The sequence below is a fragment of the Coturnix japonica genome, chromosome 5 (genome assembly GCF_001577835.2).
Source record: "Coturnix japonica isolate 7356 chromosome 5, Coturnix japonica 2.1, whole genome shotgun sequence".
Lineage (NCBI taxonomy): Eukaryota > Metazoa > Chordata > Aves > Galliformes > Phasianidae > Coturnix > Coturnix japonica.
Window position 1 is genome coordinate 1682583 of NC_029520.1, and position 71885 is coordinate 1754467.

Below are 71885 nucleotides of genomic sequence, written 5' to 3' on the forward strand. Positions count from 1 at the left end.
CATTTGAGTCCTCGTTTTGTTGTTACTTTATATTTTTTTTGAAGCAGTTATCACTTGTCACATTGTTAAATAGGAACACAAAATAGAAAACAAATGCATGATGAAAAGTTGTTTAAAGAATCATTTGTAATTGCAAAAAGATGTGAGAAAGTTACATGCGTAAGTTACCTTCAAAAAATCCTGAGGTCAAATAGCTGTAACGCTGCTTCTTGTGTATCTTTACAATGAGAATTTTAAGCAGATTCCTCCTGCATGGTGGTACATAGGGTTAAAGGTTAACAACTGACCAATTCCTTGGACAAGGTGTTATTCAAAATCAGGTACTTAAGACATTTGCTGGAGGACTTAGCCATTATAGTTGTTTGGAATCAGTGCATTTTCCAGCAGGGAAAGTATTTAGGAGAACAAAAAGAATGTGGAGATGTGGAATTCCAGAAAGCCTGTCAACACATAAACTAAAAACCACCATTAGGTGATGAGTTTTCTTTACGAAAATCTGACAGTATCCAAATAGGTTGTGTGGAAATCATGGTTGCTGGAAGAGATGAGAGCTTTCTCTGCAAATAGTTCAGCTTTGGCTCTATTTGAGCTTTGTTTTCAATGTGTACGTTGGTTCTCTCTTCCCATGTTGCTTTCCTTTGATGTAGTTACGCATCTTGGAATCTGTCAGGTTTTGGGTTGTTTTAGAGCTTGTAAAATAAGTGGTACTTCTACAGTCAGATCTGACTCAAAGGAAAAAAGCTTGTTGGAGGTTTCTGATTTTGCATTATTGGAAGCAGTGTCTCATCCAGCACTGGAAATAATTTGGAAAAATAACAGAAATTCTCAGGATGATATTGTCCTGTTTTGAAGAGGAGCTGATAAATTGGGTAGTCTTTTCTGACCAGTCAGTGAGTTCAGCTGTTGGATCTCCTTTCTGGTCTGAGCTGTGAGTTTTCTCCTTTGTTCTTGTTTGTGCTTCTGGATCTTCTGGGTCTTGAAGTGGTTGGGCATTGCAGACAGCATGGCTAGCTCCTGTGCTGCACAGGAAAACATGAACAGTGATCCTGAGCAGGATTCAGAGATGAAAAGATGGACACTAAAAACAGCTTCAAAGAGGTAATAAAATTCTCAGGACTAAGCCATTGTGTGAGAAAATGAAAAGTAAGTAATAATACCTATTGTTCATATTCAAGTGAGATTCGGATAAGACTTGGTTCAAAAGAATTCTCCAGAGCTTTAATTTGTGGAGTTGGAACTAGATTATTTGCAAGGTCCTTCCAACCAAAGCCATTCTGTGAGTCTGTGAATATCATCCAAGATTTTAGATCATTCCTGGCAAATACATATTAATCTTTCACAAGTACCTATAGGAAGGCTGTACGCTAACCTCAGTAGCATCTGTCTCCTAGCATAAGGCACAAGACTTGGCCTTCTCTTACTCTGTTTAATTTAAATAAGAAGTAATAAGCCCTACATCCACTTGCAGGGATGATTTTAAGCATTTAAAATTGCTTGAACACACAGCTGTGAAGGTAACACATCCAGCCCAAACTTCTGCACAGTGGAGATGAGCAACCTTACACAACATCCAGATCCTTCTGTATTTTCTCCTAAACTCCCACTGGCATTTTAAGTGCTTAGCTACCTTGAAAATTTGCAGAGGAGAACATATCCTCCTGATACTGTGCTTCTGGTCATAGTCATTGACTTCAGAAGACTGGTTGCGTGAGTTCATTGGCTGCATCTTTGGTTCAGGTAGAGCCAAAGGCTGGAATGGCTGGGCTGGGTGCCACCTGCAGCCAGAGCACAGTGTGCACATAGGTGCTGTCTTTGCCCAGAACATGAAAGGAAGGATTTATGCTTGTAATCATCATCAACACTATAACTAAACATTTCCCTGAGGATGCCCTTGTGACAAAGTGGCTGTGGCTGGGTCTTGATTTGGTAGCGTGTTAAGAGCACTTCACCATTTGGGTCTTGCAGGTATTTTGCCTGCCTTCTCTATTGTTCTTCCGCATTATTAAAGGTATTTAAATAAGTTGGCGATTTTTTTCCCCCCTCCTACAGCTCCCCTGCTTCCTGCCAGAGCTGCTAAAATTATGTATTCTTTACTTCTCGCTAAGAAGATTACTGAGCCAGCTGACCCAAACAGCAGCGGCACCAATTAGACATCATTCAAAATTAATAACCACTATGATGATAACAAATAAAAAGATTGATTCTTCTGATGCGAGAATCATTTTAATTAATTTAATCCGTGTTGAAAGATCAGCTGTGCCCAATCCGGCTCACCAGTGGGGCCCATTTGTCCCTGTCTGTCCCCGTCACCTAAAGCCAGTGAATATGATCAGTAGCCAGCACTTAGGGAACAATAAGAAGCAGATTGTACTGTCAGGCTTCATTAAAGATCATCATTAGTATTCCAATTTGGAAACAGTCAATCTATCCCAACCTTTTACCAATTCTTTTCGGCCGCTTTTGTGAAGTTTGGTTCAGCTGCTAAACGTAGAAACACTGCGCAAGGCTCTTTTTAAAGAGCAGGCTGGTTCTGGCTGATGCCTGTCAGGCTGCAGCTTAAGGACAAAGCTCCGGGGAAATGCGCGTTACGCAACTGCACTCTAAATGATATCATGTGCAGCTGCTTATGATTTGAGCATTTATGGGCAATGAAACTTTCTTAAAGTGCAGCTTAACAATGATGAATGGAAATGAAATTGATATGGCACTCGCTTTCATCCCCTGGCTGGGGCTGCGGGTCGTGGGGCTGTGTTTGCAGAGATAGTGCTGGCTGCGCCCAGTGCTCTCCCAAGCGGGCTGCAGAGGGCTTTCTGAGTATGTTGATGAGAGAGGGGGAATGCTGGAGTTGTTTGCAGTTCAATTTATCTTTTCTGCTAAGGTCAGATTGCTTTGTTTGTTTGCTCTTGATTCTGATGGCTGGAAATAGTTATGGACAAACGGATTATAGGATTTCAGGGTATATTTCTGTACAGCCATCCCTTTATCTTGGCCATATCTTCTGGCCGAGCTGGTTATGTATCTTGGATCTTAGTTTTCAAAACAGTTTGTCTGCCAGGCAGTGATCTCATTACTTCAATATTCTTGACATTTATTGTTTACTAATCATCCCAGTTGTCCGTGCATCCTCCTGAAGGCGATGAGAGAGCATGGATGCTTCAGGAATGTTCCTCCTGAAACACCAAAAGAAAATAACAATCTGGTTATTTTGATTAACCCATTACATAAATGCTTTTTAAATCGAGCCTCTGTGTTTTTGGGTTTGTTTTTATTTCTTCTGGCACCTTCCTATGTAAAAACTCACGTTCTTTTCTAGTCTTCAGTACTACTTGACTTTCTGAATGTTACACAGCTCAGGAACATACCTGGGGGCTGTTACTTAGAGCAGCTTGTTCATTGCATCATCACAAAGGTTTTGGCTATTTAATTCCACAAATAAGTCTTCCTAAACACAGTCACAATAAAAACATGTTGAAGATCAGAAGAATATACTTGAGAATCAGCTGATCCTGCTATCGTGCCATCTTTAAAGTTGTCCAGAACCAACTGGATAAGAGTGAAAATGTTTTTTCCTGCTGTGAACTGTATTAAAGTGCAAGAACAGAAAATTCTTTTCCAGATAGCTGCAGCTGAAGAATCATGAAGATTCGTTGTGAACTTGATCACAATTCATTTACAAACTGTTTTGCTTGCTGTCTGTGAAGAAAAGCTAAGAACTGTCACCTGTTTGCTCACAGCATCACCTCCATAAATGCTTCTTACTTGTTTCTTAAAATCTTCCTTTTTGAACTGCATCTTCCCAGTTTCAAGTTTTCTTATCTGGTTTTTTTTGTTTTTTTTTGGTTTTTTTTTTGTGTGTGTGTGTGTTTCGTTTTTTAATATGCATTCACTGCTAACTATACCTGCAGAAGAAGAAGGTAGATGCACCGTGGTATTATCTTTTTATTTTCAAATACATTTAAGTTGTGGATTGGGACTTTATAAGAAAGTGTACCCAGTGGAAAGTTCCTACCAAGGCATCTCATTAGATGCTGTGCCTGGAATCCAGCAGAAGCTGGGCTCTGGTTTTGGTTCCAGGTTCAGGCCTAAGGTTTACGTCATCCATGCATGTAAGAGAGGCTCCTCTGCCCTACCCTAGTGCTATGTATTCCATTTCTGTTTCTTTTTCCTGGTTTGGATAACTACCTGGAAAATACTCCATTTATTTGTATTTGCCATTAAAGATCCATAATGTTGCTTTGGGCTGAGGATGAATCGAGGAGCTTTGTGGTTCTGTGATTTTTTTTGTTGTTAGCCCTTCAGTCTAACTACTCAGTAAGATGAAATTAGAAATACATATAAAGTAAATGCAGAAATATGAATTAAGGTATAATGTAGCTCATGCAAATATTAGCTCATAAAACAATTAAAAATAATGACTGCAAATATCCCTATTCATTTCTAAAATATCTATCTCTCTTATGCGTATGTACAGTCCCAAGGAACATAATACCCTCTAAAAGGTAACCACAGAAGTATCACAAATGGACAAACTCCAGAATTTAGTGAAAACTTCATCCTGAGAACTATTGCAGCACAAACCCTTCTGTGCTGATGTGGCTCCAGAGAGTGCGTGAGCGCTGTGCAGCAGCACAGCATGCTGTGTGCTGTATTGTTGATAACATACCACACATCTCATGGATGCTGAGGCCTCCGAGTGTTTCCCAGCACTGTGGGATGTGCCAGGACCCAGGCCAGAAGCAGAGTTTTCAAGCCCACCGCATTCTTCAGGTTCTGCAGTCCATCAGCGGGGTCTCCCACAGAGCCTGGTTAAAGTCAATATCCTGTGAACAACAGACTTTTGTTAGCAGTAAGTGGTTTACTTTGCTGCAGTGTTCTTAGGAAAAAATGTGCTTAACACTGAATTTTTTTTTTGCACCAAGTGAGGCGATCCTTATTGCCCCAAACTACCCAGTTACTTCAATGACTATTTTGTTAGGATAGTATTAGTCATTTTACACAATGTCTTTACACTCAGGAAAAAAGAGCCTGCCCTTGTCTTTTTCCTTCCATTCATTCTTCCTTCTATTTTTCCCTCCTTTGGCATTATAGATATTTGCTGCAAATGTGGAGGCAGCTGAGGAAGAATCTCCAATTTTAAAGGGTGTAACTACGGGTGGGCTACTGCATTCAATAAGGAGGGAAAAGGTAGAAACCAGAATCTTGCTCTTTCTTGTGCAGATCATCTGCCCGATGGCTTTGGGATCCAAGTTGGAGCTGCACTGCCCCCCGGTGTCCTCCGATGATGAAGGCGTTCTGTGGGAATGAGAAGCATTCACCCAAGAAACGCTATAATAGAAGCAAGTAGTTTTGCTCAAGGTATTCTAGCAGTAAGTATCAAGGGTTCCTGTGCCATATATATAGTGGGCATGGTGGTGATATGATGATGGTTGGTGATCTTGGAGGTCTTTTCCAATCTTAAGCATTCCGTGATTCTAAATATCCAAACCCATTTAGTCTGCTCTCCGTTTCACCCACTCCGCACAGAAAATGCTTAGAGACAAATCTGACTGTTTGGAGTGTGAGCACAGAGTCTCATTTTCCAATTCTGAATTTGCTGCATAAAAAAATTTGTCAGTTTTTCAAGACGCTCTGCTTTCATGGGGCAGTAAATTCAGGCTGCTGTAGTGAAGTCGTGTGTAGACTTCAGGTATCCAGACAACTCTGTACAGTTCAGCAGATTGAGAAAGAGGAGTCAAACAGTTTGTGAAATAGAATGTGAAAATCTATACCCATACGCAGAAAATTGTTGCTTGTTATCTAGTGCCCTCTGCTGCCTTCTACAAATCAGGGGTTCACTGGAGGGTCACACAACCCATTCTCCTTTAAGCAGCTCAAGCTGCGTGTTGAGCAGGGCTCTCCTTCCTCCTCCAATATATTTGGGTAACATCTCCTCCATGTGAGAAGGGTTTCCTAGAAGGCAAGCACAGAGATTTGTATGTAGCAAAGCAGAAGTAAGTAAGTAATGAAAGCAGGAAATAGGAGATCAAACACATAAGTAAGGAGCAAACATAAGTAAGGAGCAAAGGACAGGCTGCTGGGATGAGGGGTGTAGAACTGGGATAAAATAGCCAAGTATTAGTAGCTAAATAGCACTGTACCCAGTTTACTGTAATGGTTACACAAAGTGGCAATTCTCGTTCTGCTGCTTTTCAAAGACAGAGTCTTTTGTGCTTCTGCAATCACAGATTTTACTCTAGGGGGCAAAAGTGAAAATAACATGAATAGAATTCTTTATTGTTATATATCAAAGCGTGGAAGCTGAGGGGCAAAATAAGCCATTAATTTTAAAACTGCTGAGACTCTGTTTTAGTTTTACTAAATTACTATACATCCAGATGAATCTGCTTAGGAATTGCATTCATTGCTGGCTCAGTGTAATTCTGCCCTGGGTCTGGGTCCAGATTTGATCTTCAGCTTCTCTGAGTGTCACGTTGTTCAGTTTGGGGCTTTTAGAGTTCAGAAGGCAGAACTTAGGCACACAAATCATGTGGCCATTAAACAAACTGAGTAGTGTCTAAGTGATTAAGTAATAAAAATATCTGGTAAATTAATAGGAAAACTACATAGCTGCAGTATCCTCTGTGCTCTGAATATTGCCAAACAAAGTATGGGGCTGGACAGCTTGAACAAAGCAGGAAGACTCTTTCCTGCTTGTGTAGCTTGGACAGCAGCTGCTCAGCATCTGCCCTGGCTTCCAGATGTATGACTTGGCTACTAGTTATCCACCACAATACTGCTTTCCAGTACTGGGCAAAGTACTCTCAGACATTCATAGAATTGAAGAATCAGGCTGGCTCAGGTTGGAAGTGACTTTAAATCCCCCCCAGACCCAACCCTTGCTATAGGCTGGTGGCCCCCAGCGCATGAGGCTGTCCAAGACCCCATTCAGCCTGGGGCGAAGAGTAAAGCAAGTAAGGAAGTGTGAATCCAAGAGGAAATGTGTTTGTGGTGCTGCTCTCCTTGTGCCTCACAGAAGACACATGCATGACCCAAAATTCCAACAAAGGATTGTCAGAGTGAATCAGGCCTGTCCAAGTATTCAGTCTGACTTGGACGTGAACAGCTCATCATTCAGTGGTGTAGTGTTCAGCTTTGTTACCATTTTTATATATTGTGAATAGAAAAAGCTTAGTTTTCTATCTCACTCCTTATTCCACCAGCCCACAGACTAAGCAAGAATTCATTCTATTGCTGTAAAAGCAAGAGGAAGGCTCAGATGCTTTCTTCTCCTTAAGTTTCAAACAAAAGGCCAGAAAGTGGAGGAGCAAGGAAATCTATTGATTAACACCACAAGGTGTAAGTTTGACCAAATTGAAGCTGCAAAACTTTGCAAATGTTCAGTTAAAGGTTAAAACAACAGACCCCCTTTTTTTTTCCTCCTTTTTTTAATCTTTTTTTTCTTATAGCTTTGCTTACCAGCTACAATGTCAGAGCGGGAGGGTCAGGAGAGGAGAAAATCCATCAGAAATGTAGCAGCTTTAAAAAAACAACAACAACAACAATGAAAAAGGAAAAAAAAAAACCCCACCAAACGTTTATAATCAGCTTGGGAGCTCAGTGGATTTGTGAAATCGTTTGGGATTAACAGGCTATTGATTGCTAATAAAACAATATTTAGCTTTGTCTGATGAACAGCAATGGAAAAAGGTGTGGGCACCTTGTCAAACAAGAGCCATTGAGGACGGATGATGGGTTAAGTGTGGGGGTCTGAGTGGCAGCGTGGGTGCCCGTTCTTCAAGGAGAACTTGTCAGTTGTTAGTGAGGCTGGTGAAAGGAAGGACGCCAGCGCCTGATGGCTGGGGTAGTATTGATGCAAGTTAGCTGACTAATCAGATTGAAAAAGTCCCATGGTATTTATGTCACTTTAATTTTCATCAAACAATTGGAGACGACAGCACTCTATTAAGGAGAGGTTGATCCAGAACTAAAGCTAAATAAATTAGGGTCTCAGTTTAATCAAATTATCCCTCTACTGGCCTTGGATTAGCCGAGGGAGACAGCGTCAGTCTAGGCACTTCTGATTGGCTGATTTAGTTTTTTTTAAAAGAAGCTGATGCAAAGAATGGGAGATTTAACACACGTAGCTACTACTTATAAAACCCCCAACAAGCACCTTTTTTAAAGAAAGGTGGAAATTAATATTTATCAGAAGAACTTGCTGTTTTACAGGAGGATATTTCCATGTTCTTGTTGGTTTTGTTCAGTGAAACGAGCTGAAAATGAGGCAAAAATCTGTCAAAAGACAAGCTGGAACTTGGGAAAAGATGGCACAAAAATCTAAATAGTAGATTAATGCTGCTTAATATGTTTGATTAATAGCAGATACCTCAGTTTCCTTGCTTCATTTTTATATTTCAGATCTTTTGATTGGCACTTTTACATAATGCTGCTGTTCACTTACCCTATTTGTGCAGGTTTAAGTAATTCTTTTGCCTTTCTTCACAGAAGCCTTTAGGGTTGCTTGACTGTCAGAGAAAATACTTATCCCAAACTTTTTGGTATCTTCTCCCGTAAGGTGCTTTCAAAGTTTCTCAAAGAGAGAAACCTTGAACTCCTCAAATGTTCCCCATCAGTGTATTGTCAAAACACTGTAAAAATCACTGCTGCTTTTCTAGATAGGGAAACACAGGTAAAACAGTTACATTCCCTCTGCAAATAGCTAAATGAATTCAGACCAGTTAGCTATGAAACTGATAACAAATGCAGTGTGATCTATACTCTCTTACATCTTGGTTCAAAAGGCAAAATTGATCTTGCAAGGAAAGTGGTGTCAGTGGATCTAATCCTGCACTTGATTCTACTTTCTGTACCAAGTGTTAGAGGAATGGATGCTGGGGATGGCAGGGCTCCCTGCCTGGTAGTGAAACAAATGTGTTGCATCATCTTACCTAACTGTGCCTTGAGACAGTATTCAAATGCAAGGATAAATGCTGTCAACTTAGTTGCGTAGGGACTGTATGATGGATAGGAAGAGATATCCTGTATTGCCTTTGATTGTCAGACAGAAATGCTGCTTGACTGTAAAAGCAGATAAAATAGGGAAAGAAAGGGGAGCAATTGGTGAAAATGATCTGTGCAACATACTGAGTCCCACATGTGGTAACATAACCTGTCCATAATTCCAGGGTGAGTCTGAAAAGAAAGCTAGCAGCCACCTGCCCAGACGAAAAACTGGTAACATCAGTGTTGTTTGTATCCCACGCTTTCCTTTGGCAGCCCCTTTCCAGCCCCACTCCAGCTGCATATTCAGGCTTGCTTTCTCTGTCAAAGGCAATCCCATCCCCACCCTATCATCAGCACGAGCTCTACATGGAGTCCTCTGGGTGTCTGCCCAAATGGAAAATGCCTCGCAGCCCCGTTATCTTAGTTTAGAATTAAGGGGAATATAGCCATAATTATGAAATTTCTAAAAACTAATTGAGTATGTAAATCCAGATCGTGATCCTGCTTTCAATATTACTGGCTTTCCCTGAGGATAAAGAAGAGGTTTTATTATTATTATTATTATTATTATTATTATTATTATTATTATTATTATTATTATTGATATCACATCTTGTTTCCCACTGTGTGCTAACTGGCACTGGGAGCTATTACTAATAGGTGAATGGTTGGACTGGATGATCTTTTAGGTCTTTTCCAACCTTGGTGATTCTATGATTCTATAACTATCTGTTTTATGCTTCATTTGAATCTTCCTTTACTCTTAACAGTCTAAACTCACCCTTCAGCTCAGAGGTAATAAAGGTGTAAGGAGGTCACTAGCATTAATGATGCTTTACTTGCTCTGCAAACCTTGAGATTTCTGGGCCTTTTTCTGTTGCATTTATTGCTGCTGTTGCACCTGTGCTTGATATTGCTGTGTGATGCTGGGCAGTGACAACGTTGTAAGAACCTCCTTGTTGCTAGACATAAAGTTATGTCAGAAAAGCCAGTGTTTGCTTATAGGTCAAAGACTGCTTGCTATAAGGGTTTGCAACATTAAAAGAGTCCAACAGATTGGGAGGGGAGGACTGAATGTGCTTTTGAATAACGACAAGCATGATGGTGACATGGGTAGAGAGTGAATTTACGTGGCCTACAAGCAATATGATGACACTGTATTTGGTGTATGAACACCCTCGGCCTCCCCAGTGTTCTCTTTCTAGAGCTGAAAAAAACCAAGTTTGAAATGCAGTTTAAAAAAAAAAGAAGAAGAATCGTAAATATTTGAAGTTTCTTCCCCTTGGCCCGGATTATGGAATAGTAATCCATTACATTGTAAATCTTCCTGTACCATGCAAATCCCTTTATAAGGATTAGGAGATGGTAACAAAGATGATCATATTCCAAGAGGTTCTGGTGTAAGGTTGGGTGCTTCAGATGCAGGACTTCATACAGTCTTCATGCAGTGAGTTACAGATATTCTGGATGAACAGGTGCTTTATATTTATTGAGAATCTCACTCCAAGCAATTTAAGTATATATATAAGTAAATAAAGATCCAGTTCCAAGGCTGGGTGGTGCATTCAGCCCATTGCTCTCTGAGGGGGCTCAACAATAGCTGAGGGGTGTGCAATGAAGCAAAGACGATGCAATCAGTGACCCCTCGCCCCTTGGGTGGGGGAGAATTTCAGGGGCACACAAAGCTGCTGCTGTTCCTGCCTTGCTGCTATCAGGACTGCGGTGGTTGTTGGGTCTATTTCTGTGACGAGCTGATTGACTTGGAGAGGAAAAGTGTGTTTTATCACTGTGCATCACTTCAGTTCCTTGCCTAGAATCAGACCCTACGCTGGGAGGAGAGAGCAGCATCTGTGCCTGGATTTTCTCATGTCCCTTCAAACTGCAGCTCCTCAGACACCACAGGTTGATTTGATCTATTTTCTTTTTTTTTTTTTTTTGCATTTCACTTTATTTTTTTGACCTTGGCTGGCAGCCCTGAAAAACTCGATAAGCTTTATTTAAAGACCAGCTCGGAGATGCGGTTCCCATTATTGAAGCTTCCCGTCAAGCAGACGCTGTCTGCACAGCCCTCACTACAGGAGCTCCCCAGCTCAGCCCACAAGATGGCGCCCGGCCTCCCTCTTATCGGCGATCCTGCCGCGCTCTCGCGTTTAAAAAATAACGGCCGGAAGCGCTTCAGATTTCCGCTTCCGGAGGATACCGCCAGGGGGCGCGCTATCCCCACCCGTTTCCTCTCTATGTGTTTCCTCTCTATGACTCTCCGCCGGCCCGGAAGCGGCGCACGTGGGGATGGGCTCGCGGGTGGAGGGGGCAGTGCGGGACGATGAGATGGCGGAGCTGTCTGACAGCGAGGAGGCCTGGGAGGAGGAGGAGGAGCAGGGAGCGAGCGAGGGGCTGCGTGCCCGCTGCCTGTTCTGTGACAGGTGAGTGGCCCTCAGGGTGTTCTGCCTCTGCTGTGTTAAGCCCGTGTGTCAGAACGCAGCACTGTACAATATAACTCCCTGGTAAGTGGCTCTAAAGTGCTCTGTACTTAATAACTCAATGCTTGCAGGTTGTTCTGCAGCCCCGAGGATGTGTTCTGCCACTGTAATGAGGAGCATCAGTTTAATGTTCGTGATGTGGTCAGGAAACACGGTAGGTTCTGATTCTTCTCTTTGATACCTGTGGGTTGGTGTCGGACTCGCTCGAGTCTTTGCTGTTTGCTTTGTCTCCCTAGGCTCTATGTGTTGGGGTAAGAGTGCTACTGTTGAGCTATTCACATGCCTTCACAGGGTTATGTGATGTCTGGGCTTAGCACAGGAGAACCGTCTAATATTGACTTTCTAAGGTTAATTTCTACATAAGACTCTTGTGTATTTAGGCTAAGGAATATAGATGAGGATGCACGTGAAGGCAGGGGATGGTGCTTTGGAAGAGTTAAAGTGCTGAACCTCAAATCCTCATCCTACTGCTGGTAGGATGAGAGTAGAACTAGGCAACAGAGGAAAGGGAAAGAAGATTGGAGAAACGCTGATTTTTAGAGTGTGTATTAAACACGTTAAGTGTTTAGAAATCTGCATGTAAATTTCTAACACCTGGCCTGCTTTCGGTCTAAAACCCAATAGAAGGTATTTTGGGTTAACGTGGTATCCTCTTTGCTCTTGAAGAAAGTACATAATTATACTAACTTGATCTTTTTTTAGTTAGGCTGCAGTTGTAAATCAGTCTAAGTGTGTGTGTGTGTTCTTGATTAGTAGGATCAATTTACCTGTTTGTTTTCTGAAAGCTGGAAATTGTAACAAAGGAGCACTACAGCCTAAAATATCAGCAAGATGACCTGGTAGGAGATAAATATGGCTGTTCTAATGTACAGTGCTTGCTAAGTGAATGAAATACTTGCTAGTGAGGTGAGCATAAGGGAAACTTGATCACAGCCCGAACCTCTGATTAACCGTCTGAGGCAAGTGAAGGGTCGGCTGTGGGAGCAGAGGTGAAGGTAATTCAGTTGTGCTCTGGAAGGGGTGGAGCTTGACTCCACCTCTCCTAGATCTTATTTAAGGGCTGACCACCACTAAGGCAGCATCTCTTTCTGGAGATTGCTCCTGTGTGGAGTTATTGTGGTGAGCCTCAATATTGGTGAGCATCCATCTTGACTGAAGGCCTCAGTGTTGGTAAGTCTTTTCCTTAGATATCCTCTGGCTATCTATTTACAACTATACTTGTATTATTCCAACTATATATAACTATACTTGTATTATTCCAACTATACAGGTTAGTTTGCATGTTTTCCGTTCTTGACTTGTGGTAAAAGTATCTGTACCAAGGATGAGAATTTCATTGTTTGGACCTAAAAAGAGGAGAGTTGTAGATGGCATGTCTAAGAGAGGAAGACTGTACTAGGTACTGATGTACTCCCTAAGGGGAAGCTGGGAAGTTGAACAAGTAATTACTAATTGTACCACTGTAAAACATGTGGATTTTCAGTAACACAAGCTGTCTTCTTTTTTTCTTTCCAGGACTTGATTTTTATGGATATGTTAAACTAATAAACTTTGTTAGGCTGAAGGTAAGTGTGCCATGTAATGTTTCTGTAGCTGATGGCTGGAGAATGGGAAATAAAGACACTGTGCTTTCAATATTCCTTTTAGGAATAATTATTTGGAAGGTAGGATGATATTTCTAGAAATAAGAATTCCACGGCCATTGATTGGTTTATTGAGGTGTGAGCATTTTAACTACAAAGTTGTTTTAATTTTCAATGCATTCATTTAATATAACTTCTGTTGTTTCTGTGAGAGCAATGTTATACTTGCAGAAAGTTCAAGCTACCTTCTGTCATGTTATTTTGTAACTCCTTCTTGGCCTCTGACTTTGAGGTCTGGTTCTAGTACTGAGTTCGCCCCTCAGTGATTGAAGCTTCTTGGTTAGCAAGTGTGATGGTGCAAAAGAGGCTTTTGTGGGAATGTGAGCCAGGCAGAACTCTGCTGCAGTGTTAGGAAATGAATGTCTCAGATTGTAGAGTTAAGCTTTGCAAAAATAACAGAAGCTGTTGGGTACCCGTGGTTTTCAGTTAGGCGTGGCTAGCTTTTGTGTTTATGGTGACCTGAATATAGGTTCTTTGGTTGTTCCGAGGATGCTTATGTTTATAATGAAGAACGTCTTGCACAAATGAGGTTTGTTTGAGTTTTCAAATCTTTACTTAAATCCTTGGGTCGTTATTTAAGGCATAACTGGCTACTCAGAGTTTTCATTTATATGATTTATAACTGATCCAGAATCTGACCTCTCAACCAAAGGAGTGTTAATTGGCTTTAGGCAAATGGGAGAGAACGTAGCATTTCTGAATCTGATCCCTAAAGTGCAGTGCATGTAGAAAGACTTTGCACAGTGAGGATCTTGGCTTTACAGATTAGGGTGGAAGAAAAGACCTTTGCCTTATTTTCTTGAGTGGGCTTGAAGGGTTAGTGTTTTCAAAGGAACTTAGCCTACGTGCTCTTCTCCTTTCCTCTAGAAACCTATGCCAGCGTATTTGAATTCACTCAGCAGCCCGCTGCCTTGGGATGGAGAGGAGTATCTGAAACCGGAGCTAGAAGATGATCTCCTGCTTCAGTTTGGTAAATAATTGTATTTCAGTGTGTGTGTATTGTGTCTTGGGGTAATGTATTGGCAGAATTTGAATCGTTTTAAGTTGACATTGCTGTGCTGAAATTAACTTGAGTATGCTTAAGAAAGTCCATGTAATAGTTTAAGTCAGGGCGTTACATCGCTCTCTGATATTTCTACCATACATCGTCCGTTAGTTTCTGATGTCTTGGATTTCTGTAGCCTTGTTTGTTATCTGCATTCACTTATATTAAACATTCATAGTTGTCGTGTGTAGTAATTATGCAGATCAAAGGGATATTCCACCTACGTTTCAGTGAGGCTTCTCTGAGATTTATAAACCTCCTAAACATAGGCACTTAAAACTAGGTGGTTTGAATAAAAAATCCACAGTAGAAGAAAGGAGTAAGCAATTTCTTGAGTTGAAAATATTTGTCTTCTATGTGGACTGTCTTTGGATGAAGGAAACATAAGGTAACAGTTGTGCTTTGTAGTGTTCTGACAATCTGTTTGCTGAAATCCTTAGGGAAGTCAGTTTGACTTGTGAACTTTTGCAGCCTACGATCCTCCTACTGTCTTATTTGGCACTTGATTGTGCATCTTTCTTTTACCTAAACTACAAGATATTGAAATTCTATTGGAATTTTCCCTCTGTGTACAGTCTGCCTGTTTCTAAACAAGTCCTGCTGCTGGTAGCGCAGATACTGTATCCTCTAGCTTGCCTTTAGTTTACATTTAACTGGATATACTCTGTGCAGTGTGTGCTCTTCATGCAAGTTACAGACTTTGGAGGTGTGTGTGGTTCTTTCAACTGCCTTTGTGATTGCTAAGAATTACTTAGTGAACATCTTCAAATTATATTTTAAGTATCTCTTTGTCCTTGAGGATCAAATAGTTGGCCTGCTATCATTACATTAAATAAAACATATCTGTGTTTATGTATTTGTTTTTGTTAATAAAGTCTTTTACCTGACAAGTTGGCAGTTCCTTCTTACTATATCCAGAAACGTAGTAGCCTTGTTTTCTTACCCATTGACAGCTATTAAAGAAATCTCAGCTCAGGATTTATTTGTTTTGCTAACTTTTGAGTTTACTTTTAGCATCTTTCTTTATTGAGTTTCTGCAGTTAGCTCTCTCAAATTCAGTGATGTTTCAAGTAGCAGTACTGGTAATGTATTAAGTTTATAAGCAGGTTTTTGTTTATTCCCCTCTCCGTTTCAATAGACATAGAAGATCTATGTGAACCCACAGACATTTTGTGTTCTAATGGTTTAAATGATACCACGGTGCTCCTTAAACAATTAAAACATGCGGAACACAGAGCAAGACTTGCAGAAGCAGCCTTGGCTAGAGCACAAGATGATCTTCAGAAGATGAGGTAAGTGCTTGTGCTGAGGCTTTTTTATCCAGTGTGTTTTAGACAAGGTATAACTGTTTCCAAGACCAACAGAAATTGAAAGAAGTGGTAGAATGTTACAATGGAATAGAACTCGTATCTTGAGTTGGGAATGTTGGTTGGTTTAATTTTTCTCTTCTTGATAATTAGTAAAATTCTGAAAACTGCATAAACAAAATATGCTTAGGACAGCTAAATAAACACACAGCATAGAAACACGTTCTTTGCTTCAGGCCAGTCTGTTCTTCACACACTTTTCTGGTAGCCCTTTAAATCTGAATTAAGCATTGAAGATGTATGCAGTGGAGAAGAGCAAGGTGTTACTAATTGGAATGTAAGACTTGAAATGTCTTGAGTGATTTTTGTTCCTGTTCAGGGCTTTTTTTTTTCCCCTGTTTTTTTTAAGTGGAATCCAGTTCCTTCACTAACTGTACATGATGCTTGTAAACCTTGAGGTCTTCAGAATGCAGGTTAATGATGCACATGTGTAAAAACAGGAATTTGTGTTTCTTTTGAGATCACACAAGTTTGAATGCCTTATGGAAATATCATTTCAAGATAACAATTGCTGTGATCAGGCACTGAAAAACTGAATTGACTTAACTTGATTCATACACTTCTTCAAATCCCAACAACTATGACAAAATAGGCAGTTTTGTTCTAAGAAGTTAAGGTTTTCCCTTGCAGTTTCGTTTCAGCCCTCTAAGCTCCGTTCAGCCTTATGTATGTTAGGTTTGTTCATCATATCCATTGGTATAAGTAGTACCCTTTAACTGCTCTTCTTCAGTGCAGGTATTTCCAATTCAGAAGGGATCAGCCAGCAGGAAAAATAGCCAGATGTAGATGTGATGAAGCAGCCTGCTTTGAAATTATAGACAGATTAACCAGCTGCATTGTAGTAGCCTCTGTGCTGTAATTTGTAGTGATATTGGTTTCTACTATTATTTACGACACTGTACAGCTGCTTTCTTTCAAGGAGACAGCACAGCACTTCCCTCAGTGCAATTAAAGTAGCTCAGAAATCAAATGTGAAGTGGAAATTAGTGTAAGGGACCTGAAGCTACAGCAACCTCTTTTTTCTCTTGTCTTTGGTCATTGACATTGGTTTATACAAGTATTTAGAAGAACTTCTTTCTTCAGCTGTTCACAAGTTATTCAGCAATGTATGCTGTATAGTTCTTAAGTGCTGTTTGTTTACTGAGTCCATATCTACCTGACATAGGACCTATGTTGTTGCCCTGTTGATGTTTACCACTGTGGTATTAGCCTTTTGTACTAGACTAGAAAGTGCAGAACAGATAATTCCTACATAAAAATAGAAATGAGATCTGAATTGCGGCTGGCACATAGATAAATACAGCGAATGTTTCAGTGCTGATATTTACTGCTTGAAGTGGGAGAGATGCTGAAGGGTAATGCACCAAGTGGTGGGTCGTCATGCCTTCAGACGCCAGCAGAGGGAGATTGTGCTCGTTTAAAGCCTATGCCAGCCCCATTTTTGTAGAAGCCCCTGGGCAGTCTGGATTCCTTCTCTCTTCAAGCCTCTGCCCCTGCCTCCCCGTCGTGGTCTCATAAGCACGTCTCAAGAGTATATTTCAAATTGATTACAGGCAATTTGCGCAGGATTTTGTGATGAACGCAGATGTCAGGAGCAGCTCATCATCCAACAGCATTGCAGACCTTCATGAGGATGAGGATGGTGTTTACTTCAGCTCCTACGGGCATTATGGGATACATGAAGAGATGCTAAAGGTTAGAAAGCGATCTCAGCTGCATCTTACTAGGACTAAAGAGGAAAGATGGAATGAAGTGGGCTGTGTGCCTGTAAATATACTGCAGAGCAGCTGCATTTTTAACCCTTTCTATGCAAAATATTTTTTTCCCTTGGAGATTGGTTGAGTTGCTATTTTAAGTTTTATTCCCTTTCTGTAAATTCACTTTACCGTGCAGGAAGCACTAGGTACATAAAATCATTCACTAAAGACAGATGTTTTGAAATGCTGCAGTTTCCATACCACAACCATACCTTGGCAGAAGCTGCTTTTCACATAGGCTTAAGAGAGAAATGAAATAATGTGATACAGACAATGAACTTTTTTATATATTCCAAATTGGGATTTTTAAGGCAAACTCCAGTATGAAATATTGTAGTTTCCTGTTACATTAAGTAAACTGAAACTGTAGTATTTGTGTACCGCCCACTGCATTGACAATAGAACACTGAACAGCTGGAATCATTATGTGCACCTCCTGTGTTACAAAGGTGGTAGAAAATAGTCTGAATTGTTCAAAGGGAAACCCATAATGACCTTTTGACTGCAAAGAAGAAAACAGTGTTATAATTAGCATGCAAATCAACATCCCTTAATGTTTCCTTTCAGAGAACAAGTCATAGTTATGAGCGTAGTAAGCAGATTTATTGTTTTATGGAAGAAATAAAATTTCCAACCTGTAAGGATGAAATATGAACTTGTAAAGTTACTTGGTCCTTACAGGTGGTATATGTATCCTGTTGTAAATCAGTTAGTGGCCCCACTGTAGAAACACTCATGAGTCTGTATTAAGAACAGTGTGAGTATGAGGTAGATTATGAGGGGGAGGGAGTATTGTGGGAGAACAAAGCACTTCTTCAGAGGTAGAGGAATGTTCTCCAGAATGCATAAGCTAGGGGAAATACATTCAAAATCAAAACAGGAAAGCATTGATTTTATTTATTTGTTTATTTTAACCATGTATAAATGGAGTGTTTTGCTGTGTGCCTGATATTTACTTAGATTTTTATGCATCAACCTTATCTAAAGCAGAGAGTAACTGGCTACATTTAAAGTTTGAGGACATGTGGCTGTCTGCATTTTGTCTGACAGGGTTCTGTCTTGAAACCATCTTTTCTTTATGCCTAGTAGTGACAGCATGAAGTTTCTTTTACCCCACGTTTCAAATAATTCACAGCAGTGAAATGTCCAGTCATTTCCATGTTTCTTTTTTTTTCTTGAGAAGGTCTTGAAATTCCTTAAGATGAATATTCATCTTTTCATTTAAAAACAAAACAACAGCATAAAAACACAAGTGTGACATGGTGACACTGAATGAAAGTAATTCACAAGTAGAGAGATCTGAAAGTGAATGATTGAGGCTTCCTCGAGCAGTAGTGCATATAGAAAAGACAGGAGCTAGCACCATATTGATTAAGCTGGGGCAGTGCTGAGGCTGTGTGAGTGGGCAGGATGTAAAGCTTAAAGCTTTCCAGCTGACTGCGTTATTGATTGATGTTGAGCCTTATTTTGGTTGTTTCAGCAAATGTGGTGATAGAAGTGAACTACTAAAAATAGTTGCTCCTGATGTAGTGTTGTTATTGAGTAATCGAAAATAATTTTAGAAGATTCACTTTTTTCTTCATAGTTGTTGTGTACTTTTAAAGTACAACTTTCTACGCTGTTTGGGCTGTATGTGAGGTGATGCTTTTGAAGCTTTACCTGGATTTTAGAGTTTTCAAGACTGAGAATAGCTTAATTTGTCTAAATAATCATTATGAATGTGCCTTTTGTTCTCACCTTTTTTTTTTTTTTCCTAATAAAACACTTCTTCCTCACTAGAGAAAATTTTTATATATATATATATATATATATATATATAAATATATATATATATATATATCTTTTTCCCCAAATTATTTGCTGTAGTAGAAGAATGTAATCTTGATTATTTTTCTACAGCAGTATTATTTGTAGATCATATTTCCTAGGTAATGGTAACTTTCATAAGTTTTTCTTTTGCATTGCTGTAACATTTGACTTACAACAGCAATTCCAAAGCTGACTCTTAGCTGTAAATTTGTGTACTTGCTGATGCATATTAAATAGATTACTATATCACCATGCTGGCAGATTGAGCTATGCCACTGGCTTTCATATGCTAAGTTACTATAAGTGCTTAGTTAGGTGCCTACTAGGAATTTCAGAGCATCCAAAAATCAAACACAGAAGGTCAGTATGGTGTAAGTTGTCTTATTTTGTGTGTGTGGTTGTGATGTTTTGTTTTTTTCCCCTCCACCTCTAGAGTTTCAACTAACTTGATTTGCTTAGGCGATAAATTTTAGAGGACTGTAGTACAGAATTTCATTGTTGTAGAATCCTTATGAGTGTAGTAGCCACAAAACATCTGTAGATCAGGTTATAAGCCAGTTGCTCAGCATGTTTGAATGGCATCCTCTATACAAATAAGCCAAATAAACATAGTGTTTCTGCTTTAAATCATAGGATAAAGTGCGTACAGAAAGCTATCGTGACTTCATATATCAGAATCCACATATCTTCAAGGACAAGGTAGGTAAAATAGTTAAAAATGTAGTAATTTCTGTGTTTTTTTGTTTCTGTTCCTTGAACTGGTAGAAATGGTACAGACCAGCTACTTTGTGGCTTTGGAAATGGACTATTGCAGTGACAAGATTTGATTTAATAGACTCAGCTTTTATTAGGTGGTAGAATGTTATTCAGCTGCTGGAGGGTGGATGGTGCTGATAACAGAAGTGTTGATTGCTATTGTCATTGTTGTGTGTGCCATGTCAGGATGTTCATTAATTATGTCGGCAGGGTTGAGTTGAGCCTTTCTTGTCTAGTATATTAAGCAGAATCCATCTTAGAGGGGCTCAACCAGAATTTAAGTGGATTTCAATCTATGTCTGATTTCAATAAAGACATCCTAGGAGCGCTGAGTAATTAGAACTGGGGAAGAATTCACACACAGCTGACTTCTTGAATTGTTGTTTAATGTATCCATACTAGGTTATTACTAAGGGAAATCAGCAGCTGGTATTTCACTTGCAACGAGGAAAAAAAGAGGCCTGTCTTTATGATCCTACTGTGGGTTATGACCCCACTGCAGTTGTAACATGTTTGTTTTCTGTATTTTGCTTGGCTGTTTTTGAGTTTGATGTCATTTGAGTTATGTTGCACAGGCTTCTGTTCTGGAGTAGCTTTCATCCACTTACTACATGATGTTTTTCATCTGGCAAGTCTATGTGGACATAATAAATGCTGATGTAGTTGCCACCTAGTATAATGTTATGGAAAAAAATCTGTTGCAGGTTTTTTTTGCTTAAGGAAGTGTTGGCATGCTTTGGTTAATTTATGTGTTGTATGATGCTCTCAAAATCACATTAAAGAGTGAAACTTCCAGCTTGAGAAAATAGGCTGATTTCTCTTAAGTTTGTTTACAATTACTAAAAAGGGAATAAAAGGAATAGTAGGAATAGTCTGATACTGTGTTTCCAAGACTCTTGTGTATCTGTAAAAGTCATATATGGTGTTTCCCTTTAGAAGATACATGGTTATGCTTTTGTTGTTTCTGGAAGGACAGCTGTGAGAGCAGTTTATTAAAAAAGCTTAAACTTTATTACAAACTTTATTACTAATCTGAAGTGTTCCTAAGAGGTGCAATGGTGTGAATTGGATGAAAGCAGAGAGTCACATATGTCATCAGTGCTGCATGGAGGAGAAAAAATGAGGTTTTTAAACATCCCTTTTACTAAGAATTCATAGGTGGAATTAATTTATATGACTAAATCAGCTAAAACCCTGTTTTTCCGAATTTGAAGTACTTTCTTAGATTTATTTTTAAAACACTTTTGATTCAGCTGCAGGGAAGAATGTGATGCTGCAGTGTGTTGTGATATATCAACCAACACACCAACAGTCAAATCACCAGTCCAGCTGTTCCAGATCCCTGGTGAGAGGCCATATGTGATCACTGCAAGAATGTGTTGGCTGCAGACCCGTGTCCTTAGGCTAATTGGTGATCATTCTGCTTGACTTTCCCTTCCTCAGATATGTTCCAGCTTGTACATATTCGCTCCCTTGCCTTTTTCTCCATCCCCATCCCCTGCCTAAGTCTAGATGAGTTCCATCTGGGTTTTTAAGTGACCAGGGCAGCTGTCCAAATGTTGTCCATTTTGATTTCTTTTTCCCCATTTGCAGTGATTGCTCTTTTTCATGCAACTGCGTGTCAAGAGCGTTCTTTTGCAGAGGTTTATTTTTGGCTCTGACTTCCAGCTATCATGGCTCAGCAGTTCTGTTAACTAGCGTGGTCAAGTACTAGAACAGATAATTCTGGGGGCATGAGATTTCAACAGCTGCAGGAACATTCTATTCACTTTCTACTCCTGTCTCCAGAAGATTTCAGCCCAGGCACTTCTGTAGCCTTTGCTACACATAGACCATTTCACAACAGTGGAATGTGTGCTGAGGAGAGCTAGTGAAATAAGTTGGTACTCCTTTCTAATGGATGATCTTTTTGATTACTGCCTCTAGTAGTTCCAGTAGGTAAGGCATGCCAGCATTATGGATTACAAGGCATTTTCTTTCTTTCTGTGTTCTTTTGAAGCATGTGTACCTCTTAAGTATCATACTGAGTTTTTGTAGGTGAAGGGAAGAATGAGACATAGAAGGCATGGAATTATGATTTCAAGTCAGAAATGTTAACACGTAAGACAGGAACCATTGTGTGAATTTACTTTGGAGAAGAACAACATAGAAGGGCATAGCCAATGAGGAAGATAAAAACTGATAGTTGAGAAAATGCATTCTCAGTGTTGAGAAGTCTGTGGTTAAGAAATAGATCTGAGTTTTCAGCGACTTCAGATGTTCTTTGTTGAGCAATGTAGGAGAATTAATTTGTGTTTTTTACACCTGTTGAAATTACTTAACAGATTTACTTAAAATATAAAGGCTTTTGGCTTTGTGTATGTTTATGTATACAACATCATCTTGTGCTATAGTTGGAATTAAGATACTGGAAATAATTCAAGTTTTTCAGTAGACTTAAGGAGAAACCATAAAGTCTGAATGTGCTAAATTCAGTTGTTAGAATATTCACTAATAGTTTTTCAGGCTCTAATTTTTTTCTTTCCCCTGTTTATGTAACATTTAGTTGTTTCCTAAGTAATTATTTCAATGATTTTTCTTGTGCAAATGATCTCATCAGCACTGGGAGCTAGTCTGCCTTATTACCTGTCTGTAAAAGTCAAAGGATCCTGTAGAAGATCTGAAGTCACAGTTGTGATTTGACTTGGATATCTGAATGTAATAGGAAGATCTGATGCTACCTTTTCTCTTTTTCTTCCATTAGAATGTGTTCTTTCTCTGATGTAGAAGGACATGTAGAAAAATCAGAGAAAAAGAAATAAATGGAAGTAAAAATATGTTGCTTACTCATTCCAGGTTGTTTTGGATGTTGGCTGTGGTACTGGAATACTCTCGATGTTTGCTGCCAAAGCAGGTGCAAAGAAAGTAATTGGAGTAGACCAATCTGAAATCATTTATCAAGCCATGGACATCATTAGGTAGGAAAGCTCTGGGAAACACATATGGTAAATATTGCTGTAAAAAGCTATTAAAATATTTTTCCTAATCTTGTATTTATGACACAGCTGGTTATTATTTCTACAAACTCGTGTTGGTTGCCTATGTTCAGATTGTTCACTGGCACCCCTTGTTAGAACAGAATGGAGAAAAGCAAACAAGAGTTGATTTCTAACCTTCAAGAACCAATCTGTCTTGCTATGTGGGATTATTCCAGCTGAGGTGGCCTTTGCCTTTGCAGAGTTCCTATCAGCTCATTTCTACAGTCTTTACCCTGTAATTTATCATCTACTTTCCTCAGTCGAGGTTCATCTAGAAATCTTATAACTCTGCATTCTGTTCCATCATCTAGGTTGCTTAATTGGTGTCAGATTTACTACTGAATCTTGAGGGACACCTCTGATACCTGGCTGTCACTTAGTTGAGAAACGTAATACAAAGTCTCTTTAGAATCTCATGGTCTGGATGGTTTTCCTCTCATTTAATAGTTTATTTATCCATTCTGTGTTTCACTAATTTACCTTTGTGGGATAATATGGGAGGCTGTGAGTTTGTGTGAAAATAAAACAAAGTTGTCTGAGCACTTAAGGATTTTCATTCACATATCACACTCAGATGCTGTAACCTTTTTCTGTTAAATAAATACCTGCTTAAGAAAAGTGCCATATTAAGTACTAGTTGCAACGTGGAGTGCATAAATTGCATCCAAGTTGGTTTTTTTACTATTTGTAAACTCCTTCTTTATATGATACAATTGCAATTTAAAATGTAATTAAAAAAATACTGAGGATAAATACTGGTTTATTATGTCCTTGTGCAGTGTCATTAACAATGTTATCTTTACATCCTTTTTGCTCTTAGAATACTGATACAAGTCATGGCTCTTTAACATTTTACTTTTCCCTTTGAACTTGTTTGACTCCTGTTTACAAACTAAGTGTGTTATTAGTGATGAACTGCTACTCTTCTAAGGGAAGGCTGTCCCATGTGAAGGATTTAATTGATATTTCCTACAGCCCACGTGTTCAAGCAGTCCTCTGACCCTTTCCCTCCTTTTTTTTTCCTGATCTTTCTCCTATTGTCTTCTAAATGGAATTTTTAATGTGATTACTCATTTGCATTGAGAGTCAGTATGAGAGAGTAAGATGTCAGGCAGTGGGGGGAAGGGGCACAGATGGGAGCTGCAGCAGATAGATAAATTTCTTTGGGGATAGGTACCTAGCAATTTAACTAGCATGCAGTTTTAGCTTCAAAAATACCTTCCTCCTTTTACAGAATGTATGTGTCATTCCTTGTTTGTAATACTGGTTACTCAAGTTTTTAAACATTGCAGATAATTTCAGCAAAAATCCCAATGAGGACAACACCTTCGTTGTGGAGTAACTCTAATCACTCCAGACTTACAAAGGTCAAAGAAAGAACTAAAACAGCTCTAAATAAAAAGGACTATCATTGTAAATTGGCTTCTTCTTTCTTCTCCTGGCCTCTGAAGTCTGTACATTTGCATGCACAAGATGTTGGAGATATGCAGTTCTACTGCCTGCCTCCTTTGCCTGACATTTAATGTGCTGAAATTTTTGGAGACCTATAGAAACGTTCTGTCTGAAACATGACTAATGAGAATAATATTGTCTCCTAGCCCTTTTTTGGGGGAGGAGGGAAGAAATGCCATGTAGAGACATCAGTATATCTCTGTTGACACCATCTAATGGAAATATGAACTAACTGGCTTATTTTATGACTTGCAGATTAAATAAACTTGAAAATACTATTACATTAATCAAAGGAAGAATTGAAGAAGTAGATCTGCCTTTGGAGAAAGTGGATGTAATTATATCTGAATGGATGGTAAGGCGTATGAATGTTCTTTTCAAAGCACTGTTGTTCTTAGGGAAAAAAAATGCATTATTTCATTATGAAAGTCTGAAAAATGATTCTTGAAGGATTGCTTTTTAAACCAACAAGACGTTGTGCTTATAGCAGTGTTTTTCATAACCTGGGAGGTGGAACAACAGTCTGAATTATGTGGTATTCAAATAAAATTCTTCATCTCACTTGTTCATGTTATTTCAGGTCAAGGTTCTGTAAGTACAGTTAAACTGTTTTGGATATAGTTGGTGTTACGTAGTTGAGTCTGCAAATCTACAGAAGTATACTGTGTTCCTGAATAATAATATTACAGCTGCTCTTATGATAGTACTTGGGATGTTTTGCATTAGTTACGTAGCTTAGATTATTTTGATTAACAAAATACCTTTAAGTCCATGAAGACAACTCAAGACTGTCCGGACTGTGCAGGAAAAGTGAATTAAAGGAGCGTAAATGCTGGGAATTCTACAAACAGAGAGAACTTGAAAACAGCATTGCTACTGATTGCAGAGTTTTTAGTGTAAGAATGAAATAACTGATTGTAAAAGTGCATAATCATAGAATCACCAAGGTTGGAAAAGACCTAAGAGATCATCCATTCCAACCGTTCACCTATTACCAATAGCTCCCACTAAACCATGTCCTCCAACACAGCATCAAGTCGTTATGATAATGCTAATGGATCATTTATATGTACTAAGAAGCATTTCCTGTTGGTTATTTCCTGGAGTGTGCTTGATTGCAGGTGCTGGACTGTTGTCATTCTTTCACATGCTTTTTTTCAAGCATGGTCGTGCTTGCTGCTTTGCACTGATACTAATAAAGAAGTCTGAGAAGGCCTAGCATCAGGCTGCATTACATAGTGGCTTAGTCTGTTCATTGTCAAAACTGTGGTAGGAGGAAACACTCTTTAACTTTTTCTTTGGACCTCCACAATTTACTTTCCTATGTTACAGACCTTGAAAAAAGCTCTTAAAATAATGTTCTTGATATTTTGTAAGAATTGCTACTGTTTGGATTTGAATTTAAAGGATAGAAGAATTTTTCATTAAGATCGGTAATAGAAGCTTATATTCTTTGTTGTTGTTTTTGACGAATTGTGGCCATGCTACATGCAGAGAGGCCTTTGGGCACATTCACTATGCATCCACATGTGTTTAATTTATAGATAAAGGCGAAAATAAATTGTTCTTAAGTATTTTCATGTGCTGACTAACTATAAATATTTTTTTTGTTCCACTGCTGTAAAGAATATTATGTAAAGCATGAGCTGAATTTAATGTGTGGGGCACTTGTTTCAACAAAGATTTAAGTTATTGGTAGTAGTGGATTAAAAAATAGAGTGGTATTATTGGTGTTTTCTGGCAGCATAGTGACTTCACTAGAGACAATAACAGCTCTTTTGAGGAAACCTCTGACCAGTTACCTAAGATAAGTGCCAGAATCATGTTCTCAAACACATTTTTTTATACTGGAGCCTAAGCTTTGGTTTTTGAAACTGATCTGGGCACTCCAGAACCTAAGGAATGTTGTAAATGGGTTCCTTTAAGGTGAAATAGAGGACTATTTCTTACACTTCATGTAAGAAATCAAGTAATGAATGTTCTGTGATTCCCTTTTTGGCACTAATTTACCTTTTAATGTTACAATTGTATAAATGTGCTCTTGACTTAATGAGGTATTCCGAACATTTAGGGATGTTAGTATATTTATGGGTTGCTGCAATACAGAGATAAAGAGGACAATGCTGTGAGAGTAAGATTGATGTCTGGATATGGAGCAAAGACAGATCCAACACTGTCCAGAGAGGACTGTTGTGTTGCCTAAATGCAAATGAAGATTCCTCTTTGTCTGGCTTTCTCATGTTCCCTATTTTCACAACTGTGTGAATTGGCTTTTTGTTTTCATTCTCTGTTTCAGAGCAGTGTGAAGTATTTTGTGTTCATATGAGAATAGAAGTGCTCAAAAACTGACCACTTGCTTGAAGATATTATACATGCTAAACATGGAAGCAAAAAGGATCTCGTATATTATGTTTTCAGTTCTTTATTTGGACCATCTATGTGAATTAGCAAGAAAACTTGAATGGGAACAATAATTTTTCTTTGAAACAAAAAAATATGGAAACTTGCCACTTCTATTAGTGAGTAAGCTGTTTGTACACTAGCAATTACGATGCCCTTTTGTGGAGCAATGGATTGGTTTAGCTTGGCAGAGAACTGTACTGAAGACCAGTACTGTGTAAGCTTTTTAGAGCTATGGCTGTGGCATTGGGAAGTTATAAATAGGTCAGCAGCAACAGCATGGAGGCTGGTGAGAGGAAAAGATGCTGCATCCAGCAGGAATATTTCTAGAACGTGTTTTCTGAAAAAACTGGCACATGAGGATGTTGTCAAAGGTACAGTATTGCTGTATGAGCACCTTCATTTTAGTGGTTTCTGGTGATTATTACTAATTGTGTAAGTGATCTGTGGCTTTCACAGGTTCCTATTCCTATCTCTTCCGTTTTTTCCCCTTAAAATATGGAGAAATGGGAGAAGCATCTTAAATACTACATTGTGAGTAGGCTGGGTGTCTGTATATCAGATACAGACAAATCCAAACGGTATTTCCAATCTACACTTATCATCACCTGAAATGGTTTTTCAGTTGAAAATTTACCTAGATCACGTTATGTTTTCTTCAGGGCTTAGAGAAATTAGCAGGCAGGGAACAGTGATCTTACTTTTGATGTAACAACTGAATGACTGACATGACATCTGAAGCACATATGTTAGAATTAAAATCAGGCAATAAGGACATCTGTGTAAATGTATTCTACTAAAACCAGCACACAAACTTTTGCAAGACAGTGGATGGTGTTTTTAAGCTATGAGCTCTTCTGCTGGTATCTGAATAGAAGACTGCTGAAGATTGAGGGCTTGGAATACTGGCTATGTGGATAAATCCATCTGTTGAGATATTTGCATTCTGAAGACCACGGTGTATTCTTTGTAGCAGAACACTAGTGGAGTATTGGTGGCTAGACATGTGTACTTTTAAGTGCTGCAGGCTGTGAGGACTGAAAAGCCATTTCATCTATGAGCCACAATGTCTTGTGGATAAGAATAGCCAAGTCATAATCTGTTCTGCTTACCAGGCTGATCCTATTAGACCCAGATCTTTTGGCTTTTGTAGGCAAACTGTTTAGAATGTACAAATGGGTGAATCTTGTACCGTATCTCACTGCTAGCCTCATTTATAGAGGTTTCTCTGTACAGGATTGCCCAGTAATCTGTTCCAGGGCTGTAAGCTTCTGATGCTCCATCCTCCTTAATCACCTCCAGTTCCAGTCTGATATGGTTGTCTCAAATACAATGTCAGAACACTCTGCATTCTCATGAGTTTCTGATTTATGTAGTGCTGAGTGATACCAAACATGTAGCATTATCTTAAAGAGTGGAAAAACCAGGTGAAAAAAGGTGGTTTTTCACAAAGTGGAGCAGACTCCATCAGTTGTTTGTCTATTCATGCAAGATTACATTTTATTTTGTAAACCAGAATCCATTGACTAATATATTCTGTGTACCTTCTGGAGCTTTTTATATTCTGTGGTCTGATAGAACCCTTGTAGTTAAAAACTTAAGAGAAAGAGACAGGTTTCTGAGCCAGTGGTTTGGTAGGTGCCTTTCATCTTATCACCTGTTTGAGCATTGCAGAATGTTGAATTCTCTGCTGTAGTAGAAGTTCTAGTGATCTCTGCTGTTCTAAGCATGCTCATACCGTTTTTTGGATATGTCTAGGTTTCACCAATGAAAGAGCTGCTTATACTTATGAAGTATCGAATTAAAATGGAAATAAACCTTAGAATGATGCAGTCTATTTGAATAATAAAGGACATGTAACATTACAGGATACTAAGCTGTCAAAGTTCTGGGGCTGTTTTACAGCCCTGTTAAAAATGCAAGATATGGATATAAGGGACATATAAGACATCTTTCATGCCTGTTTAGCTCAGCCAGTAGCAAGATAAAATTATTATTATTCTACTCACAGCTTTGTATCCTAGAAATCTCTTTGTACTCATTAATCATGAGGATGCTAGTATATACTGAAGGGAAAAAGCATAAAACACTGAGCATTTTTGAGGTTGAAACAAGGAAGCAAGAGTGTTGCCCCACAGCATCATGGGGAGAAAACAGGTATAGTTCTCTTTCCAGATTGCACCCCTACAGGTGAGGCAGCAGCCTGTGAAATTACATTCTAAATTACACTGCAGATGAACTCAGCACACAGAGCAAAATGTTTTGGTGTAAGTAATAAATGACTAGATTCGGTACCGCTGACAGTTTATGCAATTGGCAAGACTGCTATATGGAACTGAGGATAAAGGGGGAAGCAACAGCAATGCCAGAATGGAAGAGCTTGGGAGAAGGGCTGTAAGAATTCCATTGTATTGCTCATTGGAAGGTGTGTTGTAGACAATAGGCATTTCAGACAGGAAGAACTAAGCGAAGAGTATATCTGTAAAGATGTTGCTTTGTAATTCACTGGCTGCTGGTGTTAACTATTCATAAGATTTGTCCTTGAGGTCACTTTTTCATTTAAAAGCATTTGAAAAGAATTCCTATGAGCCAAAAGCATCGTATTTTTAGAACTGCAAGAAGAGATCTGTGGTTCCAGTCTGTGCTTTCAGCTTGCTGGAAGCATAAAACAGTCTGATGCAGTAGGAGCTCCTGGCCTTTTCAGCCATTTTGCAAATCTTATGCTATTGCTCACAAAGCAGTGATGTTCGCTCTGGGGTTTACTCTAAGGATTTTGTTGAAGTTAGGCAATAAAGTGGGAAAGAGGGCAGGATTTGGATGAAAAGTGTCCAGTAGAGTTCTATCTTCTTAGAAGAAGTAGTAGGATGAGAAAAGGACATTCCTGTCGTTTTCAAACTGTTCTTTTATTGAACAAAATAGATCAAACAACTGTGGTTGTAGAAATACAGAGCTGTAGGAAGTATATGGGGAAAACGGTCTTCAGATTTGTTTGGTTCCTGCTGTTTGAGCTTGTAGGACCGCAAGGCTGGAATCTGGACTTTCTACTGTATTTTTTTGTTCTTCCCTATTGTCAGTCAGTCTGTACAAATCAAGCAGCAGTGTTATGAGTAAAAATAAGGATTTTGCTTGAGATGGTAAAGCTAAGAGTATCCTGGTTGGATTTGTCTGAATTGATTTGATGTCATAATGTAAATGAAGTGTGTTGCGCTACTCAGCAGGGATCATATTCAAACTTGGAGATAGGATGATAGTAAAACTTTTGGCTGTATATCTCCTTGAAATTTGGAGTTGATTTAAGTCGATACAGTTTAATGTTTTAATAGATATATTAGTTGTATGCAGTGCTCTTCTCTTTCAGTTGTGTATTTTCAGAACACACAAGACAATCTGGAAGATTTACAATCAGCTGCTCTACTTGAACTACAGTGGTATTGTCTGCTTTAGTCTATACTATGGACTACAACCTTCTCTAAAATTAACTATAGCACCAAAAAACAAAGCAAATGTTGTGAATTTGACATTTTGGAACTCAAGTAATCAGTGTAGGTGGATATTTATTGCCTACGGTTTGTTGATTTATTAGATGTTAGTGGGAATATTTAATAAGTTTTGAAGTAATGGCACTCTTGAGAAATCCTCTTGGTGCTGACTCTTAGCAGGGAGTGTCGTTATGTAAAGATCTTAAACTGCTTTGGTAAGTCTGTCTGTATACTTATTAAATATGCTAAATGAGAGCTGTAATGACGTTTAAAATTCTTTCCCTTGTGTGCTTACAGGGTTATTTCCTTCTCTTTGAGTCTATGCTGGATTCTGTCATCTATGCAAAGGACAAGTACCTGGCAGAGGGAGGCTCAGGTTGGTGTGCATAATTCTTCTAATAAATTTAGCTCTGAGGGGAAACTAAATTAACTCAGAGACTTGGAATAAGCTATGCATGAATGAGAAACTTGCTAGTCTAAATGAAAAATGTTTCCATTAGCACGAGCTTCAAGGCATTAATTTTCTGTATGGATAGTAGAAGAGCCTTAGATGGGGTATCAAGGTCTCATGTTAATGGTGTTTTTAGGATTCAAAGGGCTTATTTATTCTTAAGCACAGCCTCCCTTCTTCTTTCCACGCATATCCCTGCATATGGGGGATAAAAACACGCTGGCAGATAAACTTCATCTTTAAGAGCACATTTTTATGTTTTGAGTTATTATTTACCTTAATTGAAGGATTTGGATGGTGACCTCAAGCTATGATACTTAATTGAGGAATGCTCACTTTTTTTCCCTCAGATACTCTGATTAGAAACAGAAGAAAAGAAGCTTTATTCTTTAAGATGTAGTACCGTTCAAGTAAGGTACATCTAAGATGAAGAATTCATGATGATGAATTAAAGGAAAAGCAGATAGAGTCCTTTCTAGGACAGTGGGAGTGTGGGGAAGACATGGTTCCGTATGCTGCAAATTATGAATTAACTAATGGAATTCCTTTGTTTCTGTTCAGAATGTTTATCCTGTGCCAGCAGGAATATACTTTTTGCTTGGGGAGGTGGGGAAGTGGCAGAAGAAAAAAATGTTTCTTTTTGAAATAGAGTGCTTTTATCCTTTTAAGTAGATTAGATAGCATCATCTTAAGCGATGTTTAAACGCCTGTAATGCTTTATTCCTTTTGGTTGATTCCTTTGTCAGTATCGTATTTCATATTGACCTTTTCAATCGTAGTCATCAGTCTGGTTTTTTTTCCCCCTGTTGTGCTAACCATGCGCATAGTTAGTTTCACTACACTGCCTTAATGATTGGATTAATGACTATGTAACAGTGTTGACTGCAGTGCTTCACTTTGATTGCAGTGAGCTTTGTATGCTACAGCATGCAGAAAGAAAAGCATTTTTTTATGCATGTGTTTAGCATTTGGTTGAGATTACTGTTTGTGTGTTAAAATAGAGTCCACTTGAACAGATATCCAGCCAGATTTGGAGTGCAGTCGTGATGTGCTCTGTATGGGTATTTGCTAATCATTTTATATCACAGAATAATTATTAAATTTGAGGGCATCCACTAAAATAGTAAGGAAACACTTTATGCTTAGTTAGTATTTCAACAGCCTTCTGAGTAGAGCCAGACCTCTGTAGAAACTGTGAGAGCATCTTGTTCTCTTGGATCTTCTTGTATTGTCGGTGTATTTGCTAGTGTCTTCAGCCTCAGCAGTTTCCCTTTGAGAGAGTGTGTGATGGTTTTGTAGTACACTTAACCTTTGTGGTCTCAGAATGATCTTAAGTTCTTAGCTGACTCTTTTTACTATGTGTACTGTATTCCACTACTTGACTGGGTACTGTCAGGTTTTAAACAGAATGCTGTTTCCTTCAGATGCTAGCTGTTACTGCTCTGCCAGTTTGCATAGCAGGTAAATGGCTGTGCTGAATGTGTGCTGAAATTGATCAACCATTAGCTTACCAAAACTGGCCCTTCTGCAGCATAGATGTACAGCAGCGGTAGTGTGGACGCATCCAAATCTGAATGAGCTGGAACGGTGAGCTCACCCTGAACTTAACATCTTAACAGAGAATCTCCTGAGCTCTGCCGTAAATATTAATTCAGTCTGAAGCCTCTTAGCGTTACTGAACCAAAATGGTTATTTATAGGGGCTGTTTGTAAGCTGAGAAAAGCAGTAGGAGTTACTGTGATTTGGCCAAATCCTTCCTGAGGCAGGAAGAGAATCCTGATTCCCAGGTATGTGTCCAGTCAGTCATACCATGGTTATTTCAGTTGAGACTACTGGCATACTGAGGAGGATTATGTCAAACTGTCTAGGGTAATATGTACAGTATACAATAGCTTTATTTGGGCATGTAAAATTCTTGCTGCCTGTGACCCATCTGTTCATTCTTTAAAGCTGTTTATTTGCTTGAGTGCATATTTTTTCCACGTACTTGTTCGCAGTGCATGTCATTCAGGAGTGACGTAGGAAAGGCAGGTATAGTTCATAATGTAATACTGTTTGCACATTCATATAAAAAAGATGGTGTATTCACTTGGAATTATTCCTGCATATCCAGGGACTACTGTCTTAACCTTCCGTGTCCTGAAATTTGTGAGGCATTGCTAAGGGACAAAGGATTTCCCATTGTGTACTGCTCACCACGTGAGCTGCTGGTAGTGACAGATGACTTCAAGGCACTGAGTCGAGAAGGACACAGATGTCGAAGCGATGAATCTGAGAGCATTGTGGAGCATGTGCTTTTGTCCAGTCAGCATTTTGGGCAGCTCATCTTTGAGAAGGAATAATTACTGAATCATAGCCTTCCTCAGGAGAGAAAATGACAACACTGTCAAGATTGCACAGGAGGGTGTTATAAAGCTGCAGGAAAAAGCGGGAGACTTTTGGAGGATCGGGGATAATAATTGAAATGCAGGTTGAAGCAGGTGTTTTTAAACCTTGACAAAACTACTGCTTTTGCATGATTTAGGCTTATACTTGGATAACATGCTCACGTTCCCAGTCAAACTTCAGTACAGTGTATGCTTCTGGATGTGACTGGGTTTGCAAATTTAGCACTTGATGTATCACTGCAGTCTTACCCATGTCTTCTTCATGGAGGATGGATTTATTTTTCTGAGGTCAGACCAGGTTTAGTATGCTTTTTTTGTTGTTCTGTTAGTGGAATAAACAAAAATTATCAATTAGGCTCAGGTAGCAGTATTTATCTCTTTGCTTTTTCTTTTTTGCTTACCCTTTATGTGATCAAAGTAGTTCCACTGCTCACTGAAGGATTTCTCATGCAAATAAAGAGATGTAATAAAATCTGATCGAGGCCCCAGTGATACCCACTGATATATTTCACACTTGATAGGCTTAGTAAGCCTTTTCCAACACATTCTGTTAAGGGAAATGTGAGCTAGTCTAAGGAAGGAATGTCATAGAGTGTTTTTTGTTATTTTTTTTTTTTCAGTCATTTTTGTGCGTAGTTTCTCCACATTTCTGTATTTTCTCTGTATCTGGGTCCTTTTTCATCCCTTTTGTATGCTCTCACTGCATTCCTTGCATCCTGTAGTCACTTCATGTTGTTGTGTCATGCTTTGTTTTAGTTTTCGGAGTGTCCGTGTCTGCTCTTGGAGCTTTGGATTGCTTGTTGATAAAGCAAGTAATGCATTTCTCACACTAGTAAGCAGCAGTGTGAAAGCTTTGAGAAGTATAAATCCCTTATTGGTGATCCTAAAAGCTACTTTCAGATGCTTCTACCACCAGAAGTTGATATCTCTCCATGTGAAAAATAGCTTCTTTAAGGAACAGTCATCTTGATAACATGTAAAAGGGTTTTTGTTAGGTTAAGCATACTCTCATAGTATAACAGGATAATCCCAATTTACTGTTTTTATCCTCAATATTTTACAAGGCAAAAAAAAAAGCACTGCCTTTTCTGAACAGTGCTTTCTCCCATGCTCATTTGGATAAGTTACAATTTCAAGCAGAGCTGAAGATGGAATTAATTTTACAGTTCACTAGATTTTTGGGGGAGGAAAAGAGAAACTTAGCTTTAGTTTTACTAACACCATCACATTGATGTACCAGTAAAAAAAAAATAAGGTGCTTAATGGGAAGCATTTTGCTTTAAAGCCAGATAAAATAAATACTAAGTTGTGTGACTTGGAAATCTTTAAAGCTCTAATGGAAAATGGGAATTTCCTTTGTGGAAAGAAACCTAACTTAATACAAGCTTTAAAATGAGCTTCTCTTAGTATTCGATAACACTTTAGACAGCCATATTTATAGCAGCTGCTCTGTCTGTCTGTTCCAATCAGTAGTGGGTAAGGAATTGATTAGCTTTCCTGTAGGAAGCTCTTAAAATGGCAGGTGTCAGCTTTCCACTACTGTTTGGAGAAGCTGTGAATAGATGGGTGTTCTGAAAACATTATTGCAAGAAGGGAGCACAAATGTGAAGATAATGCAAGAATGATAGGTGTCAACCTAAAACTGGGGGGAAGAATTGGTGAGGAGGTTGTCTTCTGTCACTTGGGTTCCTGTCATACTGTTTGGATACAGATAGAAGAAGTTTCTCTTATTTTTGTGTACTTGGAAGTCATTTTCAGATTGTAAAGCATATATCAGCTGAACACAATAAGAAACAGGAACCAAATACCTGAGTATTTGCTTTTATCTGAAAATAAGGTCTTTTCTTGCTACTGCAGATTCCTCATCTGAATTTTCCTTTGGGTATCTATGCAGGAATTATTACATGTATTTCAGGGTAGTCTCTGTATAGAAGCTAGAATAGGATGTTCCAAAATATTTTCATCAAACATGAAAATTTCCACTTGTGTCCTGGCAATGGGATTCAGCAGTAAATACTGTCATCAGAATAGTGTGTCTAGTCTCCTCTGTGGACATATACNCAAGTCAGAAGCCCACCCGCTGAAAGAAAACCAGCCCAGGAGAGTATGAGACCACCAAATGGCATCTGTAAAACAAAATAAGAGAAAGCAGCAGAAAAAGTCTTGCCTAAGAACTAAGTTTTTTGTCTTTTTAAATGTTAATCACTTAGAACAGGAATGATGCATGCCTAAAAATGACATTTCACTCTTCTGTTTGTTGTTGTTACAGTTTATCCTGACATTTGCACCATTAGTCTGATAGCTGTAGGAGATATGAATAAACATGCAGAAAAGCTACTTTTCTGGGAGGATGTTTATGGCTTTGACATGTCTTGCATGAAGAAAGCTGTGATTCCAGAAGCTGTTGTGGAGGTGCTGGATCCAAGCACTCTTATATCTGAAACCAGCATCATTAAGGTACTGTACCAGATTCTTCTTAATATTCAGTAGTCAGATTAGAAGTTTCAGTTTATTATTTGTGGGTAAAAGAAAATATATATGTAGACACACTTGGGGGTATCCAAGATAAATGCTATAAGGTTCTTAATGTTAAAACTCCAGCACTCTGATCATTTAAAATAGTCATTTAATAGTCATCTAATCATTTAAAATAGTTAAAACAAGCACAAGTCAGTGCATGTGCTTGTTTGCTTGGAATTACAGTACAAAATTGTAAAATTAATGAGTTGAGCAACAGTGGCCTTACAGGTAAATGGTTTTAATCAATAGCCATTCCACAAAACAAATAGATGGTGTTTTTGAGGGAAAGATTAAAAATGTTCCAATTCATCACGAGCTTATTACAGACAGTATCTTAATGTGCTTTCTCATATTAGCTAGTTGTTGTTTTGAATAGTTTATAATGTAATTTTCAGGAAGGAAGATATTCCCTAAAGAAAGACTATGTAACATAAAGAAAAGCTGACTAATAATTTATGGAATGCTTTGTGTCAACACGATATGACATTCCTGGATAAAGCATTTTAGCTGAGTATGTAAACTAAGGAACTTCTTACAGTTCTACTTGTGAAGTTCTTCTTTCTTCACTAGGAGAGTGGTTAGGCCCTGGAACAGGCTGCCCAGGGAGGTTGTGGATGCCCCGTCCTTGGAGGTGTTCAAGGCCAGGTTGGACGGGGCCCTGGGCAACCTGATCTAGTAAAGGTGTATGTTTGGTGGCCCTGCTAGGCAGGGGGGTTGGAACTACATGATCCTTGAGGCCCCTTCCAACCCAGGTCATTCTGTGATTCTGTGATTGTGATGGATTTCTTTTAATTAACTGAAAACTGGTTTGTTGTCGTTGTTTTTTAACCTCTAGTATTTGATACTTGTTTATTTAAAATAAATACATTACCTAGTACCAAACTATTACTTCTCATTATCTCTTGAATTTGACATCTGGGAGAAAGGATCTTTTAGGTACTTTGTTGGTCAGTATGCATGTATAGTTGGCTCTTCCTACTTCTAAAAAGCCGTGTTAGTATTGCCCCTTAGAGACTGTTTGTACATGAAAGTAGCTGAACAGCCTGTAAAGATCATCCAAATAGGTATCTCAGTTTCTGTTAAGTACTGTTACTGACAGAATTCCTGTATTCCTTTCAGCGCATTGACTGTAATACCGCATCTACTCCTGATTTGGAATTCACATCAGAATTCACCCTAACAATCACAACAACCACGATGTGTACAGTAAGATTTTAATTTTTTCTATATGGTCAATAGAACCTTTAGTTCATGCACTGTCTGAAATTAAGCTTTACTTTGCATTATTCCATGCCTTGAAACTTTAATTTCTGCATTACAGAGGTGTGATGTGAGCCCTTTTTCTAAAGACTTTAAACTCCTGTAGTGTGATGGCATAGTACAGTATGAGGAAGAGAAGTATAATGTACAGGAAGTGGAAGCAGGGTTGTGTAGCCTGGGAGGAATACAGAGCTGTTGTCCATGTGTGTGGAAACAGAATTAGGTTAGGCAGGGTACAGATGGAGCTGAGCTTGACAACAGGTGCAAAAGACAACAAGAAGAGGTGGAAGCAGGTCATGAGCGGTGTCTCTCAGGGGTCAGTTTTGGGACTGGTGCTCTTCAGCATCTTCATCAATGACTTCAGGCTTCATCTTCATCTGTTAGGTCTGTGTAATGTGTTTGCCTTGGAGGATTGTGTGGAGTAAGGCCTAAAAATGTTACTGATGGTGTCAATACAACAAAATCTTTTTTCCAAGGGCTAAGATAAATTGAGGTTGACTGGGAATTTTTTGGATAACCAGACCAGGAACAAGAAAGGGAATAAGTTTTGGCACTACATTGACTCTAATTTTGTTCTCTGTCTCCAAGATGGGGTCCTTTGGTATAAAGGAGAGGTTTATATGGGCCCAAAGTTGTACTGACCCTTCTACATCCTTTCCATCCTATAAGACAAAAGTAGACTCCAATTACTCTGTTTTATATTGTAGATTTGGATTTGCACTTAAATCTTGTACTTGAGCTTAAACTTAGAAAGATGTTTAGTCTTTGTAGAGATATTTCTAGATGTACAGTTGAGGAGGAGAGATGGGAGGTATGGAGGCAATGCAGTTGGGGTAAAGATGAAGTACAGATAGACAATCTATTTACACTTTGTGTGTGTATGTGAATCAGGTGTGGGATTCCTCTGATACAGACACAAACTCACAACAATGTCTTGGATGCCCAAGTCCAACTGGTTTTGGATGGGTCTGTATATTTCACACTGCTGCATTTGTCACCACAGGTGCAGTACAGCAGGGTGCATGTGAATTTGTTGGTGTTTTAGACTGAAATTTTCCTACTCACGTGATTTAAAATATTAATTTGATGTAGTAAGTACTTAAGTGACATGTATCACCAAATTAAGTAAAGGCACGGTAGTATCTGTGATGTTATTAAATGAAAATCTACTGATTTTATTGCTCATTCAAAAATCCCTCCTGTTGCTAATCAGTTGTAAGTTCATAAAATAACTGTTGTTGCATAGGGGCAAGGTCAGCTTTGATTTCTGACTAAGCTCTAATGGAATCATGGGTTAATTTACTTGTCCACTCCTTAAATAACTGGTTAGCAGATAGAAATTGATCCAAATTCTTTGTCATCTTTAATGCTTGAAGAAAGTAAAGTAGTTCATTTAAAAAAAAAAAAAATCATTTTTCTTCAGCAATACATGTTTACAAAAACTTTAAGTTCTGTTCTCCTGACAGATGTATCACTATACTGTGTAAATCCAGATACAAACACACCTGAATTTTGCTGCTTCTGGGGAAGGGAGTAGGTGGAAGAATGGTGTGTCTGAAAATGTGCAGTGAATGTGGGTTTTAAAAAATGGTCAGAACTCTGCAAAGTATTTTGCTCTTCATCATTTAGGTTTATTGACACTTACAGAGAAATTTCCACTCTTTCTATGATGAATTGTAGAAGTTTAGGTGGGGGTTGACAGTTCATCCATCATATCAGGTTGCCTAACCTTGCAGCAAATGAACAATACAAGTCCATTATTTATCTTGAGAATTTTGCAGGAGGTGCTTTAGGATTGCAATTTGTCCTTTGAAAATAACATCTGATGTTTTCTTGGTTTGCATCTGCTTTTTGTTTATACCCAGAATCATGAACATAAAATCATAGAATGGCCTGGGTTGAAAAGAACCACAATGATCATCTAGTTTCAACCCTGCCATGTACAGGGTCACCAACCACCAGATCCAGCTGCCCAGAGCCACATCCGGCCTGGCCTTGAATGCCTCCAGGGATGGGGCATCCAGCCAACTAATTCCTAATCCACCAAACTGTCTGTCCTTGAAATCCATACCTCTCCAATTCAGAGAGAAGGATGTGGTGAGGGTCCATGTCGAAGGCTTTGCAGAAGTCCAGGTAGATGGCATCTACCTTTCCTCCGTCCATCAACGCTATCATTCCATCATAGAATGCTGCTGGATTGGTCAGAGAAAGTCTGACCCTGGTGAAGCAGAAATAGAAAGCCGTTATTTGGACTATAGTGTGTGGGTTCACATGTTGCATCATTCCGAGATACTACAGTGGGTGTGCAGTAGACTTTATTCTTTAGAGATGTATTAGCAGCATGGAAAGCATTGTTGCTTTTGCTAGAACTGTTTTTGCAGGAGCATGCACCATTGAGAGGTAATTTAGCAAGTATACAGAGCAAGGAATTATAGCCTTAGCTGGTTGCTGCTTGCAACATAGTGCTAATCATTGAAGAAATTAACTTTTAGCTGGCAGCCTGCTGCTTCTTCCCATCAACCTGTTTCCATTTCTGCGGTGACAGACGTTAAGTAGTAAAAATTGACAGGAATCAAACTAATAATGCGGTCTCTTTACCAACTAATTAGTGCATTTACTTTCATTATGACTAGGCTCACCCTAAGGACCTCCAGGAGAGGCTGCCCTTCTCATTTCAGTGGTGACATGTTTAATATCTCTGAAGTCTCACCTTAGTTTGTTCTCAGGTTTTTTTCCCCCTTTAATAGATACTATTTTTTAATTGTTCAGTTTCAGCTCAACAGAGAAATTGACCTCTTCTTAGTTTATTCATACTCGGTTCTTTTGAATTGCTTGGTATGTGGTGCTTAGTGTTTCAGAAGTTATTTTTATGGTGGGAGAAGTCTAAGCTTTCCTCAGAACAAGTATTCATGTTTAGTTTTTTCCCCCCATGGCTTGTCACTTAACATTCTCTTCTTAGTATTATCCTAGTGGTGTTCTAGAAGTAGTAAGATTTCAAAGACTGAACATAATAAAAGCACTAAGCAGTTGTTTGGTATCATTGTATTTAATAGACTCAAAGCACATCTAAGTGCATGTTGGTTTTATTTCAGTCTTGCAAAGATAATTGCCAAAAATAAATTTAATTAGTCTGTGAAAGTGTATTTTCGTGGTAATGAATTAGGGTTTGTCACTGCTGATTTTAATGAGACATCTGGCTAATATCAGTTAGTAGATGCTGCTGGGAAAATATTGCATTAATTGTATTCTGAGTTGATCACTGTGTGTGCTTTTGAGATAAAATATAATGGTGATTACCCTCAGTGTAGAAATCAATTTGACAAACTTACTCTTTTGTTTGCGAGTGTTTCCCCTGCGAGTCCATCATGGTTGATCTTTCCTAGCTGAATAACAATATCCCTTGGGGAGAAAATGGCAGTATCTCTTCATTGCTCCCGGGAGATGTTGTCAAAGAGCAGGGGATGTGTATAAGAAGTTGGAGGGAGGAAGGGAGTGAAAGAAGGGTAATGAACCACAGGACGTGACTGATGTATTAAAACCATCAGGAGAAAAAGGAAATTAAGTTGCCTTGAGAATTGTTTTGAGTTAGGAAAATCTATGTTTAAGTCTCCTCTGTTAGGCGTTTCAATCCCATAATGTCCAGTCTTGCACTTGGGAGCCAAAAATGAGCATTAGCATCTAAATCTTAAGTGAGGAAAGACAATTTTTAGTTGTGAGTTGGAAGTCTGGGTAGTGCTGCAAAACACACCTTGAATGTCCAATGCCTGTTTAAAGGAAAGACAATGATACCCTGTTAGAAAGAAGGATTTGGCTTTATAATCTGTTCAATTACTGGCAGTCTTCTCTTCAGTGATGTCCAGATTTGTATATAAAAATATATACATATATTCTTTTTAGTTGTGTTTTATATATATTTTTTAACTGTGATTAAAAAGGCAGCAACTCTACCGCGTGGATTACAAACATTCCATCTCCATGCTTGGATAAACTCCATCAAAAGCACATTATCTCCCACTTCTGTGGCCAGCTGTCTAATTGTATTTGTTGTAGCCTCTCACTGTTGGAACATGATACTAGTGAAGAGCAAGAATGATAAATTACTCACTGTAGGTGATAGCCATGATGATAATTTTTAATTTCCTTGTTCCTAAGTGAATCGGTAAGGTTGCCTTTGAGTTCCCATAAGGAGTCAATCTCATTTGTTTTATCCTGTTAAAAAGCTGCACAAAACAGACAGTCATCATGGGAAAAGCCTACTGTTCAGATATGTCTGAATTAAAATTTGCTCTCCCCATTTCAGCTAGGGGCTGTAAATTGAAGAATATACGTGAAGAATACATACACCCGTTACAGCTTCCAAAGCTTTTGCGATCATAATGTATTTTGTGCATCTTATGTGAATTAAAGAAAAATTAAGTTCAAGATAAATCACTTGTGAGGGGAGAAAATTTGTTGAAGAAATGAGTCGCATTGAGAGGAAGTGCTTCATTTGCAGTTCATATGCTTGCATGAGCACCTTAGAATCCCTCAGTGATCAGTGAAGACCTTAAGCTATTCTAAGAATTCTTTGTCAGAACCAGGCTTGGATGAAAATGAGGAGAGGTTACTGGATACTAAAATAATTTCAGGAATATATTTCTTAAAATTGGTTGAGAAAACTTTTGCTAGGCTTTGCTGTCTCAGTAATGCAAATCCATTCCTAATTATTTCTTTAGCTCTGTTGTTAACCTTCTTAGGCCCCTAGCTAGTTGTGAGGAGTTAATTCTGAGGCTGAGGTTTTTGCCTTCATGGCTCTGTTTGCTTCATGGCAGTCTGTTTGAAAACAGGAAGAGTAATTCTGCATCATTTCTTATATTTAGCATCCTTTGAGGCTGGAACATATGTCTAGGTAAAGTTTTAGTTATTTATTACCAGTTTAAAAGCCATCATTTTTGTTGTATGATATTCGAGAGACTGGCATTTGAAAGCTTCTGCCAGATAAGTTCTTGATGGTTGATGCTTGGAGCAGTTGTAGATGATCTGTCAAAGGCTGAGCAAAACCAAAGCTGCAATGGAAGAAATAACAGTTATCGTCACGCTTAAGACAAAAGAAACCAAGAGTCTTTCGTTACAAAATGTCACCTAACGTTTACAGCAGCATTATTGTCATGTTCCTTTTCATTAGTTTGACTACAAATGTTTTTTAGTGTTTTTTTCTTAATATTTTTACACCTTTCATGAAAATCTGGCCAGCCATTTATTTCATTTTAATATGCCCTTGTTTGTGAGGTTACTGTTTGTGTGCAGTGAATTTTTTCTTCTTTACCTTTTTTTGCTGCTTAGCTCTGTGTTTAAATTTTACTACAAAAAGGGAAGACTTGCTCTTCCTTTAGTCTGTAGGCTGGAAGTTGCTTTCTTTGTAGTAGTGTGTGTTTAATAGACGCTTGTGAATAACTGTTGTATTCAATACGGTTATGTACTGAAGTGAAATCACCTGAAAATGTAGTTTTATGGAAAGATGGGCTTGGGTTGATAAAATGCCACTAGTAATGATCATTCTGTTGGTTTTGAGCTATTTAGGTCAGTGATTTATTTATAAGTAAATAAAGAAATGGAAGCACCACCATACAGTTTCAAATAATGGAATTGTATTCTTGTTATTATTCTCTGAAGTGGTTTTTATCTCCAGATGATTTTGATAGAGTTCCTAATTCTCAGACCTATGATAACAAACATTGGTTTGGTAATGTATACATACAAGTTCTCATCTATGGAAAATTAACATAAGAAAGAATATGTTACTTTGTTTTTGGCTCGGTAGTTGTAGGAAGATTCAAGATGGCAAGCTGTTAAGCATTTGAGCAAAGAATATTTTCTATTTTGCTACTTATCAAACATATGCAAATGCTCTGTTCTACTCCCTCTTTCTTTGGTATGAGTCCAAGTGATTTCTCTATCCCTGAGCACAGAAAACAAGCAGGGGGGTGGTTTCTTCGCTTGTAACTGAAGTCTCCTTTCAGCCTGAACCAAATCCCCTAAAAACGTTTGTCTGGGGCTGTTTTCTCAGGGTAGCATGTCCAATGTTGCTTCTTGCTGCCAAGTGTCCCTAGCTGTTTGCCACCCTACCTGTGATACATCTCCTTGGAGTCTGGGGCACTGTTCTTGCTTTCTGCTCAAAAACATGACTTGGGAGTCTCATTTTCTCTGGAAGCCAGTTTTTTTTCCATCAATTCTTAATGTATTTTTGTTATCTCAACCTTTATCTTGCCTTAGCTGGTAATGGTATCATAAGTTTTATTTGCAAGCATACCAACATTATTGATGCAATGATGGAGAGGTATTTTTATGGCTGAGATGTCTGACTGGATTCCAAAAAAGATTCTGCAAGTAGTCTGGATGGGTCAATTAAACTTTGTCAAACTTCTCAATCTTCCCTGAAAGAGGTGTATTAGAGACAAGGATATAATTCATCTGAGAATGAGATTCTCAGCATAGAATGAGTGATAGGACCTTTTGCTTAAGGGATGGAAGAGTCAGCAGTTCCAACATCTGGTATTCATTTGTCATGAAGGTCCCTTAGCGTCTCCTTGGTTCATTTCTGAACTTTACAAACTTCAACTAAAGTGCCATTAGTGGAAAAGCTAAAGCAGGTGATGCAACATAAATGGTTTATTGCTTTAAGATGTATTTGCCACCATGTTGTCTGTTCTGGATTTAGACTAGAAAGAGGAAAATAGACAAATTAATTAGCTATCATTCAGATTATGCATCCATATTGTTTAATATATTTATTATGGAGTTTTTTTGATTGTCATTCTTCATCTTATCTGTATTTTCTTTACTACAGGCAATTGCAGGTTATTTTGATATATTTTTTGAGAAAGGCTGTCACAACAAGGTATGTGGTGGTGTCCATTTTAATAATAACTTTCCCAAGAGTAAATACTTTTTGAGCTCTTTTTCTATGTCAAAGTGTTTGACAGCAAGTCTGTTTTGCTAAAGCAAACACTCATAGGCACGTGTGTTTAGTAATTGATTGATGTAGTCTGATATTAAAAATGTTGTTCTCTAATCAAACTCTTGAACTCTTCCCATACAGGTCTTGTTTTCAACTGGTCCCTTGTGTACCAAAACACACTGGAAACAAACAGTTTTTCTTCTGGAGAAACCAATTCCTGTAGAAGCAGGTATATTTAAATTCAGTCCTTGTGCAACAGCAATTGTGCTACATTGGTATTATCATTAAATGTCAATCTAAAACATTTCAAGAATTATGTAAGCATTAAAAAGGATTAGTAATAAAGTCTTTCAGCTACTCTTTAGGGCTTTTTTTTTCTTTTTTTTTTTTTTTTTGCTTGAGCAGAGCAGTAGGAAATATTGATATATTCCACAAAATTAACGGCAGGTATATACCTAAGTGGGCAGATATATACCTAAATGGGCATATGTCAAGACTTATATAGTACCATACAGTGTTCTTAATGAGAAATCTTACTTCGGTTTCAAATGATTTTTCTCCGAAGCAAGAAGAATTCAAGACCAGAGTCTACTGTTAATGTTCTCTTACTTTGATGTTAGTTGTGTTCTAAAGTATCAGCGATTGCATGGATATCCTTGTACCGCTCATAAACTTTGCTGTACTTGTTAACATGAATCATGAGTACGTGAATGAGTACCTGGAGCTGTGGGATTATTCTGTAAATAGAAAATGGTTTCAGAGAACACACAACCAAGAATGTGATCCATTGAAGTATGAAGGATGTCATTTGGTTATGATGAGTGTTGTAATAAAATTGATAATTTGCTCCATCTCAGTTGTGAAACAAGTAAAAAGGCTTTTGTTGTTGTCAGGGATAACCCAAAATTCAGACTATGATTTGCTGAAATAAAGTTTGGAGGATTAACTGATATTTATTAGTGGTTTAAATTAGCTGTATCTATTACGTTTTGGAAGTAACTTTCTATGCGAGTAGTCAAATATTCTTTGCTTTGTAAACCCAGCAATGTCTGTTACCATCAAGGAATAGTTGCAGCAGAAGAGAAACGTACGTCAAGGCAATGTTATTTTTATTGAAGGCCTTGGTTTTTTACAGACTATCTGCATAGAGTGGATCTGGCAGTGGGGTTTGGTTCTTCTGTCAGCAAATAAAGTCATGGCAATATGTGGTCTCAAAAGGAAGAGCTTATAACCAGACCAGACATATTAAGGGAGAAGTGTATAGAAACTTATGTGGATTCTGCAAAATAAACAAGTCAAGAGGCTTAGTGGTGATGTGGAGGAGTACTGAGGCAGCTTGTTACCATCAGAGCTTTTTACTAGAGGTTCCTTTCCAAAAGGCACAGTGATCTATGTGGCAAATAATTTTTGTCACTCTTGGTTTTATGCTCTTAAATTATTTATGTTTGCCTATTCGTAAATCCTGTTGCTACTTGGGTGAGTTTGTGCTTAGCTTGTGTTCTGTTCAGCTTCTCTTTCTAGATGAGGCTGGCTGAGGTTTCTGTGCTGCATTTCATTACATTCCGATGTCATAGAGTGTGAAGGGAATTTTTTAAAAGTTCAATGACATTTGTTGGAATATGCACATTATTTAATATTACATAGATCATTTGACATTTAGAAAGCTTTGGAAATTATTGGGAGGTGTGTCTGATTATAGAATTCTTGTCTACTTGCCATGACTTTCTCAAGACAGCTGTGGAAATGGTGCTCTTTGAAGCAGTGAATGTAACCTGGTTGACCTTCAAGATGACTTTTGTCTTCTAACTACTTCCTTTCTCTTTATTAGCTCGTATTTCCTTAAATTATAACAGTAACAAATCTTGCTGCTGCCATGACTGATTTATTATGGTGCAGTGGAGACTCTTGTTTCCAGTATTTTAATGGCCATGGAAGCGGGATTTGTTGGTATAAAATACATGTAAAATGTTCTCCTGTTTGGTAAATGTGTCTTTTACACATCAGGGGTTTTTTTGGTTGTTTTTTCTTTTCCAGTAAAGAAAAATGGTTCTTTCAGATGTTGAAGTCTGACCAAAATAGTAAAGTTTACTTGAGTTCTGTCAGATGTTTTACAGCTTTGGAAGGTAAACCTGGAGTGGTTGTAAAACACTGTGTTTGGATTTGCTCTGCAAAATCTGTTCAGCTTACAGGTATCTGAACCTGCTGCATATTTATCAGAGAGATGCTGCTTCATGCCGTGGCAGAATTCCTTTGTTCTGCCATGTTTGGCCTCTTAATTTTTTCTTCAGTTCTTTGACTCGAGGTCATTTGTTGTGTAAGTAGATCCATTTTCTTAGCCATAAAAAAGAATATTTTGGTCTTGATTCTAATGGTAACAGAATCAAGCCATTACAAGCCAAAGGATGGGGCTTGTAATTAATCCTCCCTGCTCCGCCATTCCTGCTGCAACCTGTGCTAGGTGTGCGGTGTTTGCATATCCTCTGAGAGAGGAAATAAGAGAGGCTTAACTTAAATCCAAAGGTGTGGAGACTGGAAAAAAAATGTCTGCTTTGCTACTGAGTTTTGGCTTGATAAGTAAATATGATAGAGTGCTTTGTATATAGTTTTAATGGATCATTTCTGCAGATTTATTTTAGGAGTGGGGGATGTCTTTCACTAGTCACATATTGAAGGAACTGGTTTTCCTCCTCACAGACTGGCTTGAGAGGCTTGAAGGTGATGTATGATGAATTAAAACCAAAAAAAGCATCAGCACGTTGGATAGACTTTAACTGCTTAGCGTGCAGTAGAAATAAAGAAGCCACGTGATACTTTATTGCCAGAAAACTGTTGTTTTCTCAGACAACAGTATTGTATTGTGGGCTCCCTACAGAGTACAAGGCTTCTCTCAGCAGCTGTTTTAATAGCTTGAAAAAGTCTCTATTTTAAATTCAGATACCAAAGCCACAGCTTTCTCTTACTAATGTTCCAAACATGAATCTTTTCCTTTTGTAGTTTGTTGAAATATTCCTACTACATCTTAGAAGCAGAAAAATATGTTCAGGATATTGTTTTTGTTTGGTTGTCCCAAGCATTTATTAAATACAATCATTTTTGTAAGCTTTTTATTTAAAAGGGCGACAGAATCTGTTCAGTAACAGTGCATTAAGTTAAAGCCCGTATCTATATGCAAGCAAATTCTATTAGCAATAAAACAGTATATTGTCAGCATTTTGTGTTCTTGATATTGCCTTGCAGTAGAAATAAAGCCTTGATTTGTTTATCAGTGGAGCTAAAAGGGGCTGGCACAACAAAATAGGGCTTACATGACCAACCCCCCATAAAATCCTTGATTATCTCTGACTCCCCAGTCTCTATAATTGCTTAGCTCTCTGTAAATTTTCAATCTGAATAACATCTAAAGAAACAAAAAAACACACACAAAAACAACGCTGGCAGTTAGTCTGTCTGAGTGTTTAGATCTTATGCTGAAATACTTCAGTATTATGTATCCCAGTGGGGTAATTTGGTTCCTAATTGGCATTTTATTGTTTGTTTTGCCTGTCTACAGTTTCAGTGTGGTGTCTTTAGAACAGTCATTGTTTACTTACAAGTAATATCTCCAAAAATGGTGTTTGCATTTGAATAGGCTCACGAATGACAGTAAAATACGGGACTTAAGTTAGTTTCACAACAGGCTGAACAGTGAAAAGGCAGAAAAGTATTTAAACCAAGCAGACTGTGTAAGAAGAGTGTCACAGAGGAGATGAATAATACTGGCGGTCAGTGATTTCTGCTCAACTCAGAAACTGCTCGTTGGAGATTGAGTTGGTGATTCAGTAAGTGACGTGGCCAAATGAGAAGGTGATGGTTCATCTACAGCTGTAGGTGTCTGTGGATTAATTAGATGAATGGGGAGATTAAGGGCAAGTTATTGAGTTTAAGGGAAATGCTCTTTGTTCTGCAAAAAATGATTTCTACCTTTCATTGTTCCTATTCGTTTTCAGAAGATGGAAGATATATGGGAACTGCTTTCTAGCCAAGTCTTACAAAAGTGATGCTTTTTAGGCCTGCTTTGTTTCAGTTACTTGCTAGACTTCAGTGTTGCTGAAGATAGTGACTTCAGTTTGTTTAAGTTAGGGAGGAAAACTAGATTTTGTTTAAAATGTCAGTCTTATGTGTGAACTTACCTTTAAGAGGGGTGTCAAATCTCACTGATGTGGAACTGTTAATACGTGTATGTCTACCATTTACAAGCCTGTGGTTATTGCTGTGTAGGGGATTGTCACAGCCTTAGAGCGGGGATTTCAGAAGATATTTCTTAATGGCAGTTGGGTAGTTAAGGTGCCTTTAGCAGATGTCTACTGCAGTCTTGTAAGAGTGTTCTTGGAAACTATTTCAGTGAGATTTTTCTTTGACTGGTCTTAAGATCTTTGAAGTTGAAGATCTCAACCTTTATGGGGAGGGTTGGAGGGGTGGAGAGGTCAGAATAAAAATGCTTGGAGTACCATGTTCATAATTGCCTTAGTTTCATTAAATTCTTCCACAAAAAGAAAAGAAAAAAGCCTTGTAAGATCTTGATTGCTTCCTGCCTTCATTTACTTGTTCCATATTTTTTGCAGTCCAAAAAGGGAGAGAATACCAAGCTGCATTAAAAGGCAGGGAGCATCTTAACATTGTAAGCTCATTACCGTGGATCATTTCAAGCTTTACATTGGTATTATGGATATGTGTGCAGAAGGTTGCATTAAATCTTCAGGTTCGGTCAAATCAGATGAATCAAGTCATAAGCTGGAAAATACTGGTCTCTTGGCCTAAAGGACTTAGTGGTAGAGGCGCTTGCAGTGAGAAATGCCTTATCTCACAGTATTGCTGTATGGGTGATTTTGTTGCACAGACATAAATAAAGGTTGTGATTGCTTATGATTTCAGCGGTGATGAAGGTCAGAACCAAAATAAATGATTAGGAGTGTTAAAGGTTAGTGTGCATACAGAGTGTTCCGTAGAGCATGTAATGAGATCTGTTACTTGGTAGTGGGTCACTATAGGGGTAGGGATGCATTTATTTTTTTCCTGTTCTGTGCTAGCAGGCTTGTACAGCAATTCTGATCAATTCTTCTGTTTTTCCTTTTTAGACAAAGCTCAGGACTTAGCAAAGGCTAATAAAAATGCTGGAAGGGGATCATAATGCATTCAGTTTTGTCCTAATCAAACTGCAGTGGCACTGTGTAGTTTACTTGCATTCAGCTAAGCATGATAAGAGCAAGGTAATGCAGCTGAGTCCCGCAGACAGCTTCCTCCAGGCAGCTTGTAGGAGAGGACAATGGTGAAAAAACATCAGTCATCTTATATCTACATGACATTGATTAATTGTTCAGAACTACCTTTCCATTACTTGGTTGCAGTGCTGCTGCTTGGTTCAGCCCTCAGAAAAGATGGTTTAGAAAGGCAGATCTAATGTGGTTACTGCGTTAAAAAATAGCTGAGAAAAGAGCTTTCTTTCAGAACTTGTCATATAAACAGAATCTGGGAGTTCTGTTCTATGAAGTCAGATGCATATATATTTTTTAATTATATTTAGATCATTGCTTCATTTCTTGTATTGTTTTGTGTTACGATGTTTTTTTGTGGCAGGACTGCAGTCTGGGCTGATTTAAGTCATAGAATGTTAAATCTTGTAGAGGTTCATTGCTTCAGTCTATATGGTTTCAGGAACCTTCGGTATTAGACAACATTAACATGAAATAATGAATTTCTCAGCACGTTTTTATGTTCAAACTAGGTTAAACTCTGTCTGAAGAGAAACTATAATGTTGTATTTCTTATTTCTTTGACTTATCCTACCAGGCAAATCTGTCTGTGTAAACCATGAAACCATTTGTGCAATTCTTCTTTCAACTCCTTAGCAGGTCACAAATGGTAGCTTTTAAAACCGTGTTAAGAAAGTAACGATGAGTATGGTGGGTGTGAGTCATGGAAGTGAATGGAACAAGGACTAAAGGAAGAGCAGCCAAGTATTTAATGCTGTAGACCTTGAGCACTGAGTTTTGCAAATTATGGTGTGAAATATCTGAGCAGATTTCCCACATGCTTGCTAATAGAACTGAAATTACAAGCCCTGTTAAGGACTGAAAATAAATAGGGATTAATTTTTACTAATACCCGAAAGCAACAATCTTCACAAAAGCATTGTGAAACTGAGATATCTGGTAAGCTCATTTAAAATATGACTAAAATTACCTTATAGGTAGTATTTCCTTAGAATATGAAGCAACATTTGTAATTGTAGGGGTTTTTTATTGACTTAGTAGTGTAGTTTCCTAAATATAAGAAGAGTGTGACTTGTAGGTTGGCCATAAAGCTTGAGCCAAGCTATTGAAACAGCATTTGTGATTCCTGAGCTTTCACAGGAACTTTCAACATGCATGTAAGCCTGAGGCACAAATGACCTTTTGAATACCTGAAAGACACTAAATAGGTTCTTGTAGACCTCAAACAAGATTAAGGTCCTCTGACCTCAAAGTTAGTGTCTTGCTTGAGCACATAGTGGGTCAGCTGAGAGATAAAGCATTTGTATGACTCAACACCTCAACTGATTTAACTGTAGAGCTTTGAAAACATAAAGTAAACCTGCTCTCTGAGAGCAATTTCTCATACAACATAAATGTACTTAACACACCTGTCTTCTTAGTGTACATGATACAGTAATAGAAGCATGTTAATGTTTTTTTTTCTTCATTCTTGCAGGAGAGGCCTTGAGAGGAAAGATAACAGTCCGCAAAAACAGAAAAGATCCACGGTCCCTCTTTATAACCCTTTTGGTCAAGGATGTGAAGCAGACCTACAGTCTTCAATGAAAGTTCTGTGTGTGTATAGCTATGAGAAATGTCTGATTTAACTGTTAGATTTAACTGCTGGTAGCTGCTTCTGAAAGCCAAAAAAGGTAAAGTTGTGGAACTTGGTATGTGTGTGTACACAACAGTGTAAAAAGTGTACCTAAAACTGATAGAGAGTATTTTTTGGATACTCTTACATTTGCATATGGCAGCTAATGAGGAAATGAGACTCTACTGTGTTTCACATAATGCAGGGGAAAGAAGCATTGGGTTTGTGTTAGCTGAGACGTCTGAGTGGGAAAAACCAGTTTAAGGTTTTGCTGTGAGGAAAAGTAGTTACGATCTCTGAATGTTCCTTTATTTTCTAGCTGACAATACTTACCGTTAAAGGAAAAAGAAGTTAAATGATGTGCAGCTCAGCAGTAGCTGGGAAATCCCAATGGGAATAAATTTGGAATTCCATCTGCGGGCTTGCAGCACCAAAGATTTTATTTTTCTTACCACTCTGTGATTAAAAAGTTGTATCACATTTCAGTTACATTAATCTAAATAAATGATCCGAGTGTGTTTTATAATGCAGTTGCCTGTTTCCTTTTTTTTCCCCCATTTAATTGGATATTCTTTTATCTGTCCATTGATGGCTCATTTATTTGTGACTAAGGTTATTTTTTCTGTATTAGCCTACTGGAGCATGGGTGGATGGAACTGTGTATTGTTGCAGCTTTAGGAAAAATGCTAAGAACAGTTGCTGCAACAGTAGATTTGGTTTGGCTGGTTACAGAGGTTGAATATGAAGTCAAAGATTGATATGTGTACCATGATGTTTAAACACGCTCAGTTCAAACTGTAATGTAGTTTAACAATAAGCTGTTAATGTGCTTGTATTGTACACCAATGCTTTTACTGAATGTTGATTTCAAAAGCAATTTAAAGGAGCAAAGGTGACAGTGTTTTGCTAGTTGTCTCTGAACTGCTGTTATTGCTCTTAAGTGTTAGTTTGTTTGTTTTAAGGACTAAGAAACAGAAATTCTTTGCCTTGGAATCTACTCCACAAAATTTGAGTAATTAGATATTGTAGTTTGGAAAATTACTTCTTTTTTTCCCCCCCTGTAATTAAAGGTTAGTAGAATGTTATCAGTGCTTATGCCAATTTGGCAAGAGAGTGGAAGTTTGTGTTACAGAAGCTGAAATTCTCTTGCAGGGCAGCGCTTTTTTCACGCAGTGAAATGTGTATTGGGAGCAAGCAGCAGTTAGTGCAGTGCTACCACAGTTTTAATTGTAAACAGCCTTGTAGAACTCTGTGCCATTTCAACGCTGTTTCATTCTCTCTTGTGGAAACACACAACTTACTCATCTGCATCCGGATCATTTTGTGTGCTTGGGAGGATTGGGGACTTCTTCCTATGTGTAAACTAATGAATTACCATTACAGCCTTAAATGTCCTGATTAGATATTCAAGGTCTCAGCTCATGTGTGCAGCTTAATGGGAGCATTCAGTGTATTCGCTTAGTCTGGTTAATTCATTTTAATGACCTAAATAAGAGCTTGACCACCAAAAGAGTTTGAACCTGTACTGACACCTTGGCTATTGTGTTCATCTAGTAATGTATGCGTTACTTCCACTGATGTTTAGATGCCTCTGTTTTATGAAGTGAGATGGCACACAACTGATAAATTCTATGTATTTTGTTTTCAAGGTAGATTTTACTGTAAAAATAAATGAGGCAATTAAATAAAAAATAAGGATAGATGATTTACATCACAGTAGTATTTGACGAGTGTGAACACACAACAGTGATACAGTTGATGCATATGTTTCTGTGACCTGCCACTGTTTTTCTAGCTTGGTAATGTATATTCCTTTCAAAAATAAGTTGTTTGTCTTTGTTAAAACGCTTGAAATGAAACTCAAACTGCTCAACTATGCATGAAAATTGATCTTGCAGGTGGAATTTTAGCAGTTAGCTTTGAACTGATGGATGGAGTTTGTGACGTAGTTATCAGTGTTAGGCAGTAAATATGAAGGGTAGGAGGTGCTGATTTTTGTCCTTTGCTGCAAGGCGCCATAGAAATATAAAAGATTTGATCCTTATGTCTTCCAGGAGCAAAGAGCTGGAGGTGGACTAAAGAGGAGTTAGATTGTTTGCAACAGCATGACCAGTGCATGTCCAGATAGCCAGCAGAAGCAGATAAAGCTGTTTGCATATCACTTGGAATGCAGAAATGGAAGACTAAATGGTAATAGTAGTTAAGAATTAGAGCAGTGCTTGGTATTTAGATTGAAAAAAAAATCAAATCTGAAAGGTTCTCTTCTTGCACCATTGTTTTTGGTCAAATTTGGGACAAGACGTGAGGGAAAGGTGAATGATGTCAATTAACAGAACAGCTAAGTAGCACAACTAAAAGACAGATGGATGCTACTGTAATAAATTCATTACTTTTTTCAAAGGACTTCCAGTACATGTGGGTGAAAATGGATCCAGTAGGCAGTGTCATACAGCATCCTGTGCATGGAACCAATCAATTATAGATGGCTTTTCTCAACCCAGGAATTGGATTGTACAGGATTTATCGGATAGCACAGTCAGTTATTTATCTGTTCTAATTGTAAAGCTGAGATTTCAGCAGCTTAGGAAATGAGATCAGTAAATGCTCTTTTTGAAGAGACTCTAATAAACAAATCAGGAGGCAGGAAGGTGAGATAACTGCTGGGAGTAGAATTCATGCAGCCTGAGATGATAATCCTGTATGGTCAAAGATGATGCAAATGAGAAGAGTGTTAATCTTTGACCTAGAGTTGCAATACCCGACATCTGTACTTCCAAGGAGACAGGTACGTATATCCTGTTTAAATTCCTTCTATGACACGATGATACAGCCCAGATAATATCCTAGTTGTAATTTACAGTCACTTGTCTGTCATAGATATATTACTTGAATTTTGTGTACATGTACTCAAAAAAAATGAAGAGAAGCAGAACTTCACTGATGCTTGTCTGTCAGACCAGCTGAAATAAATAGAGCTGATTTATCTCATGGTATTTCTCTTCTTAGTAGCAACTCCTTATATGTCAGAATCAGTCTTTTACTCACTAAGAAATACCAAATGTGTCCTCTGGATTGTATTTGTCTAGATTTGAAATTCAAACTTGGCACTTATTTGTCTGCCTCTCTTTTCCTCTCTCTTTTCCCTCTCCTTTCTGCATACTGAGATGTACAAATGCGTTTTTAATGCATGTAGCAAGTTCCACTGCTGGTTGGATGCAGTCATGTTTATACCACTCAATCTTCCTCTTGTGTTTCTTGTGCTACCTTAAAGCATTCCCTTATTTCTGATGACTGGAGCTCCCTGGTGTCTGAAGACTCACTATTTGCAAGACTGCTTCCATTCTCCCTACAGTCTCTTGCATACAGAAGGGTCGAATGAGCAGTTTATTCTTGAGAGATGCAAAAAATTGTGTACAAACATAAGCTTTGCTTTAGCAATCAGCAATACTGATGGAATCAGTACTGACTGTGTTTTGCAGCCATGGCAGAATCAGAATGCTGATGCAGTAAGTCAGGTACAGACAAGTGTTGATACAGGTTTTGGCCCCAGAACTTATGAATTAGTTATTGTTGCTAACAGAGAGCTGAGAAGATGTGCTGAAATACAGAAGCGATTTAGTCTGTGATGGGCAAGTGGGAGGATATAAAGAAAAAAGACAATACAAAGATCCATAATTTCAGTTCAGAGATCAGATGTATGAGATAATATGAAGGTTTTGTCATACTTGTTTCAACGATGCACATCAAAATACCACATGCCAAAATAAAAAGAAATTTATAAAGCCCACAAGAAACTCTACCAGTTGTATTTGATATCACTGATATTTGGACCCTTAATTTACTTATTTACTTAAATGTCCCTTATATCCCCCTCCAAAGAAAACTGGCATATGGTAAAGGGCAGATGAACACGTGATGGTAATAGCATGTCAGTTTCCCTTAACTATTGGTCGCTATCACTTGGAAAAGATGGCCAAACTACAATTTCATCTAGGAATGGTGAGTGTTGGTGTCCTGAACTGCTTATGTGTGTAAACATCGTAATATTTATATATGAATATATGGTAAGTGCTCTGAAATCTTCACATTTGCACTGTTATTAGTATATAGTGTTTTGAAAAGACAATATTTATAGAGCAGTACTATATTCAGTGAATGATTTGTAGTTAAGGTAAATTTAACTGCAGAAATACTCTTTGTAACAAGGAAAGCCCATACCAGGAAAGCAGGATTTATGTGTTAGGGAAGTTCCATTTCTCTTGAGATCCCCTCGCACCAAGAAGGTAAGGGAGAGGTGCTTATATCTTGAGCGCTGCAATGGAATGCTTTTACTGTTGTAAACAAGTAGAATATAAATACAACTGATTGAGATCTTAATCTGTCAGCAACGTGATTTGCTGGCTGAACAATTTTTTTCTGAATAATAAGGCTTATTGCTTACTTCATGTTTTCCTGCAATTGATGTTGAACATGTAATCAATGTCTGCAAGTGGTTAGCGTTTTTGTCTGCTGTTAAAACTAATAGGTGGGTTTTAAGATCTCAGGAGAGTGGGCTGGCATTTTTAAGTATGATTTCTGAAAAATTGATCATTTCTGGTATTAACTTGCAAACTAATTACTGAATAACTGGGGAAGTGCTTTGGGCTATTTTAGCTAGCAGAGTGGTAGGCGCCAATATTGAGGAAAACATTGCCCTATTGGAATGGCTTTAATAACCCATAATTGTTTTTATGCTTACTCTTTTGTATAGGAAATAGTTTGGGTTAGATGGAGAGGGGGGAGAGAAGCTTGTTTGGTGATTAATAACTGAGCTTTTGGGGTTTATTTTTAAGATTAGGAAAGTATGTTTTTACCATGTTTTTGTAATGGAGTCCAGGAGTCCTGAATAGCATCGAGGACAATGAATCTAACCTTGTTCCCAAATTAAAAATCCTCAGCTATCAATCTTTATTCATGCTTATGTAGTTTGTTATGCTTAGCCCAAGGTCAGATGTATTAAATTGACTGGTTATTCTTATAAGTTGTTTTTAATATTCAGATGAAATTGAAGTTTGGCTTACATTCTCTTGCCTGCCAATCTGTGTCCTGATATCTATGTTTGCACACTTGAACATAAATAACTCCATCTGAAAAGACTGTGGGTACACAGAGCTCCATTTTCACGTAGATGCCAAACTGTTTTTTTTTCCCTTTTGGTGACTTGTTATTTAATCTTCCTTGTTTTCTGTAATGCTTTTAAATGTTTTCTTAGCTACACTGTAAAGCTCATTCTGTTTGTACCCATCAGAGAGCAGGTAAACAAGAAAGATGGATGCTCCTGGTCCTTCCTTACTGAATCTCTCTTCTGTGTGCATCATGCTGAGGTCTCTAATAGGATTTTTCCGTGTGCACCTTAGTTTGACCCTCTGATTTCTCTTTGATGGAGCATGCTATAATGAGAGAGCTCCAGCTTCTGTGATCCAGATAAAATCAAACCTTAAACTGCAAATAGATAAAGGTCTAGAGAGGATTCAGAAAGCTGGTTGGGAAGATATACCTGCCAACTTTAAAAGGAGTAGGCTGTTAGTTTTTAAGACTTGTTTTCTTCCAGGAAATTTTCTGTGATCTGTTTAATAGTGCTTTAGCAGGTGTTAAAACCAGTAAAGGGGCAATATCCAGTTAAAAGACAAATATTGTATTGTGTGACAAGGGAGAACATGGGAAATAGTCGCAGTTAATGCTATGATCATGTCAGAGTTTGCAGAAGGGTTCATTTGGTTAAGAATGATAAAAAGGTTATTTAGTTGGACTGGAAAAGAACCTGAGCGTAGTTGAGTTTCCAGGCTTTTTAAGTACTTTAAATATTAACTATTTCATCACAGAATGACCCAGGTTGGAAGGGACATCAAGGATCATGAATCTACAGCCCCCCTGCCAGGCAGGGCCACCGACCTTCCCATTTACTAGACCAGGCAGTCCAGGGCCCCATCCAACCTGGCCTTGAACACCTCCAGGGATGGGGCATCCACAGCCTCTCTGGGCAGCTGTTCCAGCACCTCACCACTCTCATAGTGAAGAACTTCCCCCTGATATCCTACCTAAATCTTCCTTCCTTCAACATAAAACCATTTCCCCTTGTCCTGCTGTTACCTACACTTTCGAAGAGTTTACTCCCCTATTTGACCTTGTATGAAGTTCATAGGTAGATGATCAACTTGGCAATTAAAATCAAAGTTCTTAGTGGTGTTATTTACTATCAGAGACAGGAGGGGCAAAGAGCCCTACATGAAGGTAGTGTTGCTCCTGTCTAGATAATGATGGCTTAGGTAATTAAGCCTGAAATACAAGTAGGATTTAGTAAGTAGAATTGAACTTTGATTAAACCACCTGATGGGTTATGCAAAAAGAGGAGCAGTGCACAGAGAGAATTTCCTAATAATATTGACTTCTGTCACAATGCTGGACATTGTTGAAACTAAGTCTACTCAGCTGGAAAATTGGATGTGAGAAGAAGGAATTCTCTGCAACTCACATGTTATGATGGCACTATGCTTGCCTGCTTGAATTAATACGAAGCCTTACTCTGAGTGCTGTTCATTTTGAAACCTGTGTGTTTAGAGCAACTGTTTCATCTATTTGGGCCCTAAAGTATATTTGATTTAGGTGGCAATAAATACCATGCAGTGTTCCCAGAGGGGAAAATAATGCTCTTGCAAATTGATTTAAATGTTATTTTGACCACCTTCATGTTACCAGATAGCAATGCCATCAGACTGTACAACCTATTTGGAGCTTGGTGGCCTCTTTCTTTTCCCCTTTGTCACCTAGAGCAGACCAGCAATTCTTGGCAGTAACAGCAAGGAGCAGCAGGGAATGTTGCCATCAGAGGAAAATGGAAGGAGAATGGTTTCATGAGAGTATGCGTTTGCCAGCAAAGTTAATGATGTTAGAAGTAAAGAGTATTGAGGAAAATATGCCAATCTCTTTTACTATCAAACCATTCAGCTGCAATTTTATTTATTTATTTGCTTTGCAAGAGTTCATCTTTCATAGACGCCTGAAGGAAAACCCTTTTGTGGTGTCTTAAGTGAAGAACAATGTTTTTGAGAATCAAGGTAAATAGTTGTCAATATTCTTTTGTAGTCATTTTTGGACTCTTCTGCTTCTCTGATATCTGTGTATGACAATGATTTGCTATTGTTGTGAAGCTGCTGAGGGCTTTAAAAAGAGAGATGAAATTCCTGGGATAAAATAGAGTTGTTTTGGTTTTTTTTATTCTTCCAAGTATATTGAGAAGGGAAGCCTTTATTTCTGTATACCATTTAAGGCTGATTAAATAGATTTCCTGGAAATTATTTCTTAGCAGTAACTTGGTCTGTGCTTTAATCATTGAAGACATCATGCTATTTCTCATCTACCTATATTAAAATAAATACAGGCAAGGTGACAGGTGAAGTAATGGCTATATTAAAGTCTGGGTTTGTGATGCCTTTCAGAGTGCATTTTAATTCAAGATTTCAGTGTGTGCTTTTGCATTGAATGTTAGGTACAGTGACTAGGAAAGGAATCTATCGTGGAGTAAGGGTTGTGGTTCAGACCATTCTTTGATGGGATTTTGTTGTTCACACACCGTTGTTTTCTATCCCCATTTTTTCCCCCAAATCACGTGTTTCATGCCTGATTTAGTCATCCATATAATAGTTAATTGTTCCTGAAGTAATTGAGATGTTATTGAAGGCAAAGAGCTGTCAACAGAAGAATCTTAGCAAAATCAACCCTTGGAAGACCATCTTACAGTCAGCTTCTTTGTTTGCCATATGAAATCTCTGCTTCTGTTAGCAGGAAAAGTAAGCAATGATAGAACTATTATGACCATCTCATTGTTTCCCTGTGCCACTTGAATTTGTTACCAGCAGGAAATTGTCATGGTAGTCTGTAGAGTTGGGAAGAAGCACTCAGTAAGCTTATAGAAGAGTTTAATGAGGTTTGAATAAGATGTTTCCCTTTCATATGCCTGCCACAATCTGTCTGTTTTTCCTCAGTTCTGCCGTTGCTCCTCTGAGACTGCTCTGTGCTTAGATGTTTCCAGTAACTCCACGTGTTTATACATCTTGTTATGGCCCTGCAAACAAAATGGAAGTTGTTCCCATTAGTCATTATGCCCAGCTAATAGATTACCAGTACTGAAAGCCATGTTTTTAGTAAGCCATTGCTGATCAATGTGTTTTTCAGCAGAGTTGGTCATTGCCAGAGATATTTTTAAAGCACTGGAGCTTACAGATCTCTTGGAAAGGGACAGGCACATATTTTTAAATGATCTTCCACACCTGCACTAACTCTGCTTGGTACGTGCAGCTTTACATTATGTGAGGAAGAAGAAGCAGTCTTCTATAGTCACACTGTCTGATTTATTGGCATTTGTTCTGCATTAGACAATATTTAACCCATCTGTTTGAAAACATAGCGGAGGGAATTCCCTTGTTAACCTGGTTTGGTTATTGAATTCTGGATTAGGAAAATCCTCTGTAGGATGTGAACTGTTTCTGTTCCTGGGAGCAAATAAGCGAGCCCAGGTTGCTGAATTTTGAGGGAAAATGGGGCAGAATGATAATACAGCAGGCAGGCATTCCAGAATGGGAGTGACATAGAAAAGTGTGAGAAAGCTATAATAATCAATCTGAATTTATAGGGGAACATCAATTTCAGTGCCTGAACTTTAGCTGTGATCTGGACATCAAGCTGAGACCGAGACACGGTGCCTGAGGTGAATATGAAGTGTCTAATGTGCTGCAGAAATATTCAAAGACATCTGCAGAGTGGAAGTGTGGTGAGATTCACTGAAACAGGCAATTGTACAGTCTAGAACTTATGGTTATACATGAGGTGACAGCAGGCTGCCACATGTGGCCTGTGTGGAGCACACAGCAAAGCTTAGTTCAGAGGTATAGAATCAGACTGGCTGATATTAAGTTACACGATAAAGTAGGAGTCGGAATATTTCCTTAGATCTGTACAAAAGGGATGTAAAAGTTGCCGTAGGTGTTAATATTTTCATGATTCCACATAGAAGCTCTCTAAATTCAATGTTTGGTGAAAATACCAAGCAGGTATATGTCACTTTCTTGCCATGTGTCATGTTGTGTCACCTCTTGTCACAAGGTCTGATGTTTGCAACTGTTCTTTATTACTTTGCTAAGTTAAAAATCAAATGAGGAGATCCTGGATGCCCTGATCAAACACTGCTGACCACTAAGCTGATACTTTGGGTTGCTGATAGTTCTATCTTGCAAATCTTTTTGCTACTCCTTCTTGCACAACACAGTTGTTTCCATCCTGTATGTTGGTCTGGCTTTTGTTTTCCTCTATGTCTGGCATATGCTCCCAGACTTCGTTTCTCTCTCCATCAAAATTGCATTGAAGTGTGGGCTTCACTTTCTTCAGAGGTTCTTTGTTTTTCCTCAACATCAGGGCTAAGTGATACCTGGAATTTTCCTCTGTCTGCTACAGACCAGACATTTCTTTACTTGAAGTGAAATCACTAATAGTTGTCAATCCCAGAAGGAAGCTGGAGGAAGAAATGTCTGGTCAAGTTCTGTGGTATTCTCTGGGTTTGAGTCTCCAGACATCAAAATCAATTTTGTTTGTCTAAACGTCATTGCTTAGAGCTGAGTAATGATGTGTTTCTTGAGGATGAGCAGATTGGGTGGAAAGAGATGGGAGCCTTGCTCTGAATCCAACAAGTTTCAGTTTATTTTGTTTCAATTATAAAGTAACAACTATTACTCTGAAAAATTTCCTCTGACACAGCAGAGACAAGAACAATGACACTGAAGTAATTGGTTTGTCCGAGTGGATATATTGCATACATCTGTACAAGCATGAACTGTCTCTGGTCTTTGACCAAATAGTTCACTACTGTGTAATGCCCAAACTTGAGTGGTGCTGTGGCCGCTTTATATTTGGTGATGGTAATTGTGACATCAAGAGAGTTAGCAGCCCCCTTCTATCTCCTCACTTGGCCAAATCCCACACCTATGCTGAGGTGAGCCATTTATTAGTATCTATTTCATAATAGATAGAATCACAATAATGTGATTTTTGGTTTTCTTTCGTGTGCATTTGAACTGGAAAATATATATTGCTCTCTTCCAGTATCTGAAAGGTGCTTACAATGAGAGCAGGGCTGGTCTCTTCTCACTGGTGACAGGTGACAGGATAAGGGGAAATGGCCTCAAGTTGCAGCAAGGTAAATTTAGGTTGGACATTAGGAAACACTTCTTTACGGAAAGGGTAGTTAAACACTGGAATAGGCTCCCCAGGGAGGTGATTGAGTCACCATCCCTGTGTGTGTTTAAGAGCTGGATGTGGAGCTCAGTGATATGATTTAGCAGAGGGTTGTTAGAGTTAGGGCACTATGGTTAGGCTGAGGTTGGACTTTGTGGTCTTTTCCAACCTGAGTAATTCCATGATACACACAGAGGTATGAAACCAAGCACAGTATCACTGCATTTTCTTTTTTAATTAGGGTTACATCAAGGAAACAAAAGGAAAAAGGGAAACAAAATAACATCTGTTAGCTCTTCTGTGAGGTTCTAAAAACAGAAAGCACTTTCTTTTGGGGGAAAAAACAAACAATAAAAACTAGGTAGAGTTTGGAGTTATTTTCCACTGCTGCTGGTAGAACAAAATGCTACTTTAAAGGAAAGAAAGAAAAATGGAGAAACAGACACAAAACATTGCAAAAACACCTATGGGGGGAGGGAATCAATCCACAAGCAAAGACTGACAGGATAATTTCTTTATCTTCTGCTGATTCATGTCTGCAATCTTACCACTGATGCCACAGATGCAGTACACTGTCATGCATATTCTGACATGGAAAATATCAGGTATTTTAGACAGTGTCCCCTTCAGTTGCAGAAGTGCATGGCAATAGTCTACCAGCCAAGCCTGAGTCAGTGGGAATTCTATCCTTCAGCTGAAGAATGTTGCTGAGCTGATACCAAGTGCATGTAACAGGTCAATTTAGTCAACTGTTTCCTTGGACAAACTTCAAGGTTCTTTTGTCTTGTGCTTTGCAACTCAAGATGAGTCATAACTTAATCTTGGGATCTGTACAGAATTGGCTGTTGGAATACCAGATGTTTTCTTCTTTTTTTTCCCCCTGCAGCTCTGAGGAATCTGATTGTATTGATTCTGATTGCTTCCTAATGATGTCCACCTATTTTTGGATCAGGTGTTCATCTCTGATGTCAGTGTAAAATGGTACAGTGAAGGGAGAATGCCTATAAAGTCAGGTCAGCTGATGTTTTGTGCAAAGGGCAAGAAATAATTGAATTACCTGTTCAGAATGCAGGTTTTTAATGCCAACATGCTAAAAAAAAAAGCTGAAGTTTTGAGGAAGGTTTTCTAGCACTATGATGCAATTTGGAAGCCATGGTGTGGATTTACCGTTGCATGATGTCCTCAAGGCAGTCAGTCAGTTGCCTTGCAGTGTTATTTCTAGCCACGTGAGAGTATGTAATAAGAACTGGTTCATAAGCGAGTTTTATACTGATTTCTTTTGATGCATGAAAGAAGATTCTCTTTGGAGCAAGTGGGGAGGATTGAACTTGCTGTGTTAAACCTTATCCTGGCTGCCAGCATAACAATAGCTTATAGTCATGCATTTGCCTAGTGCTGAGATGACTAATACCTTTAAAAGTTACTTACATAAATGGTTTTTTGCAAGAAAGAACAGGAGGAGAGAGTGGAGTGTACTGCCCGTGTTCACTCAAATTGAAGCCTGTGGTAGAGCTCAACTCTGAATTCATGTTACCCTTACGTTTGTCTCTGGTTTTATCCATCTGCTGCATATACTGTTCCTATTTTGTCTGCTTCTTTAATTGGAGAAGTGATGGTATTTAACTGTGTTTTAAGTTCTTTGCAGTGTGGCATAATAACAACAATAAATTGGACACACAAATCTGGCTTCAGTTTTCCATCCATCTAGATAGTGGATCGCTTTGAATTTCTTATATGACCATTCAGTGCATTTGGAGCTCAGTGTTGAAGCTGTCCAGAATTCCAGATGAACCATAGGAATAAACAAAGTGGTCATTTAAACAGTGAATCTCATTCCTTAGGACAGCAACATCGTCCTAATTACTTTGAGGTTTGTACTCAAGAGAGTGGTTAAACCTGATTTTCTTAAGTAGAACAGACTGGTAGAAGCTGACTTGCTTTTTCAGTTATTTGTAAGCAACTACATGTCTTTATTTTAAATCTAATTATCTACATTTAATGAACAAATTGTCTTAGGGAATGAATAGTAATATTTTTTTGCTGCTAATGTTGTTGGAGTCATCTCTTCAGAACTGAAGTTGAAGGTATGTTGTGATTCAAGCCTAGATCAGCATGACCAGGAAAAAGCACTGTGCCATTAGAGAACGTAGGTCTGCTCTTAGTGAAGTGCAGATGTGATGGGTTTATGTAGCTTTGACTAACAGCTGAGAAGCCTGTGAGTAACAGCCGCATGTGTATAAGCTATAAGCCAGATTCTCTGCTGCGATGCCAGCCCCTTTGAGCCATCTGACAGTGTAATGAAGCTGAAAAGTGGCTGTGTAATATATCCCTGTCTTCTGTTTCTCAACTGTGGGGTAGTTCCCAGCTGCCACAGTGCTGGCATACCTGTCTTTCATCCAAGGCTTGGGGCTCTGTTGGGCTTTACATAGGCAGCCTACTAAGTGGGATGTGATTAGGTGAAGTGTTACCACCAATATATTCCAGTAGATCTGTTTCAAGAGTTCAGGACAGGGAACTGGTGCTACATCTTTAATAGAGTAACACTACCTGAATAACTGCCCCTAATTCTACAATCAAAATAAAGGTAAACTAGATTTAAACTACAGCCTTGGGAGCTCGCTGCTCTAAGGATTGTCTTGCAGACTACTAGATAATTCAGGCTTACATCCCAACCTGGTGTAAATCTGACTGTAAATCAATGTGGTGAACAGGTGGATTTCTTCATTTGGTACTCATATAGATGGAAGTGTTGGATTCTCCCCCCCCCCTTATGTACAGGGATCAGAGTTGACTCATTATTTCTGTGTGAAAATTTCCATGATTCATATCACTTTTTTGGGGGGAGGTTTCCCTTTTCATGGCCAACAAGGGCTCCAACTAAGCATCTTCTATGAGGGAACACAGAAAAAGCTTAAGGCTTTTCTTTTCCCCACCAAGTCAGAAACTCTAAAGATCCAAATGCCAATCACGCAATGCCTTGTGAAACACCAAAGCATTTACATCAGTGTTTGAGGATTTTTTCTTAAGATTGAACTATGTAATATATTGTCCCATAACCTCACAGGTATAAGTGTTACTGCGTTTCATCAATACTGTTTTTGACCTAACAGTTAAAAGTAGGGGGGAAAAAACAACAACACAAGAGAAAACACATAGTGTAAGGTGTTAGAATTGAGCTTATTTGCTGGAATCTGGACTGGATGATCTTTTAGGTCTTTTCCAACCTTGGTGATTCATTGATTCTGATGTATTTTCTGTGGGATGTTTGTGGCATCCTCCTGGGGCACCTGAGTAGAAAATCAACCTTCTCTCTTGTTTTTAGGGATGGTCTCTTTATGATATTTTTTCTTCCCAAATTTCTGATGAGGAATTCACCCATGAGTTTGATGTATTTAAGTAATATCAAGTGACTGAGATAGCACAGCTGGGTGAGTTATCGTTTTTCAGATAGCTGATTCTATTGTCCATCCCAGATTTATGTCAAAGCTGAGATAAAATAACCTGGTTGATGACATCCAAAAGCACTGGGATAGCTCTACAGTGCATTCCTTTCTGGTCTGCTTATGTTTTTAATTACGTTTTCCTCGCTCAGAGCCAGCATGATGTTAAGGAGGCTTTATTTTGTCTATTTTCTGCACTAACCCTACTAAATATGCATTTGTGCAATTAATGGAAACTCCTGATCCCAGTGTTAAGCATCATTAGTTCCAACAGAGGTGTTTTTATCTTGTTTGTGATGCAAGGGCAGGTCATTCTTTCCTGGCTGGGAGTGATGAGCACAGTGACCAGGCTAAGGTCTGGAGGCCACTGTGGCACTACAGAAATCGTCCTTGACTTGCTTGCACTTGAGTAAACTGGGGGAATATATTCAGAGCTCCAAATAGTGTCTGCTTGTTGGTTTCCATTAAATACATTGTCATCTTCTTTTTCTTCTTCTTCCTGTGATTTTCTTTGTTTTAATTCTTATTTATGTGTCTTTGTTATTATTATTTTTTTTTTAATAAGAGATTTGGTGGACTCAAACCTGTGTCAATTATGCGCTGGATTGAGATGATGGCCCGTGGTTAAGGGGGGGGGAAGTGTCTGGATGAATGAAGAAACATGCATGTATGGGTTAAATAGCTGTTAGGAGCATCAATGCCTGGCCAGTGGTGCAGAAATTTCCTCCAGATGCTTCTGTTACCCACCTCCCCTCCCCCATCCCCACCCCACCTGATCCCCCTTTCTCTTCACTTCGATTATTTACAGAGATCTCAGCTGAAGGAGCGAAATCTCTCTGGAAACTGGCTCCTTGTCGCAATGAAGATGCACGACTTTGGCAACGTGCTGAAAAGCCAAGGGCCATCCAGTGAGTTAGCCGTGTTAAAGCGAATGGAGGGGAGTGCATCAAGAAGTGTATAGTAGAGCCAGTAATGAGCCTGAGGCATATCACGGGAGAGAATTAACAGGTAATTATCGCCTTAAAGATTTTTTTACAGGCTCTTCATTATTTGGACATAATTAACTGAGAGAGTGGAAATATTGCAGCCTGATAAGGTGCTTTGGCTTAAGGAAGGGTCCAGGGGAAGGGTTTTGCATGGAAGACTGTGTTCATCTGAATTAAGACTATAAAAATAATCTACGTCTGGTTAGAAAAAGAGAAAATCGGAGATGTGAAAAGTGTTTTGTTCTGATTGCTCACAGCTGCGGGAATGCAATGCTATTTCGGCTTTGCATTACGCATCACTATAGGTAAATCATTACAACGGTTACGACCACTGCTGCTAAATATATGTGTATATATAATGCACGCAAACGCATCAGCATTGCCGTGTTGCCCAAAGGGGAAACATCTCCGCAAGATTTGGGGACGGGGACGGGTTAACAACCCAGGGATCGGTGCCAACGAGTGGGTGCGCAGACACGGGAGCAGCTCGGCACTGCGGCTGCTGCCGTCCAACGAAGGCAAACTTCGCAGTGGGCAGGGTGGGGGGAGGAGGCAGATGGAGCAGCGGCTGCAGCCGGAGCGGGGCTCAGTGCAGGGCTGCGGGTTGGGGCTGAACGGGGTAGGTTTCACTGCCGGCTCTCGGCGGGACTCGACTTTTTCATAAGGGTTGGGGTGTCCTCCCCTTTTTGGACAGGTGCGGCCCCGGGCTGAGCTGTGTTGCTCTGCGGGTTTTCCTCCGAACCTTTGCTGCGGAGCTCGGTGAGAGCCTCCCGGCGTCCTCAACGAGCGGGGGAGGTGGTGAGAAACCGAATGAGGGGGCCAGGGGCTCCTAAAGGGAGTGGAACATGGATCTCCCGTTGCAGTGCCGATGGAGAAAGGAAATTAACTGCATCAAATCATCTTTTAAAAAAAAAACAAAAAACAAACCAAGCAAACAAAAAACCCAACAGAAAGTCAAAAGTCAACCCTTAGATTTTAGAAGTTTGGAGCTGATACCTTGTCGCTTTGAGTTTGCTCCGTGCCCTTAGAGACAAGAAGGCAGGGCCAAGGACCACCCCCCCCCCCCGCCCAGCACAACTGCAATCTGTGTGCTCCCAGTGCCGCATGCATTGGTACAGGGAAACATAAGAGGGAGGTGAGGAAAGGAGCGTAAAGCAGCGCATGAAAGTGTATGTGCATAAAAATACCTCTGTATGTGTATAGTTATACGCCTGGAAAGGGAAAGCAGGTACTCATGCTTAAGAATGTTTTAAGCACCAGCATTATCTATGTTGTAAAAGCGCTTTTAGGCTCTGCTGTAAGGTGAAATAATTTTTCTTCATTTCACCTGGGAGACGCGATGCAGATCCCCGCTAAAAGCTTTTCTAGCCCCCGTGTCCTTTGCTTTCGTGGTTCAGGGAAGAACTCACGCAGGTGAGTTCTTGCTGCCGTCCGCAGTGGCCAGGGGCCGCCTTCGCATCCCCCGGTGGTGAACGGTGGAACCAAGGACGTGCTTGAGATGCGTTTGGTACTCGGGAGAGCAGCGCAGTGCCCGCCCGTCCCAAGAGTAGGTGAGCATCCCGAGTTGCTCTACGCTGAAACAGCAAATAGTCTCGGGAGAAGCTGACGCTAGCGCAGTGTATGCAGGGGGCCAGCAGCGCTCCCTCTGACGTTAAAACAATTGAGAAGGTTGCTTAGGGACCGTCCCGTTTTGCCTACGCGTTATTTCTTCAGTGTGAGGTTACTTCATTTGGAAAACGATTGTGGCTTAAGACGATGAGGAATCGTCCCCCATTTCTCAAACAAAAAAAGCTTTGATGGGTGTGAAAGAAGTTCACGCACCTGACTGCGGTTATTTTCACCTTGGCTCCCCCTTAAGTCTTATTCAGACCGTTTTGATGAAGGAGAATGACTTAGTGTGTATCGTTTTCATTTATTTAGGGGTGAGGGCTTCCCCCCATCATGCACTGTAAAAAATAGGCAATGCGGTGTCGTGTGATGGCACACAGAGTCCAGGGATGACAACTAAAGTGGTTGTATGCTATATGCACGGTCAACACCTCTCTTTATAAGTAGATGTGGCTATATGTATAATTTTCATATACATAAGATGCTTTAAATTTGGTTATAACGTGAAAGACAAGAATGGCAGAAAAAAGAAAGAATAGTGTGTAGGGGGAGAGGTATAGAAATAGATGATTTTTCCCCCTTCATGAACGTTTCTGGGTGCAGTGCTGTGTGTTTCTCACATGTTTCCCATAATGACCAGAAAGAAAGTTCTTCCGTGCTCTAGCTGGGTTTGGTTTAGTAGTCAGCCCCCATATGAGTCACACGGAACACGCAATCCCACTGCTGTGTGAGTGACAGCCAGCCCGACGCTCTGGCTTCTCGTTGTCCCTTTAAAACCTGAATCCAAGGATAATGATTTATCAAACTCTTATTATCACGAAAATGTCAAAGGAAGGGCACCTTGCTATGCACTGACGCAAACCCAGTCTTTCCCACGGAAGTATAGAAGCTTTGCTCTGGACTGGGCAAAATCCAGTCCGTCAATTGCCTGTACTGCAGCTTTTACCTCTACCAAGTCGATCCGTTGCTATTTAAGACATGGTAAGCGCTCGATTTCTCTTCTTTGAAATTTAGAAGGACTGAAGGATATTGGGGGTCGTGGATGAATTTGGTGCTTGTGTTGGTTCTCGGATGCTCGTCCATTGGAGACGGGGAGGGATGCTGGGGAGCTGCCCGCGGAGCCGCCGAGGGATGAAGGCTCCTGCAGAGCGGGGTAGGGCTGCTGCAGGGAGGTGGGTGCGGGGGGTCGGGGGGATATAGGGGGTATAGCCATCCATGGCCGTGATGGGGCAGAGAATGGACCCTGCCCGTCTGCTACGGGTCGGGAGATGGGATTACGACGTAGAGAACTTGCAACAGAAAGAGCGACTGGCTGTTCTGTGAAATCTCGCAGCTTGTAGGGCTGAAAAAGGTACGTTTTTAAAAGAGAAAAGAGAGGAACCATCTGCGGGCTTCTTGAGGTAAAAGAAGAGACGATGTGTTTTAAAATGTATCTTTAGACTGATGGGAAATGCAGGTGGATGGGAATGTCAATATATTTAGCCTAGAGGAAACGTTTGAAAATAAACTTCAGAGGTGTGTGAGAGTAGAAACTGTTAGAAAAACAAGCAGGAAAGCCAGCAGTTACTAGTCGTAATTCCTCTGTGGTGGTGCGGTTATTTGCCTGTATCGCTGCCTCGCTGTTGGGTTTTGGAAGGTGGCAGACGGCTCAGAAACGCTCACTAGCACTATTCGTTTTTTAACATCTCTGCCTGCCCATAGGGCAGCTTGTCTATTGCCTGTATAAAAAAAAAAATAAAGGGGAGCGAGAAAAGCCAATGTGCATTGTTGAATGACAGAAAGGAAATGGGGCGTAAAATTAAAGAATCTTTCTACACTGGTGATAGGGAAGGGAGCATCCTACGCTCGTGATATGAAACCTAACGAGGTCTGGCGGCGCAGTGCTGTAGAAACATTTATCTCAAATTCGAATTGCGGGTTTCCAGCCACCGTGGTTTTTTGTTTTGCCATCGTTTCTGACTGTTTTCTCCCCCAAAGTATTAACCTTGAAAGAGAGAGTGAGCAGAGGAACCGGGACACCTCGAAATTAGCCAAAGCTTCTTATTTATTTGTTTATTTATTCTTTTTTAAATCCAAATTTTCTAGCGAGCACATTTTGTGCCCGAGGAAAGAAATCTGTAAAATCTCTGCAGTCCGAACATTAATTTATTATTTTTCTTTTAATAAAATATGCGACATTGTTATTTCAGGATTACTCCAGCCAAAGGGATATGAACAGGCAGGTTGTGAACAGTCCTGAAACGGTTCCTCCTGGACCAAATGAAGGTGCGGGAGTTGCAAGAATCAGCCCCGAAAACGAGCCGCAGAACGCCTCGCTGCAACCCCCTGCCGCTATGGCTCGGCTGCCACGGTCGCTCTCTAACGACTACAAAACGCTTCACTCCGAAGAAACCAAACCGAATGATTTGGAGAGGACGAAAGTTGGAATCTGCAAGCTCAGCAGCACCCCGGTGCAAGCCAACTCCATGCTCCGAAGGGAATCTGAGACCTTTCCGTACAAGCAAGTGGCCGGGGCAGCGGCTGCCGGGCAAGCTGTGATCCCTCAGTGCAAAATTGCCGCTTTGCAAAGCACGGACGGGGACGCTAACCCAGCCCTGGGTAAGAGCACGCTGGAGCAAAACAATGCCAAAAGCACCTGGGTGACCTTGAGCCAGAGCACCGTGGTACTGGGTACGGATGGCAACACTTCTGTTCTTCCCGGCAGAGCGGAGGGGGTAAGTTCCTCCTTACGGGATTTCTCGCCCCCCCCCTGCGGGAGTAGAGGATCGTTTGGGGCTGAAGCTCTAATGGGAGCAGTCCTGACAGGTGTGGGGATAGGGGCTGCTCCGTGGGGAAGGAGAAGGAGAAAAGGGGAGAGAGGGCAGCAGATAAGGTGCTGTGCTGCTGGCGGTCGTTAATAACGAGGTATCGCTATAAACGCAGATCGATAGTTCCTGGCTCATTCCCTTGTGCTCGACGAGCCGTGCCCTCCAGGCACCGACTCTCCCTGGGACCAGTGGGAGAGAAGTTCCGTGTGCTCGTTCCTGAGTCTGTCCAAGGAGAAAGCAGAGAAGGAAACTTGGGGTCCTTGGGCATCCCTTGGCTCCGGCAGGAGGTTCTGCAGCCTTCACGGGCTGTGCTCTCCGAGCATCCGAGTCCTTGGTGGCTGAACGCCCCGGAGCCAAAAATAGGGCCTAAATCAATCAACCGAGACCCCAAAACGTCAGATCCTACCCCTGAGCTCTGAGGGGATTAACATTGGCGAAGTAGGAGGCCGGGAAGGAGTACCCCCACCCCCATCGTCCGTACCATTACCCTGAAAGGAGGAGGCTTCGTTCATTAAAAACGATTTTTAGTTTTCTCGGGGTAAAGGACTAAGCCTGCAGGGGCGGGAGGGAACCTCCTTTGTCCACCCTTGTGCACCCCAGAACTGTGGCCGTGGGGATCCCGGTCCGGGGGCCGGAGCCGGGCAGCTCCCTCCCCTTCTCCCTATCCCCTCCTCCCCATCCCCCAGGGCCAGAGATGCGCATTGCAGGGGTTGGAGCCTCGGAAGGGAAATGTCGGGCCGAGCCCTGCGCCCTTCACCCCAGGGGGAGCACGGGGGGGTGACCGGACAGGGGACACACACACAGACGTAGCCCTACACCCACCACTTCCCTTCCCTTGGGGGCAGCCGCTAAATAAAAGCCCTCTGCTGATCGCGATGGTTGTTTGCCACCGTGGCTGTTGTCCGATCTCCCCCCTTCGTTTTTTTTCCCCCCCTTTAGGAAGACGATGTGGGGGATGAAAACAAAGCCCGAGGGAACTGGTCCAGCAAGCTGGATTTCATCCTCTCCATGGTGGGTTATGCAGTTGGGCTGGGCAATGTCTGGAGGTTCCCGTACCTGGCCTTTAAGAATGGGGGAGGTAGGACGGCTTTTTCCTGTCTCTCTTCCTGCAGAGTACCGTACGTGGCTGAGCTGGGAGCTGCCCCAGTCCCCCCGGTGGGGAGAAACCCGAGGGGAGTGGAGGCTGGGACTGGGCAGTCGCGAGTGTGCCCACAGCATCCTATTGAGTGGAAGTCTAACCTGTGCTTTCAGTTTGGTTGGGTTTTCTGTTGTTCTGGTTCCTATTGAAAAACTGGTGGTCAGCAGGGAAGTTCCAACGAGATTTCGTTCGCATTTGGTGTTTTCCTATTAAAAAGAAGAAAAAGCCGAGCAGGACAGGGAGGGGAACGAAGGGAGAACGATGGGTCGCTGCAGCCGCATCCTTTACTCAAAGGTCCCCGACGTGGGGACGGGAAAGCGGCAGGGGAGGGGGGAGGGAGAGGATTCCAGGACGCAGGTGGAAGCAGAGTCAGTGTTCTTCTTGCTTTGAGCTGTTCGAGAATTGTTCTTAACGCATAGAATGTGAATCGAGGGGAGAAGATTTGGAAGGGGGGTGTTAACGGTTCACTAAAGGAAGAAGTTGATCAGCAGAAGCTGTGCCCGCAGAGGCTTCATTCAAACTCCCTGCAGCTGGAGGGCGTTCGCGTTGCCCACCCGCTGCAGCTGCCAGCACAGCGCTATGGCAGGGGGCTCTTGGTGCTGGGATCGTGTTAAACAGCTGCATCGCCCCAATGAGGGTTGCTTTGTGCCAGAGGAAGCGGCTTAGAGGGTGCTAACCTTTAAAATATAGATATATTTAAAAAGTTGTGCCGTTTTAAAATTCTTATTTTCATCTACGCTTACAAAAGCAGGGGGGCGTTAAAATCAGCAGCTGAAGCTCTTACCGTGTTGAGCCAGCGCAGGAAACGCAGCAAAGCGTTGGGGTTGAGGGCATCGCTACCCGCAAACAAAGAGAACTATTTTCGGTGCTACGCTCTGCCCGCTCTGCTCACGCTGCGTTCTGCTCTTCCCCTTCTCCTCCTCAAGGTGCGTTCCTCATCCCCTACCTGATGATGCTGGCTCTCGCCGGCATCCCCATCTTCTTTCTGGAGGTCTCCCTGGGGCAGTTCGCTAGCCAGGGCCCCGTCTCGGTGTGGA

At 39.7% G+C, this 71885-nt stretch overlaps 2 protein-coding genes across 2 annotated transcripts in view; both read left to right on the forward strand.

Annotated features, from left to right (window-relative positions):
- Positions 1-11234: 11234 nt before the first annotated feature.
- On the forward strand, positions 11235-51136 carry PRMT3 (protein arginine methyltransferase 3). Its single transcript, XM_015863426.2, has 15 exons — positions 11235-11405; positions 11534-11616; positions 12978-13027; positions 13973-14075; positions 15289-15442; positions 17071-17212; positions 19717-19782; positions 22675-22796; positions 24564-24663; positions 30485-30563; positions 35295-35482; positions 36665-36751; positions 43632-43682; positions 43884-43971; positions 50469-51136. Exons 1-15 carry the CDS (start codon positions 11272-11274, stop codon positions 50576-50578), a joined length of 1557 nt encoding a protein of 518 aa, XP_015718912.1. The 5' UTR covers positions 11235-11271; the 3' UTR covers positions 50579-51136.
- A 16483-nt stretch (positions 51137-67619) lies between these two features.
- Positions 67620-71885, forward strand: part of SLC6A5 (solute carrier family 6 member 5) — a 20974-nt gene continuing 16708 nt past the window's right edge. Inside the window, exons 1-4 of the mRNA XM_015863436.2 lie at positions 67620-67884; positions 69093-69617; positions 70650-70788; positions 71775-71885. The exon at positions 71775-71885 is cut by the window's right edge and continues 21 nt beyond it. Of these exons, the coding sequence (XP_015718922.1) occupies positions 67882-67884; positions 69093-69617; positions 70650-70788; positions 71775-71885 (778 nt within the window). The 5' untranslated portion in view covers positions 67620-67881. The remainder of the gene's footprint in view (positions 67885-69092; positions 69618-70649; positions 70789-71774) is intronic.

What these genes read in the sequence shown, in the direction of transcription:
- PRMT3 (XM_015863426.2), top strand. Translation starts at nt 11,272, where the DNA reads ATGGGCTCGCGGGTGGAGGGGGCAGTGCGGGACGATGAGATGGCGGAG. An exon ending in CGCTGCCTGTTCTGTGACAG is followed by an intron (nt 11,406 to 11,533) that starts GTGAGTGGCCCT and finishes CAATGCTTGCAG; the next exon opens with GTTGTTCTGCAGCCCCGAGG. An exon ending in CAACAACCACGATGTGTACA is followed by an intron (nt 36,752 to 43,631) that starts GTAAGATTTTAA and finishes TCTTTACTACAG; the next exon opens with GCAATTGCAGGTTATTTTGA.